The 60,948-nt window shown below is 31.4% G+C and overlaps 1 protein-coding gene and 3 long non-coding RNA genes across 4 annotated transcripts in view; all 4 read right to left on the reverse strand.

The window, feature by feature from the left end:
• Window positions 1–7,120, reverse strand: part of LOC107438612 (uncharacterized) — a 10,961-nt gene extending 3,841 nt beyond the window's left edge. Inside the window, exons 1-3 of the long non-coding RNA XR_001583399.4 lie at window positions 6,512–7,120; window positions 2,030–2,047; window positions 245–259 (exon numbers count right to left, since the gene is read on the reverse strand). This is a non-coding gene — a long non-coding RNA (uncharacterized LOC107438612). The remainder of the gene's footprint in view (window positions 1–244; window positions 260–2,029; window positions 2,048–6,511) is intronic.
• Window positions 7,121–16,011: 8,891 nt separating this feature from the next.
• Window positions 16,012–16,815, reverse strand: LOC147808664 (uncharacterized). Its single transcript, XM_087162663.1, has one exon. The coding sequence runs from the start codon at window positions 16,813–16,815 to the stop codon at window positions 16,012–16,014; it is 804 nt and encodes a 267-aa protein (XP_087018789.1).
• Window positions 16,816–27,922: 11,107 nt separating this feature from the next.
• On the reverse strand, window positions 27,923–59,240 carry LOC147808665 (uncharacterized). The gene is made up of 5 exons (XR_015433643.1): window positions 59,126–59,240; window positions 55,115–55,144; window positions 54,777–54,791; window positions 45,887–45,904; window positions 27,923–28,099 (listed from the first exon to the last, which is right to left on the reverse strand). It is a non-coding gene; the product is annotated as an uncharacterized LOC147808665 (long non-coding RNA).
• On the reverse strand, window positions 29,180–31,592 carry LOC147808666 (uncharacterized). The gene is made up of 2 exons (XR_015433644.1): window positions 30,503–31,592; window positions 29,180–30,365 (listed from the first exon to the last, which is right to left on the reverse strand). It is a non-coding gene; the product is annotated as an uncharacterized LOC147808666 (long non-coding RNA).
• Window positions 59,241–60,948: the final 1,708 nt, after the last annotated feature.

Consider the following 60,948-nt stretch of genomic DNA (forward strand, 5'->3'; position numbering starts at 1 on the left):
ACAAAAAAATTCTTAATCAAAAACTTACAACCAGGTCTTTAATTTGATTGTTTCCTCTTATTTGTGATTTTAAATAAATTGGATCCAAAAGGTTAATTAGTTATTTTAAAGTAACCAGTAATAAGTAAATCTATCATTTTTTTCAATAACCTTTCAAATGTTTTGAAAACGTTCACGATCATTAAAATTTGTAATCGTCACACAACTTAAAAAAAAAATAAACACAAAAAAAAAATATACATACTAGAACCAAGAGGTCCTACTTAAGAAAAGGAAATAAGATTATAATACGTACATATCTTTTCCATGAAAAATCATTTTATTTTGTGCTCTTAGAGCACAAAATAAAATTATTTTTAACTAATTAACAATAACAATATAGCCTTACATTTCATTATTTTTTTATAGAAAAGAAATTTTAGTTTTTAATTCTGTGTCATTATTATTTTTTTCTAAAAAAAGCATTACTTAGAGATTCAAAAATAAAATTGACATGCACTCCATTTCAAATTTAGTTAATCTCTACAGTGCTTATACTTAATAGTTGCTTTTCAAAATGTCAGCACATTTTGTGTAAATAAGTTATTTCGGACCATTTTCATAACTACCGCAAAATAATAAAAATAAATATTTTTAAAAAATCAAAAAAATGTTTTTAAGAAAAATTAAGTAACTAATTAAAGAAAATTGAAATAAAAAATCAAAATTCAAAGAAAACCACAACTGAATTGATCATGTCAGCGAAAAGATTGTGTCGGAGAAATGAATTGTCGACGATGTGGGAAGTGTTGGCACAGTGATCGTGTCGGTGTTGTTGTTTCTAATGCTACTTGCCAATATCTACAAGCCTGCTTGGAGAAACCAAGCGAATGTAAGGCAAATGGCGTGTTTCTTGTTTCTCATTGGCTCTTCTATGGCCAAGAATAAGACTTCAGCAACACACGCCTCAAAACCCTTTTATTGGGCGAACTCATTTATACATTCATATATTCATTTGCAAATCGGAATTATGACATGAACCAAAGAACGATCTATCTCTAATTCAGTACCCCCAGAGGTATGACTTGTTATGGGAACATGGTGGATTCGGTGAACAGACAGATTTAACGTGCACCAGCCACCATTTATTTTATGGGGAGTCTTCGGTCAGCAGGGGTCGAACCCGCTACTTCTTGGACATGAGCCAACAGCCTACCTACCAAGCTATCCCAGACTGTGAGCTGTCGCTGAAGTGATCTTGTTCACAAAGTAACGTAGGCGATATGAACACTGCCCTTTAAATGATCAGGATAAACTATTCTACCACTTTTAATTTAGGATGCCTTTTGTTATTAACTTCTGCTCTGATGAAGTACTTCTTAACAAAAATGTTGACCATGTTCTAGTTTTAGGAAAAGTATAAAAAAATGAATAATTCATTTTATAGTTTGTAGAATTTATAAAATTCATTTTAGGACATGTAATGGGTGGTGATAAACATACTTACCATCAAAGAGGGAAAAAAATGGCGGAAAATTCAATTCTATCGAAGAATCTAAATCATATGGTATTTTAATTGCAAAAGTTTTTTAATATAACTTAATTAGAAATAGCTAGACCGAAAAGGTATAAACGAAAGTGTGCAGCGTCATATCAAAAACATAAAATAAAAAGTGGTAGCCAATTTAGTTTTTACTAAGAAGCAATTGATTTAAATTATTTCAATTTAATTTAAAGCTAACAAACATTTAGGTTTCAGATTTCTGTTTATTTTAGAAATAATATTGTTTGCAATCTTAGAACTAATCACTGTATAAACTAATCACTTGTATAAAAATCCCGCAAAAAAATGAAGATTTATCGTTTCTTTGAGAGATAAACAAAGAGAAACTATACTAGTCTTCGGATAGTCTTTTATTTTTTAAAAGATGCTGCGACGATTATTATAAAAGAGAATTATGAGTTTGAATAAAAATAATCTTGATATCAGTTTATAAGTATCTCTTAAGAATTCATTAAAATATTCAAGAGAATTTGAAACAGTACTTACCGCACATAACAATGCCAACTGAAATAAAATTTGATATAAAATATTATTAAAACATAGCTCAATTTTTTACTGGGTATATTTTATCTACATAAAGACTATAGATCAGCTGTTCCAAAATAGTACTTCAGGGAAGATAAGGTTCTGTGAAAGTGTCAAACAGGTTTTATTTTAAACTGTTTTCTTTAACATTTTTTAAACTTGTAGTTATATTTAAATCCACTAAATAATCCATTATTTACTTAATAATTTGGTTGCTTGTACTATATTATTTAAAGTAAAATGCTAACGAAAAAGAAATACCAATTTTTTTTTTGGATAAAGAACACATAATTTATCAAATAACCATGTATTGAATAAACTATGATAAACACATGCATTTTTAAGTTATCCACTTTGCGTTCCACGACGCCCTTTTCAAACCAAAATAAACTAACTAAATCGTTAATAAAGAATTATGTTTCCCTAATAGCGATTATCAAAGTTGATAACAATTTTTCTTAGTGTGAATTTAAACGAAAACCATAATTCGGCTTCACTCATTCACTTTCAGCTTATGTTTAAACACCAAGAACAAATTCATACAATAGATTCAGCTTCAGACCTTGACTTGACTTGATAGGAATTGGAGCGAAGTACCTGCCCGCGGAGCGGGCATCTCACTTCTTCATCTGGTCTTTATGATAGTAGTTGTGACTATTGGCATGGGTTCAGCTTCAGACCATGGGTGAAAGCCCTTATATAGCAAGACGGAAAAGAGAAAAACCTGGTACGTAAAGCATTTCATTCCAGCATTGTTTTCGAAAAAAATGAAATATCTGTAACTATCAAGATTTCTTTTATAATTCTGACATATATATAAAACTGCTTCTTTTCCAAGATAAAGTAGATATTGTTGAAACATTTAAAAAAAGAATAAGTAAATTCCTCCCCAAAACTAGCCATAACTGAAATGGTTTTACTACCAGCCTTTCTTCTTTTCCGTCTCGCTTTCACCCCTGCTTCAGATAGTGAATTTAGTTTTTGAAAATAAAACCTAATTTAAGATTATAAATGATAAGGTGAAGAACAATTTTATTACCGCTATAATTAAGAAAATTATTCATATATAAATATTGCCGTCTTATAAAGTTAGTAATGTTATTTCAAATTATGTTTATATTTATATATGTCAATATGTGTCACTTTAGATTCGATATTCAAATGTTATATCTACTATATTTATCTATGTCAACCTATGCAAATGTATTTCAAATTATGTTTATATTTATATGCTTATATTTATATGTGTAAATTTAGTTTCGATATTCAAATGTTTATTTACCCAAGCAAAGTGCTTGTAATTTTGTATTAGCAACCACATCGACTGCTAAATTCAAAATGTTATCACTTTAAACTTATGCAAATTTCTAGATGTATGGGATAGGGGCAGCTGCGCGGCCCAGGTGCCCAATTTTTTATTAATAAAGTAAAGTAAGTTAGTAATGTTAAATTCCTTATACTCCTGCATTCCAATTACCAGAATGAACTACGTTAAAGATCATGGGTTTATAAATAAATATATATTGGGTTATAAACCCAATGCATGTACCCTCTGCACAGTGGTAATCTATTAATTTTAAACAGCATATTAATTTTCTTCTCTCATTTTAATACTAAAACTACCCATTACGAACTCAAAATTAGATCTTAATTTTCATAATGCTTTCTAGTCTGCAAGGATTATCTTTTATTTCTTGTAACCGCGATTTCCAATTTCTTCCGGCTACGAAATAATTAATGGCTACTTAATAATAATTTCGTACGCATAATAATTTAATGTTAGTATTTATTTCTTTTTAAATATTTTTAACTGTAAAATAAAAATAAATTCTTGTTCTGAGATATAACACTGAATATTAAATCTTAATATTAAATCCAAATGGCCCTGAAATATTAAATCTTAGAATTACGAAAAATAATTAAGTGTTAATATGTGAAAAAAAAGAATTAAATGTTAGCATAATAGAAAATAATAAATGTTTGTATAGTCAAAAAAATATTTTAAATTATGTAAAATAACAGTAAGATATTAAAAATTACAGCAAATCTTAGCATTAGGAAAAAGAGTTAAATTTCAGCATTATGAAAAATAAATAAATATTAGTATAATAAATAAATATTTGTATTATAAAATATAAATAAATATTAGCGTTATGAAACACAAACTTTTAAATGTTTGAAACCACAATAAATCCTTCTTATGAATCATCACTGCAAAACAACACTAAAATGTTAAAACTTAACATTCGGAAAAATAATGAAATGTTAAACATGATAAAAAATAGTCAAATGTTAGTGTTACGAAAAATATTTTTTTAAACTCTATAAGGAGTAACATTTCTTGCTATATACTATCATTGAAAAACCGCATAAAAAAATTAAAAATAATAAATAGAAAATCGGTACACTTTTAAAAATTTTAGATATTGTCGAATGATAATATCGTTTAAGTTATGCATCGAAGTTGCCAGATACACATAACAAAAATATATCACTGTTACAATACTTTACATACTTTACTTTATTTGCAAAAATTGGGCACCTGGGCCACTTAGCGCCCCCTATCCCATACATCTAGAAATTTACAGAAAATTTATAGTAATAACATTTTGAATTTATCAGTCGATGTGGTAGCTAATAGAAAAACAAGCACTTTGCTTGACTAAATATAACATTTGAATATCTGATTCATCGAATCTAAGTTGACATATATAAATATAAACATAATTTGACATATATATACATAAGTTGACATAAATAAATATTAACATAAATTGATGCATATTTCACTAATTAAATTTCTATATTTAAACTAGCACATATTAAATTATGACATACATTGAAGTTCATTCGAATACATTGTGGTAGCCATAAAAAATCAAGCCGTTTGCTTGTGAAATAATAAAACAATAAAAAAATTCAATATTACAAATTGGCTTTTTTACTTAACACTAGAAATATTGATTGTAGACTAAATCAAAAATAAAGATAAAACATGATTTGATATGTACAATAATTGATTTTTGAAAAATGAAAGGCATAATTGATGAATATAGATAAATCATACCTTGATACATGATAAAATAACATATTTGGAGACACTGTTACAATACAGAAATGCCAACTTGCTCCGGATAGAAAATATATATTTTAAAGTGGTAGTTTATCAATTGTGATTGTTGGTTTAATAAATTCAATTTTGTAGATTTTTATCCACCACTATTTCTAAATAATTCGTACGCTTATATTATTCACCACTTTATAATAATTATGTATTACTATTCCACTTAAAAAGCAAGCAAAAATAATCAAATGTTTGCTAAATTTACTTTGTAGTTTACCGTTTTATTAATCATTTTGGCGTGACTGGAGCAGTTGGTATCTCCGCAATAAAATACATAAACAAATAATTATTCTAAGTTAAGTTAAAGACGAAGAAAAGAAAGAATTATATTTCAATAAATTCGATGCGAGATACGGTGCTGTAATTCATTAACTTCACGTTAATTCACATTCTAAACTTACGTAGAGAAACGTAGCTCAATTTTAACATGCCATTTGGTTTATAAGTATTCGAATCCATTCAAGCATCAATTCTCTTAAACGACACATTCTATATTCTTTCACAAAGATTTAAATTCTTTCACTATATATTTCTTACTTAGCGCTAAGACATATAGCGCTTGACGTTTAAGCTTACAGCATAAGCTTACAGTTATCGTTTAAGCTTACAACAACCTTAAAATATTTAATGGGTTTCTTGGTAAAACTTTTTAATTTTATCTACTTGATCTGTTTCTTTTTGCAATTTTTTAATGTTTAACTGTCACTAAAACAATAAAAAACACAACTCTCATGACATGACATGACCCGTCTTTAGTGGCAATTGAAACATGTAAAACGACGTCGTCCATTTATATATATGACCCTTCCTAGGAAGTAATAATTAAAAAAATTAAATCTACGCCGCCCGTTCTAGGGAGTAATATATGAAAAATGCAAATCTATTTGGCCCTTAGTTGGAAATAATTATGGAGAAAGGTTAATCTACATTGCAGGTCCTAGAAACTAATAACTGAAAAATGTAAATCTACATGACCCATCCTAAAAATTGACAATGGAAAAGCGTAAATCTAAGCCATCCGTTCCAGGAAGTGACAATGAAAATCGTAAAATTTTACGTTTTTAGTGACCATTCCATTGTTTGAAAGTTTGTTTATCTTGATGTTATAACGGTTAAACATAGAACAGATTTTTCTGAGAATGTAGGGAAGTCTTGGTTTGAAAGGAAAAATTAATATGCTCTTAGGTTTACAGCAAATAAAGTAATCGTGATGAGTAATTTTGATGAATGAAGTAATTTTTGATTTTTTTTTCTATGTATCACGCCCGTTAAAATATTAAAATGTCTAATAAATTAATAAAAACAATGTACAGACTTACTTAGAAAGTAACAACAAATATAGATCAGACTCAAACGGTTGTTCATCGTCAAGCTGGAGTGTTTTCCTTTAAAAAACTGGGATGAAAAATTCTTTATTTTAAGAAGAAAATTTTTTCTTAGTCTTCATCATTCAATCATACGTGATTTTCACTTAGAGTGTTAAAGCTGTAAGTGTAAATCTTCCGAAAAAAACTAAGAAGATTATGTATTAATAATTCTCATAGATAGTGTGAATTGTATGAACAAGCTACGTAAAAGTTGAAAATCGTGACTTTCCGAATTCGCCAGGCGAGAGACAACCTCGGAACATGCTTAGAAAAATCTGCGTATTTGAACTTCAAACTGTAATATTTACTTAGCTGTTGCTTTTTTAGATTTTCTGGGAGAATTTTTTTTTATATTTAAAAAGGTATCAAAATAGTATCATTCTTAAATTATTAAATTCATACCTGCCAACTTTTAATCTCTTCCATTATCATTTTTCCCAGTGGTACTAAAATGAAATTAAAACTTCAATTTTGAGCAAACAAATTCGTTGTATTTGAGAAAACTTAAGTTGACAACCATGATAGTAACGCATATTAATATATGTGCTTAGTTTTTGTAAGAATAGTGGTGATCAACATTTAAAAATTATGTTTATAAAAGAAGAAATAGTATATATTTACTACCTCTTTAAATATGAAAATAAAATCTTCCGGAAAATCCGGTTAGAGTTGGCATGTATGTTAATTGGTTTCAATATTATTTAATACGTATACAGAAATGATTCTGTTATTGTTAACGTAGTCCCTAACTTGCAAGGGTACTTGGATGAAGGTGTGACAACGTTATTAATTAATAATAATTTATTACATAAAAATAATTTTTTATATTTAAAACGGTAGCAATATAGTTTCATTAAGATAATAAATTCGATTAAATAATTTTTTGAATCATTACATGCAAAAATCTAAAATGATACAGTAAAGACTTTGTTATCCATAACAAAGTCAAAGAAATCATCAATGAAAGGAAAATACAAAGTCGTTGAAATGTATTAATAATTTATCAAGTAAAGCTAACTATTTATAGTTAAAAGGGTAGCAAATTAGTTTTATTCCAATTTTAAAAAAATTTATTCAATATTTTTTTCACACCATTATATGCAAATATTTAAAACGTATGCAATAAAATCCTTTTTATCATCAACATAACTCGGAACTTGCTGAAAAGAAAATATCAAGTTGTCGAAATAAAATAATAATTTATTAAGAAAAAGTTAACTTTTTTATATTTAAAAATGTAGAAAAATAGTTTCATTCAGTTAATAAATCTTATTCAAAGTACCTTTAGCACGTTCACGCCGGGGTGATCCACCGGTGGGTCACGCTAGATTGTCTCATCTTGGCAGCGCACTGGAGTAAAAACTGGTAACAAATAAATTTCATTTTTTAGTTTTTTTTCGGGAATAATAATAATCCATAACTACCAATTGTTTTTAACGGATGCAAATTTTATATTGAATTGTTTCTTCGCCGTATTAAATTTCCTTACAGTGAATTGTTATTGTTGAGAGTAGATTAACTCCTCCCGAATATTATCTAATATTGAAATAGTTCTTCTACCAGTATTTTCACTTTTCCCGGAGTGAACGTGTTAAACACCAATATATACAAATATTTTATAGGCAAACAGTAAAGACTTAGGTTTAATTAACATAAATCCAAACTTGCTGGGTTCTTGAAAAGAAAATACGCAATCATTGAAATCCCATATCCTATAAAAATTCGTTACCTGAGTTTACAGCCCATTTAAGGGCTTTAACTCATACATCTGATTGAGTGCGAAATAAGATTTGCGGAAGCGCAGCAATGATAATTCTGCGTATTTTCCTACATGTTAGAATATTTTTCTTTATGTTTTCATAAAGTTAAAATAAGTATCAACATAATTTCCCATTTAAAAAGCTTATATTTATTTAAGTATAATAATACTTTAACGAAATAACTTTCAGCAATTAATTTCTGAGCTAGAATGTCTTTGTCATAAGCGAGCCTCTCTCTTTATCGAATATATTTCTCAGTGGTGTCCACATTTTAGCAATATTTCCCTGAATTAAAATTCTGTGCCAGAGTTAAATATGTCGTGCCTAAGCCTGATTATTACGAAATTGATGAATTTCCAAAATTACATCTTTTTTACATAAATAGTTTTAAAGTTAGGTTTTTTTTTGTCGTATGCAGTGGGGGTTTGATTGCTGTTCCTGTTTTTCAGTGGCGCCATCTATGGCCAGGAATTCGACTTTTGCCACGCCATTCGCACAACCACAACCCGTTTATAAGGCGGGTCACATTCACACACAAAGGAGAAAGGACATAGAACACACACAGAGAGAAAGAGACATCCATGCCCTGACCGAGATTCGAACCCAGGACCTTTTTGATGCAAGGACAGTTCCTTGTCCCCTACACAGGCGGGTCGGCTAATGTTACTGTAAATTTGAATATGGTTACATTGAACATATATGATTCTCTTCCGGCACCTGGCGGGACGATACGACGGATGTAAAACAAAATAAAATAATTTTCACATTTTTAAACACATACATTTTTTTTAAAGAATTTCGTTTATCTAATTCATCACACATTTCATACATAGGTTTTTATTAACCATAGCTTTCTGTCCTTTAGTTCATTAAGTAATCTGAAATGATATGCAAATTCATGATTTAATAATAAAACATAATTATTAAAAATATTAGTTTAATAGTTTAATTATTTAGTTTACATGGTAAGTATAAAAAAATTGTATGAATGAAATATTTTCAAAAGATAAATTCAATGATGTCCAAACTTAGCCCCAACCGCATAAGCAATTTAAAAATCTGAAATGGGAACTGTAAGTTATTGAAAATAGATGATGATCATGATATCCAAACTTAACCCCAACCGCATATGCACGAGTTGGGATGAAAGCAATTTGAAAATCTGAAATGAGAACTGTAAGTTATTGAAAATAGATGATGATCATGATATCCAAACTTAACCCCAACCGCATATGCACGAGTTGGGATGAAAGCAATTTGAAAATCTGAAATGAGAACTGTAAGTTATTGAAAATAAATGATGATCATGATATCCAAACCTAACCCCAACCGCATATGCACGAGTTGGGATGAAAGCAATTTGAAAATCTGAAATGAGAACTGTAAGTTATTGAAAATAAATGATGATCATGATATCCAAACCTAACCCCAACCGCATATGCACGAGTTGGGATGAAAGCAATTTGAAAATCTGAAATGAGAACTGTAAGTTATTGAAAATAGATGATGATCATGATATCCAAACTTAACCCCAACCGCATATGCACGAGTTGGGATGAAAGCAATTTGAAAATCTGAAATGAGAACTGTAAGTTATTGAAAATAGATGGCGTTTTATAAACTGTACACATGCACTGTTGAACATTACATCAGAATAATTACTGTCTGTCTCGATCAATTAAATTTAAAGTTTGTCTAGTAAATATGTGATCGTCTTTCCGTTTAACACATCTCCATGATCAAAAGAAAACTCCATTTTTTTATTGCAGACTTGCATTTTCGACAGAAAAATATATCCTAGTTTGCATTTCAGTTCACAGATGACACTGCAATCGCAATTTTGGGTGACAAGTCTTTGTGTATTGTTAGATAAAATTTTTGATAGATCATATAATTTGCAACTCATTTTCCTACTGACACTGAAGCGCCATCTGTGAACTAAAAGTCAACTATCTGTTACATTAGAGTATTTTTTTCAGAAAAGTTGATGTCTTGAATAAATAAAAGTTCAAGGTTCATATTTAAGATTTTAAAGTTGCCCCCCCCCCCCCACCGCATCCTCAGGGAAAGAGAATGATGGGTCAAAATTATTATCATTAAATCTATTCCTTGAAAACATTGAACTATATTTTTCGCCGATGCGTAGCTCTTGAAATATTAAGCCACTATCCTGCCTTAAGTCTTGTAGATAAATGTTCTTACATTTGTAGAGATCTCTTTACATTAATTGTAAGAGAAAATCCGAGAATAATACACAGGACTGTTTTGTTACCATTTACAATGGAAAATTGCGAAGTAAATAGTTTGTCTGCGTTTAATTATTTTTTTATGATTTAAAACATGTTGTGTAGAAAAGGAGGCCAAATTCCGTCATAGCAGAGCCGAGGAGTTAAGTAAGATAGTATAACTTATAATAAATTAAATCTATACTATTTGAGAGCCTTGCACACAACGAAATTTTCTAAAGGTTACATAAAGCTCATTAGGCCTGGATAGCCTGATCGGTAGTGCGCTGAGCCCATGTACGAGAGTTCGTGGGTTCGAACCCCGCAGGCCGAAAACTCCCCGTGTAGTTGGTGCCTGATGTATGCTAAAATTCTGGCGAGTAGCAAAATCCTCCATGTTCCCATAACAAATCAATATCTCTGGGGGTACTGGATTGGAGATTGATTGTTCTCTGATTCAGGTCAAAATTACGATCTGAGGATGGATGCATGAATGGGTTTGCCTTATAAGCAGGTGTGACGTATGATGTGGCAGAAGTCGAGTTCTTGGTCATAGATGGCACCATTGAAAAACAAGAGTCGCACACTCTGCCTTAAATTTGTTCAGTTTCACCAAGCAGGCTTGCCCGTAAGGCAAGTGGCATTAGCACCAACCGACCAATAAGGCTCATTACAAATTTCAAATAAAAGAAATAAATAAAAATCTGTAATGTAACGTTTTTGGACAGCAGACAATGTACTACGTGTTTCAAGAAATGCTGATGACGAATGTGTTTAGAACATTCTGCTTCAGTTCGTGGTGACACAAATTCGTTGAACAAAAATTTTAGTGAGACAATTCGTTGGACATAATTCGTGAGACAATTCGTCGTAGCGACAATTCATCGCGGTCACAATCTGTCTCAAAAACAATTCATGCACACAATTAATCGTGGGCACAATTTGGAGAGGCGACAAATCGCAATGGGAGCAAGACGTCGAAACGACAATTCATTTTTGGCGCAGTTCGATACGAGAACAATTCTTTGCAGTTACAACTCGTAGTAGGGACATTCGTCGTGAGTAAATTTTTTAGCATTTTTGATGAAATACATCCATTTACGAAGACAATACTTTTGCATAGTCAAACAAGGCTAAATAAATATTTAATTTGTGGTCGCTTAAATATTACGAAGGCGTCTAGGGGGGGGGGGCGGTATGAGCAGTGCTTGCGCAAGACGTGGAGAGAGAGAGACAGGGAGAAGTCCCCTTATTTTTAATTATTTTTAAACGCAAAAAGTTGTCGCAAAAATATTTGGGAAGATATTCATAAATTTTTAACAGCTATGTAATTTCTTTACGACGCTGCGATCATTGAATTTAAGGAATTTGATGAATATTACGAAACAGTTTAAAAATGATAGTAAACTGTTGTATGGAATTTTGCAAATGAATTAAAAAAAGTGTTTAAAAATCCATTTTTCGTGTATGAAATATTATCTTTTAAGAGCTCGAGTGAGAGAATAGTCCGCATTTCCCCCACAAGTTTTGAAACAACAACAGTTTAAATGTGGTAATAATGGACAATTACAGTAATTTTTTCAAAAAATCGTTATGAATTCAGAGAGAGAGAGAGAGAGAGAATCCCTCAAAACTCCCAGAAACCACTTTATTCTTCTTCTATGATCGCTAACTATTATGTTATTTTTAACACGTTCACGCAGGGGTGACCCACTGGTTTGTCACGCTAGATTGTATCATCGGGCTGCGCACCGGAGTAAAAACTGGTAACAAATAAATTTCATTTTTCAGTTTTTTTTTCCGGGAATAATAAAATTCCATAACTACCAATTGTTTCTAACGGATACAATTTTTATATTGAATTGCTTCTTCGCCATGATAAGTTTGATTACAGTAAATTGTTATTGTTGAGAATAGATTAACTCCTCCCGAATATTATCTAATATTGAAATAGTTCTTCTAGCAGTATTTTCTCTTTTCCCGGCGTTTTTTTTTTGCTTTGAGTAAATTGTAAAATGTTTCTATATTTTTACCAACAACTGTATATTGCATACCTGCCAACTTTTAATCGCTTCCATTATCATTTTTCCCAGTGGTATTAAAATGGAATTAAAACTTCAATTTTAAGCAAACAAATACGTTGTATTTGAGAAAACTTAAGATAACAACCATGATAGTAACGCATATTAATATATGTGCTTAATTTTTGTAAGAATAGTGGTGATCAAAATCATCTAAAAATTAAGTTTATAATAGGAAAAATAGTATATACTTACTACCACTTTAAATATGAAAATAAAATCTTCCGGAAAATCCGGAAGAGTTTGCAGGTATGTATATTGTATTAATGTATTTTATTTTATACTATAATCGTTGTTGAACAGCCGACCCAATTTTTTGTGTTTACAACTTCTAATGATATACTCCATAGCCTTGCAATTTTGAATCCAATCCAGAAGACAAGAGAACTCCTGGACGAAGTATTAGGAGAAATTTGCCTTCGTGGAGGACTTTCTGGTGGAACTAACACGCATTTGCGTTACATGAAGAGGAAGACCACGAGAACCTCTCACGATTAGCCTGGCGGCAAAGGGACTCAAACCCACGTCAGCACCTCCTATAACTGAAAGCCTCCACACGGTTTCTTATAGGTAGCTCGAACTGACCATTGTGAAGGATATCAACTTTTCAAAAGAGTCATTTAATACAAAATCTAGTTAAAATAAGAAAGTGGTAGCAAATATATGACTAAAAATTTGTTTTATTTATGAAAATTATTGGTTTGTCTTATTCACTTGTCAACCGCTACAGATTCAATTCTCAAATATATATGATGAATTTCTCTCAATTACTTTTATAAAAGGTTTTGGTTTCATGCGCGCAACTGGATCACTTTTTAAATAGTCTGCGCGGACTACTTATAAGAGACCGTGCCGAGGCTTTTTGATGTAGGAGGTGATGGCACTGTAGTCGATGCAAACAGGATGCGGATTCGTTTCAACCAGCCATCGCTGGGGATTCGAACCCGGTTCACCGCATTGGAAGGCGAGCGCTCTATCCCCTAATCCATCGCTGCTCTGTATTAATATATTATCAGATTGGAAGTTAAAGAATTTTAATCACCAGTACAAATAAATAATTTAAACATATAGAATGCCTCTTGGTATCTACCGTTGTGAAAATTATCATAACTATCAAAACAAATAATTGCATCAACCTTTCTGAAAATAACGTTTACTCATGCTGATACAATTCTGAACAACTCCAAAATCAAACAAACACAGTTTAGAGCAAGCTGCTCAATTTATTTTTGATTCCTTTTTAGTTATTCAAGCAAAGAGCTTGAAACATTCATAAAAGCAACTCCATTGCCTGCTTACCTCATTGTTCAACCAAAATTGTTCTAAAATTCCAGATGAATGGGATAGGGGCCGCTTCGCGGCCCAGGTGCCCAATAGAATCAAAACACTAGGACTAGGACCGTTGTGAAAACGCAACTTTTGCTGTAAAGCAGAAAATCAGTTTTCCGTGAAACGAGTAATAGGGCATTAACCCATTTTGTCCCGATTTCATGCATTGAAATGATACAAGAAGTGGTTTTATGGAAAAGGTGATATATTATCGAAATTAATTGGTTTTTCTACTGTCATGGCATTCTAAGAGTCTTTGATATATCAAAAAGTATTTGCTCATCTTAATTCTAGATCTAGTCAGAAATAACTAAATCATCGTGGTATCTGAGAATCCTTTAATTCACCCAGATAAATGAAAATACTGAAAAAAGCTTCCCACCACAATGAATGTCTTTGAAAAAAGGAACTGTCCTAAATATATGACGCTGGGCGTTAACCGGTTAATATGTAGACAAATTTCATATTTTCTAGTGTTGCATAGTTGCCCTTACATTTTAAAATATCACAGGTATAAAATTTCAGAACAAACCATAGATATTAATTTTATCAATCAAATGTTTTATTAAGCCTTTCAGTGGGCCATTTATTTCTAGTAAAGGTAAATTAAAGAATTTTTGAAATTGAAGTTTTTGTAAGAATAGTAATAGATATAAGAAAAAGAAATCTCATTTAGCTTATAAAACATTAATTTAAATTTTAATGTCATTTTTTATGGTGGTAAGTATATTTACCACGACCTATTGCGAACTTATTGACTTTTATTTTTCTTTATTTATAAAATAAATTTTATAAATGCTTCTAACCTCAGGAGGAATTATGCATTTTATAACTTTTATACGTTTTCTTATACTAAAAAATTATTACCAATTTTATTCAAAAGCACTTCATGAAAGCTGAAGTTATTAACACATGGAAACCTAAATTAAAAGTGAGAGAAAAGTTAACTCGGACTTTAAAAATTGGTGGTAAGTATACTCACCACGGTTTTAGAAAGGGTTAGTCTTAACAAATTTCAAAAGTTGAGGTACCGTGTTCTATCTCATTGAATGGGAAACCTCTTGCAAAAAATATTCTTGAAGTAGCGAAATTCAAATTATTTCCAGTTCAGTATTTTTCCGTTTTAAGTACTTATTTCACCACTACGAATCAAAAAGTCAAAATATCAGATGAAATGCAACTTCTTCTCAATCATGTCATGGACGCTCTTTCAAAAAATAGGAGTAATTATTCTTATTCCACAAGTTCTACTATTTTATTCGCTACCATATTATTAAAATATTTGCTGAGAGCGCCTTATAATGGTTTAAGCATCTTCCTTATATTTTTCTAAAGAAAAAAGTATTGAACAAACGGAGCACTAGCGGAGGATAGGTTAAATAACAACAGAAGCAGAGATGGTAACTTGCTCCGGACAGCAAAAATATATTTTAAAGTGGTAGTTTATCAATTGTGATTCTTGGTTTCATAATTCAATTTAGTAGAGTTTTATCCACCACTATTTCTAAATGATTTGTTGGCTTATTGTTTATTTGTATCTCGCCCCGCCCTATTTAAGGGCATGCGAGAGTAGATACATACAACATACATAAAACTTACACAAAACATCAGAAATTATATCAACAACAAGAAGAAAAAGAATAAAACACAAGCGAACAACAGTTAAAAACATGACCTCAAATCCAGCCAACACATTGAAAATCGCAAAGATCATAATTAAAAGAGTAAAAACAATATATACATAAAAGTGAATAAAACATCCATATCGTGCGTGGTAAAAGCAATGCATAAAAGTAAAAGAATACATAAGGAACAAACTGGAATAAAATTTACAGTTGAAACATGACCCAAAACCAAGTCAAACATGAATAAAACCGATCATATAAAAGGAATAAGTAAAAGTGAAATATTACATTAAGAACAAATTGGGAAAAAAAACTAGCAGTTAAAAACATGACTCAAAACCAAGTCACACAGGTATAAAACCAATCAAATTAACAATAAACGTACATAAAAAAGCTTGAGACACCCAATTTGGAGTGCGGGGTTCCGAATCCTTAAGTGTCACCACCCAAAATATCTTCAAGTGTCTTTTTTATGATACATTTAATAATACCCCTGCAGGTCGAATTAGCAAAACATTGAATTTGATTGAAATTTTTAAAATGTTCTCCACGGAGTGTTCGGAAGCGTGGACAGTATAAAATTAAATGATCAATGCTTTGAATTTCTCCACAATAATTGCAATCAAGGGCTCTATTAAAAAATCTATTCTGATACTCACCGAACACTCCATGGCCCGTAAGAAATTGATTAAAATAAAAATTCGTCTGAAGTCTACTAATATTAGGATCCTTAATAAACTTATACGTTTGTCTGCCTTTCTCGGAATCCCGCCACTCCTGTTTCCAACGCATGAGATTATAGCCTTTGACCAATGTTTTGACTTGGGCGGTGGAGCTCGGGACCTCAATGTCAACATTGCCGAGACTGATGGCGTTTTTAGCAACTCGATCCGCCTCCTCGTTGCCTTCAATACCAATGTGGGCTTTTACCCATCCGAGAAGAATATTATTTTTCCAGATTTGTTTGGTGTTTTCTACCAATTCGGAATCAGGTTTAGGATTTTTTAAAGCTTGCAACGAGGAGAGCGAATCAGAGTAAATAGTTGCATTGGGATATTGGTTATTTGCAAGCCATTGTAAAGCAGTGTTAATCGCCATCATCTCGGCCTTGTAAACACTGCAGTTATTGCTCAGTCTGATGGAGGTTGCCAGAATGAGTTTTCCATCTCTCCTGACTATCATTCCCATTCCTGTTCTATGTTCAGAGGTATTATTCATAGCATCGGCAACCTCCATCCGCTAGCCGTCCGTAAAAATCTCAATTCCCTTGTTAGTTGGGGTCAATCCACCAAAGGGGACGGATTTATAAAGAGAAGGGTGAATATTAATAACTGGTTTCTCGAGTATCGTTGCTCTTAGAATTTCTTGAATATTACGGTCGTATTCCTCAATTCTGTAATTCCATCTTAACCTCTTTATACAAGTATCCTCAATAATTCTTAAATGAATGGGTTTCACCCCCGCCAGTATCTGGAGGGCCTCAGTGCTAGTTGTTGAATAGGCCCTTGTAATCACTATTAAGGATGTTCTTTGAATGGCATTAATTTTATCGTTAATTCTAGTAGTGTTACGATACCAGACACTGGCGGCATAAAGTATGATTCTCTCCGTTGCTCTCTGGTAAATAATCTTTAAAATTTTTGGTTTCAGGCCCCAAGTTGCCCTGGCCACCCTCTTAATCAAATTATTAAATTTACCAACTCTCTCCTTGACGTGATTCAAGTGAGCAATCCAAGTCAATCCTGGGTCAAAGAGAATTCCTAGATATTTAAGAACTTGCACCTGCTTAATAGATTGTGTATGCTGATAACTCATCTTAATATTTGGTAACCTCCTTATTGTCTTCTTGGTTTTTGGAAAGGTTATACATTGTGTTTTGTTATCACTAAATTTAAGATTATTATTATGAGCCCAGGATGACAGTTCGGAGAGACAGAAGGTGGCCAATTGGTCAAAGCGATAAAGAATTGGATGTCTCAATAACAACAATATATCGTCCGCAAAAGCAATAATACGGCAATCTTCAACTTTCACATCATTAAACTGGCTAAAATTGATTCCATAAAAAAAGCTAAAAATTGAATTAACATAAATCAACCAAAGCACCGGGCCAAGTGACGAGCCCTGAGGAACTCCCATATTAATATTTCGTTTGAAGATATCATTGCCCTCTTCATCTCTATAGATAACCTCTCTATCCTTTAAAAAATCAAATATCACTCTAGCTAGATTATCTGGCAATTCCAGTTTGTTAAGCTCATTTTTTAAAGTTTTCCAATTTGCGTTATTAAAAGCGTTGTCAATTCACCACTGTATAGTGACTTAGTCATGCTATATCTTATAAAAAAACCATGCAAAAATGTCAAATGTTAGCAAAATTTACTTCGTAGTTATTTCCCGTTTCTTTAATTATTTTGGTGTGTCCGGAGGAGTTGGCATCTCCGCAGAAGGCTAATTGTGCTATATTTATTTTTCTACAGCAAATTTTTAAAAGAAACATTTCAAAAAATAATTTTAACTTTTCTACCACTCACCTATAATTTTTTATGATACTTTAATTAGAGATTCAAACAATTATTCTACTTACCGCACAGCACTGAGTCAACTTGAATAAAATTTAGTAATATGCATGTAAAAGTAGAAACAAAGTGGTGACTATTGCTTCGTTAACTTATTGAAAATTTTTGTGTTCGGAATTATGATAGCCGGTTTTAAAATTTTTATAGATTTTTTTCTTCCTTAATTCACAATTATATTTTACTGAATAATAATTATTAGAAGCAATTTGTTTCTTTAATATTTTTTCCAATTACTGGTCACCCTGTTCATTTCGCTTCTTAATGACAAATAATTTATTCGAAGTGTTATTAAGAAAAGTATTCAAATTATCTAAAGAAACATTAAAAAACATTCATGCATTCTCTAAAATACTGTTGTGTTGTTTATACACTGTCTTCAGTAGTCTATAAACAATATATTGATAGCTAAAATAGATTACATGAACATAATAAAGTTTATATAGTCTTTTTAAAGGTCGTCGAAGTTGGAAGACGTAGTTAATAATGTAAACAATATTTTATTTGCTCTGACTTTTGTTACAAAATTTCCCATCTTCCCTGATTTAGAAAATCATCGTAAGTTCTAAAAGTATTTTAATTAAATTTCTTCAAAATAGAATAGTCAGAAATGCTCAGTGTCTTGAAGTATGAATTTTTATGTAAAGCTACAGCATCGTAAACTACGCTAAACATTATTAAAGTAATTGGCTTGAGGGATACTGTGCAGCCAACAGTATAAAATTATTTTGCCGATTTCTGTATAGGTAACTTTGACTCTACAAATGACCCTTATGGTATTCGAGAATCAATAGTCAATAATGATGAATTAACCCTTTTAGCGGGCCCTTTATTTCTAGTAAAGGTAAATTAAAGCATTTTTGGAATTAAAATTGTTTTAAGAACAGTAATTGATATGAAAAAAAAAACTCATTTAGTTTATAAAAATGCCATTTTTATTGGTGGTAAATATATTTATAACATGACCTATTAGGAACTGACTGAGTTTTATTTTTCTTTATTTATATAATAAATTCCTTAAATGCTACAAACTTCAAAAGGATTTATGTATTCTATAACTTTTATACGTTTTTTAAAAGTGACAAATGGTTACCAATTTTATTCAAACTCACTTCAAGAAATCTGAAGTTATTGAAAAATGGAAACCTAAAATAAAAGTGGTAAAGCGTGGTGGTAAGTATACATACCACGGCCTTCAAATGGGTTAAAGGTCACTTTTAAGTCTGAATCTTCTCAGACCATCACAGCAGAAATATAATGAAACACACTGGATGAAACGATGCAAACAGTTAACGAAAACATTATAAATTGGTCAACAGATTGAATCATATCTGTATGCAAGGATAATAATTGGCCTTACTCTGCATAAGTAACTGTAGCCGGAATTTTTGAAAATAAATGGGAATGGGAGCGATTTTTCAATCCAGCGGCCTTTAACGACCCTCTCTCTAATTTGGAATTTTCTTAAATTAAAAAAAAACTTGATTTTGTTTTAGTTTAGTAAACAAATCGTATTATAATTGCTACGAACTATAGAAGAAAAAATAATAATAAATTATTCAAAAATAAAAGTGAGTCATTCAAGATCGCTGGATTGTAAATTAGCTAACTGCATGCAAAAAGTTAAGATTGCATAAAAATCGCAATGCGAAATTGTAGTACAACATTAATGTGATTTTCTTTAAAAAAAAATCTAGTAATATTTTGATTAAAAAATGAAACTGGAGATAAGCTGTTTTCACTGTCTGCTATTCTAATTTTTAATATTTAACGGTATCGAATTCTATGTTAAAATATTAAAATATGTGGTAGATTTTCTTTAAAAAAATTTACCGACTTACTTAGAAAGTAACAACAAATGGAGATCAGAATTAAACGGTTATTCCTTGTTAGGCTGGATTGTTTTCTTTTAAATGACAAGGAAGAAAAATACTCTTTTAACACGTTCACGCCGGGAAAAGTGAAAATACTGGTACGGGAAAAGAGAAAATACTAGTAGAAGAACTATTTCAATATTAGATAATATTCGGGAGGAGTTAATCTATTCTCAACAATTACAATTCACTTTAAGGAAATTTATCACGGCGAAGAAGCAATTCAATATAAAAATTGCATCCGTTAAAAACAATTGGTAGTTATGGATTTTTATTATTCCCGGAAAAAAACTAAAAAATGAAATTTATTGTTACCAGTTTTTACTCCGGTGCGCTGCCAAGATGAGACAATCTAGCGTGAGCCACCGGTGGGTCACCCCGGCGTGAACGTGTTAAAGAGGAAAAATTTTCTCATTTCTTATCGTTCCATCATACGTGATTTTAACTAAGAGTGTTAAAGGTGTAAGTTGCAAATCTTGAGAAGATAACTTTGGATATCATTTTTGATTATTCGATAATCTTACCAGGAAGATTATCGGATGACATGATGATGTATCGATTATACCCGTAGAGGGCGTTACTCGAATGATCAAAACACATAAATGTTGGAAATCGTGACTTTTGAGATTCGATAGAAGAGAGAATTGTTCAAATAATCTCCGAATTAGCGATGAAAAGCATACTTGAACTTCAAACTGCGATATATACTTAGCTGCGGATTCTTTAGATTTTTTTTTTGGAAGATCTTATTTTTATATTATAGTAAATGAGTTAATTTCTGAATATGATAAATTTAATATTTTTAACACTATTACATGCAAATATTTAAACTGTAAAGAATGAAAATTTTGTTCAGAGTAAAACAGTTGGCAACTTGCACGGTCGCTGGGAAAGATAACCCTAAGTGATAATTTAATAATAATTAATCATGTAAAAGTAAATTTTTAAATTTAAAAAGGTAGAAAATAGTTTAATTCTTAATTTTATAAATTTGATTCAATATACTTTAACACCATGATATATACACATTTAAAGCGTATACAACGAAAACGACTTTAGCTGCACCTTTCATAGCTGCAAACTTGTAGTTGACCTCATAAACATAGCTGCAAACTTGCAGCTGACCTCATTAACATAGCAGCAAACTTGCATGGTCGTTGAGATATATAATGCAAAGTAACAGTAAAGTATTTTTCAAGCAAATGTATTTTGTCACTTTTAAAAAGGCAGTAAAATAGTTACATTCTTAATATAATAGAATTGATTCAATATTTTTAACACTATTATACGCAAATATTTAAATTGTAAAGAATGATTTGTTATCAGTAAAACAGACGGCAACTTCCACTGTCGCTGGAAAATATAACCCTAAGTTATACTGTCATAGTAATTGATAGTATAAAAGTAATGTTTCATACATTTTTTCAGAACAATTAAAGAACATTGTAAGACTTGCGTAAAATAACGGTGTAACGTAACAGTGTGTGACAACTGAGCTAAAAGCATCAATTCCTCGAGAGGTAATGCTAAAATGATGTTGTTTGAGAGACACACACGAGAAGTGATGGTCTTTTTTGTGTAGTTGAGAAAGAGAGTTTTTTTCTGAGAAGAGATATTTCTTTGAGTAATATTTTGTCATTTTTCGTGTGAATGTTTAAATAAATTGTTTGGTACAACTCACGTCTTATTTCTGGTTGTTGTGACACAACAACGGTATAACCAATTTTTTGTGTGTGCATAAAATGGAAGAAGAGAATCACAAAAACAAATTTTTCACATTTTCAAACATTGCAGTAAGCATATTTTGAGTTTGACGTCGAAGACGACGCTTTAGTGTCAGCGAATTTGATTTGGCTTTCAATTTTGTGTAGGACAAAGCCGAAAAGAATGATCGACATTCAGGAAGCGCGATGTTTCTTAACACTAGATTTACGGACGTTTCTTATATACCTATCTCTAGGGACACACGTCAATTTGACGTATGAAAGAATTGTGATTCTTAATTTAATAAATTCAATTTAGTAGATTTTTATCCACCACTATTTCTAAAAAATTCGTAGGCGTATATAATTCACCACTTCATATTTCATAATTTACTTTGTTGTTACTTGAAATTTTTTTAATTATTTTCGCGTGTCAGGAGCAGTTGGCATCTCTGCACTTAGAAACCAATGTATATGTATACTATAAGAAAAAAAATGAAGATATGAGATATATATTAATGAAATATTCTAGTATTTTATGTTTCAATACTCGAACTAAGCAACTGAAACCTTCAAAATCTGACATCAATTGACATTCTGCGTTTGTTCTTTCTATTATTGCTTATCGGCAACAGTTGTTTATCACTTGCTTTATTTGAGATAACGAATCGAAGTATTGTCGGTACATTCCTATTTATTATTGATGTGATAATTGCTTGTTTACGTAAACTTTTGTCTAAATTATGATCGCGTCAAATTGACGCATATCCGTAGAAATAGGGATACCACGTAGAGAATTTCAATATTTCAACGCTTTTGAGGTAAATAGCACTTAATATATATTTACTTTGATCAATGGTTAAAAGTCATTACAAGAGATGAAATAAAAATTCAAACGGGTTTTATAATTTTCCTTACAAAAGTCGAAATCCGTCAAAATGACGTGTCCCGTAAACCTAGTGTTAAAAAGTTAACAATATAAACCAAAATTCACCAAAATTTAGTTTGTAGTCCTATGCGGTTTTGTAAAATATATCGAATTTCTGATCCTAAAAATCTAGGCGCTGAGTCACAATTTGGAAAATATGGATTTTTGCATCATTTCAAAGAATGTAATTTTAAATGGCAAAACATAAATTTGAACAAAATCAGCAGAATAGTTCTCTGAACATCCCATTTTAACTGTGCGACTTCAATACCTTTGTTTCTGTACAGTTTACATTGAATTTTTTACCACCATCCAAATCGATTTTTACTAATTAAAACTGTAATAAAAATAAATTTTAAAATCTGAAAAAACGTGAAGTTTTTTAATTGCTTACTCAAAACTACGAATTGCACAACTTTACTGCTTGAAGATTGAAGTTTTGATGTAAATTACCTGGATGTTCTAAAAAATTATCTAACACTATTTCACCTAATCCAATAAAGCTATATTTTTATTTTGCACCTGCTTTAAATAGTATTTCGCCGTCGAATAAAAATTATGAAATGGAAAGTAAATCAAACATTTTACTTAAAATCCAAGATGGCGAGAGTAGAAACGTCTTAAATGTTATTGTTCCCGTGTCGCTAAAGATATATGATGCATAGATGCCACCTACTCCGGATAAGACAAAATTTTTTTTTTTAAAAAAGGTAAATAACTACAAACTAAAGTTTGCAGATATTTAGCTAAAAAGGCTTTTCTTTAAAAGGATTAACATGACTAGGCCATGCAAGTATCGAATTATATAAGCTTTTGAATTATATAGAAATACTGGTGGATTAAAACCTAAAAAATAAAATTTATTAAATAATGAATCATACAATAAAAAACTACCACTCGAAAATATATATCCGCTATCGGAGCAAGTTGGCATCTCTGATGACATATAAATGAACTTCCAAAACAGTAGCGGTAGGAAACATATGGAATCATTTCTATTCGAACTTTATACAGAGCTGCCAACTTTCAATGCTTTTTGTAAAACTTTATTCTAGTGGTAGATATTTATATATTTTAATGTATTATTTTTCATTCATTTAAAGTTATTTTCAACACCACTACATATAAATGATTTTAAAGTTCGTATACAACTCCACTGTGTTCCTGTACGCTCAAAGTGAGACCTTTAAGATATTTGCAAAATTACCAAAATTTCTGAGAGTTTTTGGATTTAATGGCTATCACTCGATAAAATATTTTGCAAAATCCATAGTCTTTTAGCAGGGAATGTTTATGAAGATTTAACTTGAAAAATTGTTGGCATAATTCGGAAGATCATGATAGAAGATTTTTAGATTTAAGTCCTTTAGGGCCTTGCATGTGTCAATTCAATTGAATCGTTATATTTTATAACTGAAATTAACATACCTGCTAACTTTTAATCCCTTCCATTATCATTTTCCCCAGTGGTATTAAAATTTCAATTTTAAGCAAAAAAATATGTTGTATTTTTAAAAAAAAAAAAAGCTGACAGCCTTGACAGTAACGCATATTAAGACATGTGTTTAATTTTTTTAAGAATAGTGGTGATCAAAATCATTTAAAAATTATGTTTATAAAAGAAAAAAAAATTGTATTTATTTACTACCACTTTAAATATGAAAATAAAATTTTATGCTAAATGCGTAAAAGTAGTAAGTTATGATTAATTGCGCAAGATAAATTTTTCACATAAAATTATTTTTTAAATTATAGTGGTACTAATAAATAAAATTTTTTTTTATCCTATGACGGTGCATTGGTTTGATGCGAATCTTCCAGCGGAAAGAAAGACATAATTGAGACTGAAATGAGAGACTATGACAAATTTTCCTAAAATAATGTTAAGTTTCTATGATTTGACTCATCTGTTAAACTGAATCACATATTACTTGTTTCTAACTTGCCACAGAAAAAACGTAACCGTGAATAGTGTAAAAATATTTATATTAAGTCATAGCAACCATAAAGAGTTGCTACAACATTCATAACAAAAAAACAGTTGTATAATGACCTAAGCAGATGTGAAAATTTTTATTTTATATTAATGAGAATATGAAATCGAAAGTGGTATCTTTTCAACAATGCTAGTGAATCATTAAAAGTTGTGCTCAAAACCATAAGATATTACAAAATTGTTCGCAAAAAATTTTCCAAAGTGGTAGTTTTATTGTAAATCCTATGTTAGACGTTTAGTACCACAAGCATGCGACCGTTCTTTGGAAATCACCGTTTCAAAGCAAATTCCATTTAAGACATTCTGTTCCATTAACGTATGGCCATTCTTCGAAAATCAATGTTTTGATGTGAATCCTATGTAAGACATTCTGTTTCATTAACATGTTTGTTCTTCGGAAATCCCTACTTCATTATATATCCTATGAATGATATTATGTTCCATAAGCGTTCTTCGGAAATTCCTGTATCAATCTTAATCCAAAGAAATTCAGTTCCGTAAGTATAAGGCAAAGTTACAGTTGTTGTATAGAGGTCGTCGTTCAAGGAGGTTTTACAGTATTTGCAAAATTTTATTAGCTAGATTTATTAAATTAGCAGGCACTGCCCAGGTGCTCAGCTGGATCCGGGTCATCTCTTCAGCTGTGTCTCTGTTGCCTCGACCCTCCTCTGCATCGACCTCAACTGCTGCCATGACACCCTTTATTCCGAAAAAGTCGGAGATGTGGCCAGGGCTGCGCTTCATGCCTTTGGTCCCATTTAAGTTGTACTTTTCTGCACATGTCAAACGACAACAACAACAACATTAAATTAGCAAAAATTTCTAGACCCTAACTAAAACATTTCGTTTAAAATTCGATGCTGTTTTAGTGACAGTGCGATATTGAAACAATTAAAAAAACAAGTTTTTTTTTCAATATTGCATGCTAAAAACGCATGAACCAAAATATATTACGGATTTGTATTAAGATAAAAACACCGTCTAGAACTGTGAAGCTATTTAATATTATTTTATAACCGTAGTTAAACAGCCAATCCAATTATGGGTTTACGACTACTAATGTTCAACTCCGAAGCATTGTAATTTTGAACCTAATCCAGAAGTCAAGAAAAATTCTGGATAAAGTACTGAGAGTATTGGATCAAGTATCGGGATCTATTTAAAAGATGTATAAAGTTTAATCTGTGACAATGGGTTTCAGCAATGAAACTTTATTTTTTTTTCAATATCAAACTACATGGCGCTGAATAGTGGTGACTGTTTACAAATCACCCCATGAAAATTTGCAATCTTTAAGGGGAGAAAAACGATCCAAATCGACACCACCGAACTCGAGTCAGTAGCAAGTATCCATACTGACAGACTTTTGCTTTCATCTGCACTCATGTCCATAAATTAAGAATAATGCCAGAAACCAGAAAATAATAGTTCACGAATAAAACAAACGTGACTCATTTATTAAACCCATTTATAAAGCAAAAAATAAGGATAGAAAACATCGTGTATGTTTGTCACATAATAACTACCATTCATTAGAACTACGATTTTTGTTCTCTGGAAAAATGATAAAAAAAATATTTCTTCAACAAAAATTAATTAATTATTATTCAAAACGTATCTCAACCAAACTATGTTGGCGTCATGGATGTCTACCATATGGAACGTTTCTGAACAATGTGCAGAGGTAAACTGAAACTCGCGATTCCCTCTGAAAAACCGCAAAGGTCCAGAAACGGCATCGACCAGAAAACAGCGTTGCTGTCACATTTGTGGCAGCACATTTGTTATTGTGTTTGTGTATTTGTGGCAGTTTGTATTTGTATTTGTGTTTGTTATTGTGTATTTGTGGCAGCACGCTACATTTGTGCTGTCACATCTGTCTTATTTCCATACCAATATTACTTGAAAGAGGAAGCCTAACCACCTATCAACGTATGTATTTTATGAAATTATGTTACTACTGTTTCATTTTTTCTGATTATGATGACTGTTACATTGTTATCATTGTTGTTGAAAGATTATTTCATTTATGCTATGACAATATGTGAATATGTTTACTTGCCAACTTTTCCGGAAGATTTTATTTTAATATTTAAAGTGGTAGTAAATATATGCTATTTTTTCTTTTATAAATTTAATTTTTAAATGATTTTGATCACCACTATTCTTACAAAAATTAAGCACATATATTAATATGCGTTACTATCATGGTTGGCAACTTAAGTTTTCTCAAATACAACATATTTGTTTGCTTAAAATTGAAGTTTTAATTCCATTTTAATACCACTGTGAAAAATTATAATGGAAAGGATTAAAAGTTGGCAGGTATGGCTGTTCTTACAAAATTTCATTGTAGTTGTTGTGTAGATAATGGGATACTTAATAGGGACGTAGTGTGGGTATCTCGATCCTGATTAGTTGTTGATGCGAGACATTTGCTTACGTTATTAACTGTTCTTTCCATTCTATTTCAAGAAAGCCAAGCATCAATTCTCTTAAGTGATAAAATCTATGTTCTCTCTCAAATAATTTTTCACAAATATTTCAATTCTTTCACCACATATTTCTTAACACAAAAACAGGCTCGGAGGCATGTCGAACATAAACAAACTAATTATGCATTTAAAGTTGCCAGGTACAAAAACAAAAATTATGGCACGGTTTCGATGAAATAAATACATTAACAAATAATAAATCTAAGTTAAGGAGAAAACGCAGACGAGAAAGAATTATATTTCTCCAAATTCGAGGTGCGATACGGTGGTGCATTTCACATTGGTTAACATATGTGTATACATATGTGTGTGTTGTATTTCACATTGGTAACTTATGTGTAGAAACTTAGCTCAACTTTAACACATCATTTTGCTTATGACTGTCTTTGGTCACATGGGTGGGTGTTTGAGAGCTTGTTCTTTTTGAAGTGCAAGTACCCAATTGATCAAATCAGAAGAGTTTCTTACTTTCCAACACCAGTGCTTAACTGAATTGCTATTTTCCTGGTATTTCTTAATTAAATTCGAAACATAATGTTACTTAAATATTTCAAGTTAAAAAAAAGGCAATAACTGAAATTCCGAACATAAAATTGAAAATTAATTTTTATTAAAAAAAGTTAATTTCTTCGTAAATAAACTAAGTCCTGATTTCAAGGATTTTTATTGATTATACGAAGATACAGAAGCAAAAATTATTTAAGCATATGATACGAAATTAAATTGTTCTAAATTAAGCTGTGGTTAAAAAAAAACACACTTCCAAGTAAAAAGGGTTTTTTAATAAATTTTATTTTGAAGCAAGCTGCACTTTGAGTACAATTTGTTTCAATGGTTTTTATAGTACAACTTACAAAAATATGAACTAAAAACTCATTTATCATTGTAGGTTAAGATTTCGATTCTTGCATTATTTAAAAAATGGACTCCACCTCTCTAAATAGCCATCTGTAAAAGAAATTATAATTAATTTATACAAAAGCAGTTTCAGTATAAATTCCAAAGTTTAAAATAAATTTGAATTGAATGGCTCACTGTAATGCCATAATAAGCCAAATTTTTTATTTTTTATTAATTGAAATAACAATAATAAAATAAACAGCAACGGAACTTGATCACCATGCAGGTTGAACAAACTTTACTAACTTCTCTTGACATTTACTAATAATAACGAATATTAAAATGAGTTTTTATATGCTAATGCGCATAAAAATATATCATAGTAAAAGCAAAATATCAATAGATCTTGAAAATATTCTTGATAAGAATATTATTGGTTATATACGCTACTGTGAATGACTGAAATAGGCAGTTGTTGACGTCCGGTGAATGGTGACAATCACATAGGCACTTTTGCAAATGTCCGAAATATATATACTAGGTCTAATTAAGTGCCACTTCCCAGTTTATCTTAAACTGATGTATTTTTAAGGTTCAATGCCACTGCCGGGTACACATTTGCCCGGTATACAGTACACTGATGTTTTTTTTTTAAGGTTCAGTGCCACTACTCGGTGTAAATTTGCCCAGCACTCTAAACACTGATGTTTATCCTAATCTATCCTCAGCAGATGCCAAAACATTGAATAAATATTGAAATATCAACGAATATTACAAGTATAGAATATTACAAATATTACAAGTATAGAAGAATAACAAGTATTTCGAATATTCACCAAAGCGACTTTGTGATTGTTGACATTTACCGGTGAAAGTCGACATTCTCTTGATTTCGGTCTTTCACGGTACATATCTACACATACAGAGGTTGGTCAGAATTACGGAAACACTTCTTAACTGTTGGCACAATCAGGCTTGAAGCTTTCATGCAAGACTTCATTTTTAATTCCTTTAAAATTCGATTCGACCAAAATGAGAGAAAGACGTTAAAAGCTTCTTTCCTTCTTCCATATCGCTATAATTAAAAAAGTATTGTTATACAAGCATTGAAAACCGTAACAATGATTTAAAAGTTGCTGGTATTTAAGCTAACAAGAAATTATTAACCTCTCTCCTGAATTCGGTGGATACGAAATTTGTCTGGCCAAATAAGCTAAATATAAGCATCTCTAAAAGCTTTAAGCATGATCATTCAAATTAAGCCAGCAGTTTTTAAATGCAAAAGTCTTTCAAAACATTTGCTGCAAAAAGAATGGTGATAGTTTTAATGAAGTTTGTATAGAAGTGTTTCCATATTTTTTCCCAACCCCTGGACTTAGGTATTTATAGTTATCTAAATAAAAGAAGTAACAAATAATCGGTAAATCTGCTTGATTAAATAAACAAAAGGAATATTTCAAAATAAAATAAATTATTAAATGCATAATTTTACGCAGATGAGATTTAAAATGAAAAACAGTAAAAAATATAAAATTACAAGGTATTTTTAGAGACAGGTATCAAGAGAATGTCAAGACTTAGGTATTTATAGTTATCTAAATAAAAGAAGTAACAAATAATCGGTAAATCTGCTTGATTAAATAAACAAAAGGAATATTTCAAAATAAAATAAATTATTAAATGCATAATTATACGCAGATGAGATTTAAAATGAAAAACAGTAAAAAATATAAAATTACAAGGTTACCAGCTTTTACTGTTTAATATTTTATAGTACGGCAGACATTTAAAACCAAAATCCATCACGATTATCTGTAACTTTCCCAACAACATTAAAACCTTCTCTGGAAGAATCTAGATACAATTAAAGTTTATATGAATTTTTGAATTATTTACATATAGTTGCGGGAAGGTAACATTAAATCAGGACAAAGAATCATAGATAAATATAAACTTTGATCATAAAAATATAAACTTAGATATAACACTTAAAGAAATTTTTCCATAAAGAGTACAAAATTGGCAAGCCTGAAATTAAACAGTGAGACCTTGGCTACTTCGGGCAAACTAAACACGCTTTAAAATTCATTTTTAAAAAAACATAACAGATGTATTGAGAATTCGAGAAAACTCTTCACATTGTTGGAATTTTAGGTATAAATTCAAACTTCACCATAACGAGTGGAAATGATTTCCTCCTGATTTTATCTTACATCACAAAGATTATCTATCAAAATAACTTATGTTTTTAAAATTATGTGTTTTAATGTTTACAAAGAAAAAAATGCAGAATAAATAACTCTTTTTTTCTGGACATTTGTAAATCTGATTAGAGTAAAATCGCAAATATACTTACTGCAAGAACTTTTTTAAGCTAACAAAAAGAAAGAAAGAAATTAAAGCAAAACAAAAAGAAATAAATTAGCGTAAATATAAAATTGTTCATTCCTAAGCTCTTATTTATCAGTAATAACTACATCACGATTGCTCAGAGGAAGAAACTGTACTTACCGTTAAGCAATGTGCCAACTGAAATAAAATTTAGTAGGAATATGAATGCTAAATTTAATAATATGCATGTAAAAGTAGAAGCAAAGTGGTGACTATTGTTTCGTTAACTTATTGAAAATTTTTGTGTTCGGAATTATGATAGCCGGTTTCAAAATTTTTATAGATTTTTTTCTTCCTTAATTCACAATTATATTTTACTGAATAATAATTATTAGAAGCAATTTGTTTCTTTAATTTTTTTTCCAATTACTGGTCACCCTGTTCATTTCGCTTCTTAATGACGAATAATTTATTCGAAGTGTTATTAAGAAAGGTATTCAAATTACCTAAAGAAACATTAAACAACATTCATGCATTCTCTAAAATACTGTTGTGTTATTTATACGCTGTCTTCAGTAGTCTATAAACAATATAATGATAGCTATAATAGATTACATGAACATAATAAAGTTTATATAGTCTTTTTAAAGGTCGTCGAAGTTGGAAGACGTAGTTAATAATGTAAACAATATTTTATTGGCTCTGGCTTTTGTTAGAAAATTTCCCATCTTCCCTGCTTTAGAAAATCATCGTAAGTTCTAAAAGTATTTTAATTAAATTTCTTTAAAATAGAATAGTCAGAAATGCTCCGTGTCTTGAAGTATGAATTTTTATGTCAAGCTACAGCATCGTAAACTACGCTAAACATTATTAAAGTAATTGGTTTGAGGGTTACTGTGCAGCCAACAGTATCAAAATATTTTGCCGATTTCTGTACAGGTAACTTTGACTCTACAAATGAGCCATATGGTATTTGAGAATCAATAGTCAATAATGATGAATTAAAGGTCACTTTTGAGTCTGAATCCTCTCAGACCATCACAGCAGATATATAATGAAACACACTGGATGAAACGATGCAAACAGTTGACGGAAACATATTAAATTGGTCAACAGATTGAATCATATCTGTATGCAAGGATAATGATTGGCCTTACTCTGCATAAGTAACTGTAGCATGAATTTTTGAAGATAAATGGGAATGGGAGCGATTTTCCAATCCAGCGGCCTTTAACGACCCTCTCTCTAATTTTGAATTTTCTTAAATTAAAAAAAACTTGATTTTGTTTTTGTTTAGTAAAAAAATCGTATTATAATCGCTAGGAACTAGAGAAAAATAATAATAATAATGAATTCTTCAAAAATAAATGTGAGTCATTAAAGATCGCTGGATTGTAAATTAGCTAACTGCATGCAAAAAAGTTAAGATTGCATAAAAATCACAATGCGAAATTGTAGTTCAATATTAATGTGATTTTCCTTTAAAAAAAAAATCTAGTAATATTTTGATTCAAAAATGAAACTGGAGATAAACTGTATTCACTGTTTGCTATTCTAATTTTTAATATTTAACGGTATCGAATTCTATGTTAAAATATTAAAATATATAGTACATTTTCCTTAAAAAAATGTACCGACTTACTTAGAAAGTAACAACAAATGGAGATCAGAATTAAACGGTTATTCCTTGTTAGGCAGGATTGTTTTCTTTTAAATGACAAGGAAGAAAAATACTCTTTTAACACGTTCACGCCGGGAAAAGTGAAAATACTTGTACGGGAAAAGAGAAAATACTGGTAGAAGAACTATTTCAATATTAGATAATATTCGGGAGGAGTTAATCTATTCTCAACAATTACAATTCACTTTAAGGAAATTTATCACGGCGAAGAAGCAATTCAATATAAAAATTGCATCCGTTAAAAACAATTGGTAGTTATGGATTTTTATTATTCCCTGAAAAAAACTAAAAAATGAAATTTATTGTTACCAGTTTTTACTCCGGTGCGCTGCCAAGATGAGACAATCTAGCGTGAGCCACCGGTGGGTCACCCCGGCGTGAACGTGTTAAAGAGGAAAAATTTTCTCATTTCTTATCGTTCCATCATACGTGATTTTAACTAAGAGTGTTAAAGGTGTAAGTTGCAAATCTTGAGAAGATAACTTTGGATATCATTTTTGATTATTCGATAATCTTACCAGGAAGATTATCGGATGACATGATGATGTATCGATTATACCCGTAGAGGGCGTTACTCGAATGATCAAAATACATAAATGTTGAAAATCGTGACTTTTGAGATTCGATAGAAGAGAGAATTGTTCAAATAATCTCCGAATTAGCGATGAAAAGCATACTTGAACTTCAAACTGCGATATATACTTAGCTGCCGATTCTTTAGATTTTTTTTTTTTGGAAGATCTTAGTTTTATATTATAGTAAATGAGTTAATTTCTGAATATGATAAATTTAATATTTTTAACACTATTACATGCAAATATTTAAACTGTAAAGAATGAAAATTTTGTTCTGAGTAAAACAGCTGGCAACTTGCACGGTCGCTGGGAAAGATAACCCTAAGTGGTAATTTAATAATAATTAATCATGTAAAAGTAAATTTTTAAATTTAAAAAGGTAGAAAATAGTTTAATTCTTAATTTTATAAATTTGATTCAATATACTTTAACACCATGATATATACACATTTAAAGCGTATACAACGAAAACGACTTTAGCTGCACCTTTCATAGCTGCAAACTTGTAGTTGACCTCATAAACATAGCTGCAAACTTGCAGCTGACCTCATTAACATAGCAGCAAACTTGCATGGTCGTTGAGATATATAATGCAAAGTAACAGTAAAGTATTTTTCAAGCAAATGTATTTTGTCACATTTAAAAAGGCAGTAAAATAGTTACATTCTAAATATAATAGAATTGATTCAATATTTTTAACACTATTATACGCAAATATTTAAATTGTAAAGAATGATTTGTTATCAGTAAAACAGACGGCAACTTCCACTGTCGCTGGAAAATATAACCCTAAGTTATACTGTCATAATAATTGATAGTATAAAAGTAATGTTTCATACATTTTTTCAGAACAATTAAAGAACATTGTAAGACTTGCGTAAAATAACGGTGTAACGTAACAGTGTGTGACAACTGAGCTAAAAGCATCAATTCCTCGAGAGGTAATGCTAAAATGATGTTGTTTGAGAGACACACACGAGAAGTGATGGTCTTTTTTGTGTAGTTGAGAAAGAGAGTTTTTTTCTGAGAAGAGATATTTCTTTGGGTAATATTTTGTCATTTTTCGTGTGAATGCTTAAATAAATTGTTTGGTACAACTCACGTCTTATTTCTGGTTGTTGTGACACAACAACGGTATAATCAATTTTTTGTGTGTGCATAAAATGGAAGAAGAGAATCACAAAAACAAATTTTTCACATTTTCAAACATTGCAGTAAGCATATTTTGAGTTTGACGTCGAAGGCGACGCTTTAGTGTCAGCGAATTTGATTTGGCTTTCAATTTTGTGTAGGACAAAGCCGAAAAGAATGATCGACATTCAGGAAGCGCGATGTTTCTTAACACTAGATTTACGGACGTTTCTTATATACCTATCTCTAGGGACACACGTCAATTTGACGTATGAAAGAATTGTGATTCTTAATTTAATAAATTCAATTTAGTAGATTTTTATCCACCACTATTTCTAAAAAATTCGTAGGCGTATATAATTCACCACTTCATATTTCATAATTTACTTTGTTGTTACTTAAAATTTTTTTAATTATTTTCGCGTGTCCGGAGCAGTTGGCATCTCTGCACTTAGAAACCAATGTATATGTATACTATAAGAAAAAAAATGAAGATATGAGATATATATTAATGAAATATTCTAGTATTTTATGTTTCAATACTCGAACTAAGCAACTGAAACCTTCAAAATCTGACATCAATTGACATTTCTGCGTTTGTTCTTTCTATTATTGCTTATCGGCAACAGTTGTTTATCACTTGCTTTATTTGAGGTAACGAATCGAAGTATTGTCGGTACATTCCTATTTATTATTGATGTGATAATTGCTTGTTTACGTAAACTTTTGTCTAAATTATGATCGCGTCAAATTGACGCATATCCGTAGAAATAGGGATACCACGTAGAGAATTTCAATATTTCAACGCTTTTGAGGTAAATAGCACTTAATATATATTTACTTTGATCAATGGTTAAAAGTCATTACAAGAGATGAAATAAAAATTCAAACGGGTTTTATAATTTTCCATACAAAAGTCGAAATCCGTCAAAATGACGTGTCCCGTAAACCTAGTGTTAAAAAGTTAACAATATAAACCAAAATTCACCAAAATTTAGTTTGTAGTCCTGTGCGGTTTTGTAAAATATATCGAATTTCTGATCCTAAAAATCTATGCGCTGAGTCACAATTTGGAAAATATGGATTTTTGCATCATTTCAAAGAATGTAATTTTAAATGGCTAAACATAAATTTGAACAAAATCAGCAGAATAGTTCTCTGAACATCCCATTTTAACTGTGCGACTTCAATACCTTTGTTTCTGTACAGTTTACATTGAATTTTTTACCACCTTCCAAATCGATTTTTACTAATTAAAACTGTAATAAAAATAAATTTGAAAATCTGAAAAAACGTGAAGTTTTTTAATTGCTTACTCAAAACTACGAATTGCACAACTTTACTGCTTGAAGATTGAAGTTTTGATGTAAATTACATGGATGTTCTAAAAAATTATCTAACACTATTTCACCTAATCCAATAAAGCTATATTTTTATTTTGCACCTGCTTTAAATAGTATTTCGCCGTCGAATAAAAATTATGAAATAGAAAGTAAATAAAACATTTTACTTAAAATCCAAGATCACAGGAGTACATCGTATCACAGGAGTACATCGTATTGGCATATCACATGTATGCTATTTTTTATTTTATTTTTTTAAAGAAATAAACTTTTAATTGCATTTAATATTATGTGGATAACAGAAAAAAGATTCAGGAAAAAAATTAAAATATCAGAATTTTCAAATGTAAACAGCATTCTTGCTACTAACTTCTAACCACTTTATATTGCTAAACAGATGGTTTTCACTTTGCCTTTTGAAAATTGCGAATTTTCTTAATTATGATTTAATAGAGGTGAGTGCAGGCTTTTTTTTATTTAAGAAGGTAAAATTTATATCACTTCATTTGTGTTGATAATAAAAGAAAGTATAATTTGCAATTTAAATTCTATTTTCAATTAACCTTTTTGTTTTATGCCTCATTATTCTTATACGAGTGAAATTTGATAAATACCAATCAAATGATGAAAAGATAAACATAACAGTTCATTATATGGACCTCCTTGTTACAAAACTTTGGACACTCTTTAACAAAACAAATTTATAAAATTTTAGCTATAAGAAAAAATTCACTTTGAGAGATTCGAAATATTTAGTTATTAATTTGTCAAGCAATTTATGTACTTCATATTGCAATTACCATATTCAGCAATATTAGTTTTATGTTAAAAAAGATTTTAAGTATAGTGAATTATAGTATAGTTTTAAAATACTTTATTATTCACTTAAGTATTTGTTTATATCCCATTTTCAGTTTTTATGCAATATTAGAACCACTGTATATTTGATTTGAATCTAAAATTTGACAAAAGTGCTTAAGAAAAGTTAAATTCATTTTTTTTTTTTTTTTTTAAAAAGCGAAATATGCTCATGATATTGAAAATAAATTAAGTTTAACTTATGTTTCTACTGAAATCACGTTTCGTCGCCTTGCTTCTTTTTCCAAGTCCTCTGTTAGTTCCACGCATAAATACTGAACAAGATTTTCCGTTAATGGAAAAAAATCATAAAATACATCATCATGAAGACTAAAAGCATATTTTCTGTTTCTATACATCGGTCTCCTCCGAGGACTTAGCCATGTAAAATATTTACTAACCATGCGCTCGCCATTACTCTACTGAAAATACCAGTGATTTTCGCGTCGACCGAAAAGAGCGCTCAACATCCACTAAAACTTGCTTGGAATACCAAAAATCGAGCAATGGGCGGGGAAATTAGAATATCAGGTAAAACGCCCCCTGGCGCGGCTTCCAAAAACTCAAATCGATGGTCGACTCGAGCTCAGAATACCACCCCCGTGTCGTTAAAGATATATGACGCAGAGATGCCACCTGCACCGGACACGTTAAAAAAAAAATTTTTAGAAAGGTAAATAACTACACACTAAAATGTGCAGATATTTAGCTAAAGTCTTTTCTATAGAAGGATTAACATGACAACGACATGCAAGTATCGAATTATATAAGCTTTTGAATTATATAGAAATACTGGTGGATTAAAACCAAAAAAATAAAATTTAATAAATAATGGATCATACAATTAAAAACTACCACTCGAAAATATATATACGCTATCGGAGCAAGTTGGCATCTCTGATGACAAATAAATGAACATCCAAAACAGTAGCGGTATGAAACATATGGAATCATTTCTATTCGAACTTTATACAGAGCTGCCAACTTTCAATGCTTTTTGTAAAACTTTATACTAGTGGTAGCTATTTATATATTTTAATGTATTATTTTTCACTCATTTAAGGTTATTTTCCACACCACTACATATAAATGATTTTAAAGTTCATATACAACTCTACTGTGTTCCTCTACGCTCAAGGTGAGACCTTTAAGATATTTGCTAAATTTCTAAAAGTTTTTGGATTTAATGGCTATCACTCGATAAAATATTTTGCAAAATCCGTAGTCTTTTATCAGGGAATGTTTATGAAGATTTAACTTGAGAAATTGTTGGCATAATTCGGAAGATCATGATAGAAGATTTTTAGATTTAAGTCCTTTAGGGCCTTGCATGTGTCAATTCAATTGAATCGTTATATTTTATAACTGAAATTAACATACCTGCTAACTTTTAATCCCTTCCATTATCATTTTCCCCAGTGGTATTAAAATTTCAATTTTAAGCAAAAAAATATGTTGTATTTTTTAAAAAAATTAAGCTGACAGCCTTGACAGTAACGCATATTAAGACATGTGTTTAATTTTTTTAAGAATAGTGGTGATCAAAATCATTTAAAAATTAAGTTTATAAAAGAAAAAAAAATAGTATTTATTTACTACCACTTTAAATATGAAAATAAAATTTTATGCTAAATGCGTAAAAGTAGTAAGTAATGATTAATTGCGCAAGATAAATTTTTCACATAAAATTATTTTTTAAATTATAGTGGTACTAATAAATAAAAATTTTTTTTATCCTATGACAGTGCATTGGTTTGATGTGAATCTTCCAGCGGAAAGAAAGACATAATTGAGACTGAAATGAGAGACTATGACAAATTTTCCTAAAATAATGTTAAGTTTCTATGATTTGACTCATCTGTTAAACTGAGTCACATATTACTTGTTTCTAATTTGCCACAGAAAAAACGTAACCGGGAATAGTGTAAGAATATTTATATTTAGTCATAGCAACCATAAAGAGTTGCTACAACATTCATAACAAGAAAACAGTTGTATAAGGACCTAAGCAGATGTGAAAATTTTTATTTTATATTAATGAGAATATGAAATCGAAAGTGGTATCTTTTCAACAATGCTAGTGAATCATTAAAAGTTGTGCTCAAAACCATAAGATATTACAAAATTGTTCGCAAAAAATTTTCCAAAGTGGTAGTTTTATTGTAAATCCTATGTTAGACGTTTAGTACCACAAGCATGCGGCCGTTCTTTGGAAAACACCGTTTCAATGCAAATTCCATTCAAGACATTCTGTTCCATAAACGTATGGCCATTCTTCGAAAATCTATGTTTTGATGTGAATCCTATGTAAGACATTCTGTTTCATAAACATGTTTGTTCTTCGGAAATCTCTACTTCATTATATATCCTATGAATGATTTTTTTTTTCCATACGCGTTCTTCGGAAATTCCTGTTTCAATCATAATTCAAAGAAATTCAGTTCCGTAAGTATAAGGCCATTCTTCGAAAGTTACAGTTGTTGTATAGAGGTCGTCGTTCAAGAAGGTTTTACAGTATTTGCAAAATTTTATTAGCTAGATTTATTAAATTAGCAGGCACTGCCCAGGTGCTCAGCTGGATCCGGGTCATCTCTTCAGCTGTGTCTCTGTTGCCTCGACCCTCTTCTACATCGACCTCAACTGCTGCCATGACACCCTTTATTCCGAAAAAGTCAGAGATGTGGCCAGGGCTGTACTCCATGCCTTTGGTCCCATTTAAGTTGTACTTTTCTGCACTTGTCAAACGACAACAACAACAACATTAAATTACCAAGATTTTCTAGACCCTAACTAAAACATTTCGTTTAAAATTCGATGCTGTTTTAGTGACAGTGCGATATTGAAACAATAAAAAAAACAAGTTTTTTTTTCAATATTGCATGCTGAAAACGCATGAACCAAAATATATTACGGATTTGTATTAAGATAAAAACACCGTGTAGAACTGTGAAGCTATTTAATTTTATTTTATAACCGTAGTTCAACAGCCCATCCAATTATGGGTTTACGACTACTAATGTTCAACTCCGTAGCATTGTAATTTTGAACCCAATCCAGAAGTCAAGGAAAATTCTGGATAAAGTACTGAGAGTATTGGATCAAGTATCGGGATCTATTTTAAAGATGTATAAAGTTTAATCTGTGACAATGGGTTTCAGCAATGAAACTTTATTTTTTTTTTCAATATCAAACTACATGGCACTGAATAGTGGTGACTGTTTACAAACCACCTCATGAAAATTTGCAATCTTTAGGGGGGGAAAAACGATCCAAATCGACACCACCGAACTCGAGTCAGTAGCAAGTATCCATACTGATAGACTTTCGCTTTCATATGCACTCATGTCCATAAATTAAGAATAATGCCAGAAACCAGAAAATAATGGTTCACGAACAAAACAAACGTGACTCATTTATTAAACCCATTTATAAAGCAAAAAATTAGGATAGAAAACATCGTGTATGTTTGTCACATAATAACTACCATTCATTAGAACTACGATTTTTGTTCTCTGGAAAAATGATAAAAAAAATATTTCTTCAACAAAAATTAATTAATTATTATTCAAAACGTATCTCAACCAAACTATGTTGGCGTCATGGATGTCTACCATACGGAACGTTTCTGAACAATGTGCAGAGGTAAACTGAAACTCGCGATTCCGTCTGAAAAACCGCAAAGGTCCAGAAACAGCATCGACCAGAAAACAGCGTTGATGTCACATTTGTGGCAGCAACGCTACATTTGTGCTGTCACATCTGTCTTATTTCCATACCAATATACTTGTAAGAGGAAGCCTAACCACCTATCAACGTATGTATTTTATGAAATTATGTTACTACTGTTTTATTTTTTCTGATTCTGATGACTGTTACATTGTTATCATTGTTGTTGAAAGATTATTTCATTTATGCTATAACAATGTGTGTATCTGTATACTTGCCAACTTTTCCGGATTTTCCGGAAGATTTTATTTTCATATTCAAAGTGGTAGTAAATATATACTATTTTTTCTTTTATAAATTTAATTTTTAAATGATTTTGATCACCACTATTCTTACAAAAATTAAGCACATATATAAATATGCGTTACTATCATGGTTGTCAACTTAAGTTTTCTCAAATACAAGGTATTTGTTTGCTTAAAATTGAAGTTTTAATTCCATTTTAATACCACTGGGAAAAATTATAATGGAAAGGATTAAAAGTTGGCAGGTATGGCTGTTCTTACAAAATTTCACTGTAGTTGTTGTGTAGATAATGGGATACTTAAAGGTGACGTAGTGTGGGTATCTCGATCCTGATTAGTTGTTGATGCGAGGCATTTGCTTACGTTAGAAACTCTTCTTTCCATTCTATTTCAAGAAAGCCAAGCATCAATTCTCTTACGTGATATAATCTATGTTTTATCACAAATATTTTTTCACAAAGATTTCAATTCTTTCACAACATATTTCTCATATTTCTTAACACAAAAACAGGCTCAAAGGCATGCCGAACATAAACAACTAATTATGCACTTAAAGTTGCAAGGTACAAAAACAAAAATTATAGCAAGGTTTCGATAAAATGGAGATTGGACATGTGATGATGGAATGATATATATATGGTCTTGATGTCAAATCACTCCAAGTCTTAGGTCAACTTGAGCCGGATGTTTGTCGTGGATGAGTGACGGAACGGTGACGTTGCCCGAGAGGAAGTGGATGTCTTGATTTTGCTGACTGCATTTGACCATTTTTCCTTCGAGTGAGTCGTACCTATTTCATTCTCTTGCAATTATGTCTGATTTTACTAATTCTGAATTGATTTGAGAGTTTGAGTAGTTGCAAATTATGTAAAGGTTTCTGCCTGCAAATTGTAGTCATCAATTTACGCAACCATACCGATTAAGCTGATAATTCAACTACGCTACAATGGCTACTTATCATCATCATGGACGTGGCGGTAAGCGGCTGACTGAAAGACATGCACGTGACTCAACGACGGATGAGGAATGCATGGATTTTGAAACCAAAATGGTTAAAGAGTTTGCAGACATGGAAAGGAGAATTAAAGAAGATGAAATGAAAAATAAAGAACTACTTGAGAAATTAAATAAGTTGGAGCAGTCTCTCATGCCTGTGCCAATTAGGCCTGAAATGCCGATTGCAACAGTTGATGTCACTGACATGAAAATTTATGAAGGCGGCCAACTTTTGGAACAGACGGGGAAAGCGTCAACCATTGATTCAGAAAGCTCAACCAAAAATAACACAGAACCCCCTCCGAAAAAACGAAAAAAGAAGAAGAAAACGCAAACCAACGTCAAAAAAACGGAAGATAATCTAATCATGACTACAACAAGCTGCCATTCTTCACCGACTGATACCGCCACTTTCTCACCACTACCAGATTCTTGCTTAGCTCCACCCATGGAGGATTCAAATGAAGCTGAGCTCCACCCACAACTCCAGTAAAAGTGCTAACAACCAAGCATATTAAAGTCTTAATTCGTGGACTCCCAGCTGAACTAAACACAGAAGATATCTCTCATGAATTGGGGAAAGCAGGCATCTCAATCCAAAAAGTAATACAGTTTAAGAGAAAAGTGGGTGAGGCCTATCGGCTCCTCCCACTTTTTCTCACAATTCTTATAGAAACAGAAAATAACCAACAAATCTTCTCCGTCACCAGCATATGTGATGTCCCGGTCAAAATTGAAAGGTTCCGCGGCGGGAGAGGCCCGATTCAGTGCTTTAACTGCCAAAATTTTGGCCACACTCAAAAAATATGTAATTCACCTCCAAGATGTGTTAAATGTGCCGCAGAACATCGATCTTACGAGTGCCACAAGGACATCAACACTCCACCTATGTGCTGCAATTGCGGGGAAACCCACACTGCCAACTACACGGGGTGTAAAGCCCGTCCCCCCCGGAGGGGCCCTCGTGCCATTCCATTCACAACTACAGGACAAGCTCACAGATTGGTAACGATCATCAAAGAACTTCATGATCTTTTAAAAAACAAAGAAGTGTTCCAGCTATTACAATCGATCATGAGGGAGACCACTCCTGGTGATATCTCTTGCCTTAGTTAGAACTCTTTTTTTAATCACAGAACTCTAATTTCGTATTTCCACACTGCTTATTTAACAAATATAGAATGCTTTCAGTTTATTCAATTTTGAGTTGCATGCATCAGATGGTGCCACTAAAGTTTGGCAAAACCAAAGATTTATACAGCTCGACTTATGTTTTTATCTATGTATCATCTCGTTCAATAATTTTCAATTGCCTAATTTCCATTTCACCTTTCATATTTCTATGCATAATATTCATATCAAGCTGGATTTAATTACTATTACACATTTCTCAAATTTGGTTGAATTCATGTTTCTTTTGCAAATAATGATTAACGTATCTATCTCCAATAATGTTTGTAAATAAATACCAACGTATATTTTTCAAATCATGCCTGTATATAATTATCATATTTCTTTGTAATACAAAATGTTTTTAATTTATCAAGCAAAGAGCTTGACTTTTTTTAAAAAGCTAGCGTAAAAAAGTTACACTGCATTTTCAAATCAAGCTATTGCACATTTCACTAATTATGTTTGAATACAATGTTTCTTTTTCATTGATCAAGGTTGCAAATAATGATTAATGTATCTATCTCCAATTATGTCTGTAAATAAGTACCTATGTATATTTTCAAATCATGCCTGTATATAATAACCATCTTTAAATTGATTGTAGTACAAAATGTTTTAATTTATCAAGCAAAACGCTTGACTTTTAGAAATAGCTACCATACTGTTGCTAAAATCAAAATGTCTTTAAATCAATGTATAAATATGGGATAGGGGCCGCTGCGCGGTCCAGGTGCCCAGTTTTTGCGAAATAAAGAAAGAAAGAAAGGTTTCGATAAAATGCATTAACAAATAATAAATCTAAGTTAAGGGAAAAAGGTAGACGAGAAAGAATTATATTTCAAAAAATTCAAGGTGCGATGCGGTGGTGTATTCCACATTAGTTAACATTTTAACTTATGTGTAGAAACTTAGCTCAACTTTAACACGTCATTTTGCTTATGACTGTCTTAGGTCACATGGGTGGGTATTCGAGAGCTTGGTCTTTTTGAAGTGCAAGTACCCAATTAACCAAATCAGAAGATTTTCTTAATTTCCAACATCAGTGCTTAACTGAATTGCTATTTTCCTGGTATTTCTTAATTAAATTCGAAATATAATGTTACTTAAATATTCTAAGTTTAAAAAAAAAGGCAATAACTGAAATTCCGAACATAAAATAGAAAAGTAATTTTTATTAAAAAAAAGTTAATTTATTAGTAAATAAACTAAATCCTGACTTCAAGAATTTTTATTGATGATATGAAGATACAAAAGTAAAAGTTATTTAAACATAGTACGCAAAATTAAATTATTCTAAATTAAGCTTATGGTTAAAAAAAAACACACTTGCAAGTAAAAAGGGTTTTTTAATAAATGTTATTTTGAAGCAAGCTGCACTTTGAGTAAAATTATTTTCAATGGTTTTTATAGTACAACTTGCAAAAATATAAACTAAATACTCATTAATCATTGTAGGTTAAGATTTCGTTTCTTGCATTTTTTTAAATAATGGACTGCACTTCTCTAAATAACCATCTGGAAAAGAAATTATTATTAATTTATACAAAAGCAGTAACAATATAAATTCCAAAGTTTAAAATAAATTTGAATTGAATGCCTCACTGTAACGCCATAATAAGCCACATTTATTATTATTTTTTTTAATTAAAATAACAGTAATAAAATAAACAGCAAAGGAATTTGATCAAACTTTGCTAACGTCTCTAGACATTTACAAATAATAGCGAACATTAAAATGAGTTTTTATTTACTAATGCGCATAAAAATGTATCATAGTAAAAGCTAAATATCAATAGATCTTGAAAACATTCCTGATAAGAATATTATCGGGTTATATATATTACTGTGAATTACTGAAATAGGTAGTTGTTGACGCCCGGTGAATGGAGACAATCACATAGGCACTTTCGCAAATGTCCGAAATATATACTACATACCTGCCAACTTTCACTCTTTCCGAAAATGGATTTTCAGAGTGGTTGTAAAACTGTAAACGAAAAACAATCTGACTCAAAAATATATTTATATTTTGATCCCGTTGAAATGCGCTTGCTCAAGAATTATTATGCTTTCATATATTTATTGTAATTATTTATATGTAGTGGTGGTTAAACTCATTTATTATTATCATTATAATTCAAAAAGTTAATTGGAATAACCTGAGTATTGCTACCACTTTAAATATGAAAATAAAATCTTCCGGAAAATCCGGCAGAGTTGGCAGGTATGATACTAGGTCTAATTAAGTGTCCCTGCCAGATTTATCATAAACTGGTGTTTCTTTTAAGATTCAATGCCACTGCCGGGTACACATTTGCCCTGTATACAGTACACTGATGTTTTTTTTTAAGGTTCAGTGCCACTACTCTGTATAAATTTGCCCAGTACTCTAAACACTGATGTTTCTCCTAATCTATGCTCAGCAGATGTTCAAATATTGAATAAATATTGAAATATCATCGAATATTTAAATATGACAAATATTTCGGACATTCACCAAAGCGACTTTGTGATTGTTGACATTTACCGGTGAAAGTCGACATTCTCTTGATTTCGGTCTTTCACGGTACATATCTACACATACAGAGGTTGGTCAGAATTACGGAAACACTTCTTAACTGTTGGCACAATTTGTAAAATCATGCTTGAAGCTTTTATGTAAGACTTCATTTTTTATTCCTTTAAAATTCGCTTCGACCAAAATGGGAGAAAGACGTTAAAAGCTTCTTTCCTTCTTCCATACCGCTATAATTAAAAAAGTATTGTTATACAAGTATTGAAATCCGGAACAATGATTTAAAAATTGCTGGTATTTAAGCTAGCAAGAAATTATTAAACTCTCTCCTGAATTTGGTCGATCAAATTTGTCTGGCCAAATATGGCATCATCTCTAAAAGCTTTGAGCATGATCATTCAAATTTAGACAACAGTTTTTCCATGCAAAAACCTTTCAAAACATTTGCTACAAAAAGAATGGTGATTGTTTATATCAAGTTTGTATAGAAGTGTTTCCTTATTTTTCCCCAACCACTGTACTTAGGTATTTATAGTTATCTAAATAAAAGAAATAACAAATAATCGGTAAATCTGCTTGATTAAATAAACAAAAGGAATATTTTAAAATAAAATAAATTATTAAATTCATAATTATGCGCAGATGAGATTTAAAACGAAAAACAGTAAAAAATATAAAATTACAAGGTTACCAACTTTTACTGCTTAATATTTTATAGTAGAGCAGACATTTAAAACCGAAATCTTTCGCGATTATCTGTAAATTTCCCTACAACATAAAAACCTTCTCTGGAAGAATCTAGAAACAATTAAAGTTTATGAATTTTTGAATTATTTACATATAGTTGGTGGAAGGTAACATTAAATCTAATTTACAAGACGAAGAATCATAGATAAATATAAACTTAGATCATAAAAATATAAACTTAGATATAACACTTGAAGAAATTTTTCCATAAAGAGTACAAAATTGGCAAGCCTGAAATTAAACAGTGAGACCTTGACTACTTCGGGCAAACTAAACACGCTTTAAAATTCATTTTTAAGAAACACAACAGATGTATCGAGAATTCCAGAAAACTCTTCACATTGTTCAAATTTTGGGCATAAATTCAAACTTCACCCCACTTCACCATAACGAGTGGAAATGATTTCGCCCAGATTTCATTTTACATCGCATAGATTATCTATCAAAATAACTTATTTATGTTTTTAAAATTATGTGTTTTAAAGTTTGCAGCAAAAATTACAGAATAAATAACTCTTCTTTTTTTTCTGGACATTTGTAATTCTCATTAGAGTAAAATCGCAAATATACTTACTGCAAGAACATTTTTAAGCTAACAAAAAAAAAACAAAATTAAAACAAAACAAAAAGAAATAAATTAGCGTAAAGATAAAATTGTTCATTCCTAAGCTTTTATTAATCAGTAATAACTACATCACGATAGCTCGGAGGAGGATATTGAAGTCTTAGTGAAGAAATGGAGTTCGATCACTGATGGAAGCTTGAAAACCACCCATCTTCTGTTCTGTTGCGCAATGCTAACAATATCACCACCATCTTGCCCATTACCATTTTTTTTCCCTGTTGGAGCCTTAACTTCATGGCTCCCCCATCAGCTCCTACATCAAGAAGCCTCCACACGGTCTTTTATAAGTAGTCCGCGAAGACTGTTTAAAAAATGAACCAGTTGTGCGCATGAACCCAAAACCTTTTATAAAAGTAATTGAGAGAAATTTATCTCATATATTTGAGAACTGAATCTGTAGTGGTTGACAAGTGAATAAGGCAAACCAGTATTATTCATAAACAAAATAAATTTTTAGTCATATATTTACTACCACTTTCTTATTTTAACTAGATTCTGTATTAAATGACTCGTTCAGTACGTGGATATCCTTCACAGTGGTCTGTTCGGAATATCTATGAAAAACCGTGTGGAGGCTTTCAGTTGTAGGAGGCGTTGGCTCCTCTGACTGTTACAGATATATATTTCTTTTAACACTATGTCGTTCATTCAGACATGACATTGCCATAAACTATATTAAATCTCCTTTTTCCTATATAATGTTCGAACATTCTTCGGGTTCAAACATTTAACTCCTATATAATGTTTGAATTTTTTTCAACTCCTTTATAATGTTCAAATATTCTTCGACTCGCATATAATGTTCAAACATTCTTCAATTACTATATAATGTTCGAAAATTCAGGGACTTCTGTATAATGTTCGAACATTCTTTGACTCCTATATAATGTTCCTAGATTCGTCGGCTCCTATATAAGTTTGAACTTTCTTCGACTCCTAAATAATGTTCGAACTTTCTTCGATTCCTATAAAAGGTTCTTTGGCTATTTACTGATGACTGTCAGCCATTCTTCGCCGAGAATGCTTTGAATCGGACCAAGGGTATCCTCATAGTAATCATTAATAATATTGTTTCACTTTATTGTATATTAATCTCAGATCTGGGTTATTAAGGCTGTTGTTTGAAGACTTGTCATTGCACGAAACATTACATTCTTTACAAATAATATGCTGCTTCCATTAATGCTCAGGGATTTAAAGAGTTACTCATGATTGTTAGGTTCAAATTAGTTTATCCTTCGTCAGCGCCCTATACTCTAATTTCGAAAATGGTTCAAGACGTCATTCGGAAGAAAAACCATGATTTGCAGAAATTTAAAGCCTTTATGATCAAATGCCAACGCTGCCTTATCTGTGATAATGAAAAATTGCAAATATTTAGAATACTGATTTTGGCAATCTTCTTCTAGTTGGAAAAATCTCGCCTAATTGGCGATATTTTTAAAAAAAAAAAAAAAGCTTTAAAGTAAATAAGTAATTTGTTCTTCCTAAATCCCAAATAAATCCTTATGATAAGACGATATATACAATTTGAAATTTAAACTTTGTACCTTAAGTGTAAAGCATATGAATTGTGATTTTTTATAATACTTTTCATTTTTGGTATTACTTATCTGGCTTCTTTTTCGCGAAAGAGTTCCAAAAAATTCCGTTCAGTGGTCACGACGAGGTGGGAAAATTGGAATTGGATGACCCAAGTGATTCGAATGAGTGATGACAATACAATTTAAAAGATACTGCTTTTTAGACCCACTGGAACAGGAAAGCGGGGAAAGCCGCTGATGAGATGGGCTGACTCAGTAGAGTCTGATTTTCTAGCTATTAATGAAAAGAATTGAAGATCAAAGATGAATCGAAAGTCGTCGTGGAGAAATCTTCAGAGGAAGGCATTGGCTCACACTGGGCTGTTTGGTCAACTATAATGATAATGATGATGATGGTCTCGTCGTACGAAAAGAGAGATTCTACTTCCTTCATGTTACCTCACGAAGAATTGTTTCCTTACATATTTAGAAATTAAATAATATTTCAAAATACCTTATTATTAAATGTGAAAGTTGAAATATAAATTTTTCAAGAGATTTAAAACAAGTTTTCCTTAAGTCTTACGAAGTTGAGGAATTTTCTTCTATTTATCTTTTAGAATTTTTGAAGCTATAGTTTCAAATTAGGAATGGTTTATAGTTTAGTTGAACCCTGAAAACTATAGTTTTCAGGATTTGCCTCAGTTCTAAACTTTCTTTTTATTGCATTTATAATTCAGGACTTTCTAAGTCCGACAAAGACGAGGCATTCACTTCTGAGCTATGCCTGGAGTTTAACACTAGGTTTACGGGACGCGCCATTTTGACGCATTTCGAATTTTATAAGGAAAATTGCAAAACCCGTTTGTATTTTTATTTTATCTCCTGTAATGACTTTTATCCATTGATCGTGGTAAATATACATTGAAGTCTATTTTCTTCAAAAGCGTTAAGGGGGGTCAGGACCCTTAAAACTCTCAAAAAATCGATTTTTCAAGAATCATTTTTTTTTATTCCTTGCATTATTCTGCGCATTTTCATATCTTACATTTCGAAATCTTTCAATTGGTTCAAAAGTTATAAGGGTTAGAAGACAAGTCACTCACCAACAATTGCTTTAGTGGGCGTGGTCGCGAATTGCTTCATTTCGGGCTTATCTTATAGTTTCTAATAATAATCTGAGATTTAAAGTGTCTACAACTCAACTCTGCTCCAACCCTTTGCAGATTTTATTTGTTTATATTCGAATTGCATGCGTTTTTTAATCTTAGATTAATATTTGTACATTCGTCTATTAGCTTTCATTTTAGTCAAAAATCTAGTTTCGGTTTGATTTATTTATTATAAATAATCATGAATAATCCTCGTAGATCTGGTCAGAGACCAAAAAAGAGAAGATTTCGTGGAAATCAATTTCGGCAAAGTGTAAATGTGGGCAGTTGCAATGTTTTTATTGAAAAAGAGGATTTTAAAAGTGCTTCTAAGAAAAAGCTTTCGATGTCATGTTCCAGTTTCAAGGATATCGAAACTGAAACTAAAGAGACTTTTGATGGTTATCGCCTTATTGATGTTGCTTCCTTGATAAGTTTTTTCAATAATGCAGCTGCTTGTGGAATTTGTCATGCTTCCTTGAAAATGACTGAGAAATCCCAGTGTGGATTGTTGTCTTCTTTTGAAATAACATGTCAAGCATGTCAGAAAAGGGATGTTTTTAAAAGCTGCAAACTGATAGGAGTGAATAAGAACATTCCAGAAGTAAACAGAAGATCTGTTTTTGCAATGCGGTGCATTGGTGGTGGACTTTCAAGTCTGCAGACATTTTGTTCTGTGATGTGCTTGCCCAAGCCCATAACTCAGAAATCTTATGATAAAATTAATTCTAAAATATTGGAAGTATCAAAAGAAGTTGCTTTGTCATCCATGGAATAGGCAGTTAACGAGGAAAAGTGTCTATCAGATAATCCAAACAGTCTAACCGTCAGTGGAGACGGCACCTGGAAAACCAGAGGTCATACGTCTTTAATAGGCGTATGTACCCTGGTAGGCGGCGAGACAGGAAAAGCTGTTGACATAGAAGTAATGTCGACATTCTGCAAAGGTTGTGCTTCGTACAAGGGTCCAAAGTTTGGCTTGAGATATCATAAGTGGCTATCTTCTCATAAAACAGTGTGCCAGAAAAATCATGCCGGCTCTTCTGGAAAAATGGAGGTTGACGGCATGAAGAGGATTTTCCAAAGATCTGAAGAAAAATATGACGTCAAGTATGAAACATACATTGGCGATGGTGATTGTAAAACTTTCCAGGCTATTTGTGAGGCAAAGCCATATGGAAAAGATGTTTCGATAACCAAAGTGGAGTGTGTGGGACACATACAGAAGAGAATGGGCACTCGTTTGCGAAAACTCAAAACTTCATATGGCAAAAAAAGGCTTTCAGATGGTAAGACGATAGGTGGTCGGGGAAGACTGACAGACGTAACAATAAATAGAATTACAAGTTATTATGGCAATGCAATTCGCCAAAACAGCAATAACTCAGTCAACATGCGAACAGCGATTTGGGCCATATGGGCTCATACTTGCAGCACGGATAAAGAGCCGATGCACTGGTTTTGTCCGAAAGGCGAAAATAGTTGGTGCAGCTATAATAAAGCTGTGCATAACAACAAAGTGCATGAGTATAAGCACCCAATGCTGGTTGCTAAAGTTGTTATGGAGGCAATAAAGCCAATATTTAAGGATCTGTCTCATCCGTCTCTTTTGAAAAGATGTTTGGGGGGTAAGACCCAAAACCCAAATGAGTCGTTGAACTCACTCATATGGAAGTTTTGCCCTAAATTTGCTAGTGCTGGCAAAAATGTTGCCGAAATAGCTGCATGTATGGGTGTTTGTGTTTTTTACGATGGAAAAAAGTCTTTGATGTCTATTATGAAACTGTTGGAGCTACAAATCAACAAAAAAGCAAAGCAAAACTTTCATGCTCAAGATAAACTCCGCGTAACAAAAGCTGAAAAGCGAGCTAGTGAACAGTCTATTGTAGCTCGTAGAGTGAAACGACAAAAAAAGATTTGTGAAAATGAGAGAATGAAAAAAAGTGAAGGGGGGGATATGTATATTTCTGGTGGCTTTTAATTTTTAAATGTTTTTTTTTATATTGATTTTATTATAAAATAATAAAATGTAAGAAATTTATTCCTTTATATCTATGTCTTTGAGGTTACTTAGGATTTCTAGATAAACATAAAAATGGATATTGTTATAATAATCAAAATTTTAACTTTGTGGTCATTTTTATAAACAATTTTTTAAAAGTTACTAATTTGAAAATCTTTTGTTTGCTTTTGAAAATTTATTTTAAAACATCATCTTTTAGATTTTTATAAATCTCAAAAATCTATCATTTAGGTTGGTTTGGTTTTTGTATCAATCATTTCTAATGTTTGAAAAGTTGATTACTATTTGACTCGATGCTCGTTATGTGACAAGTCGTTGTGAAATGTTACTTTATTTTGTTTATAAGTCAAATTTAGTTAATGTATTACTGTTTAAGTTGTATGTAGGTATTGTAAAATGATTTATTTTATTTATTTAGGCATTTTTAGAAAAATATATTGAGTGGTATTCGAAAAAAACAAATTTTTAACTTTAAAGTCATTTTTCTCAAAATGTGATATGTTGAACTTGTGCGCACTGCGTACAAAGAACTAATTGATAGAATTGTACGAAACTTTAGGAAAAGTTTTATGATATGGTTTGCTACAACTGGTACCTACTATAAAAACCATTACTCTCTTAAAATTTTTTTAAATAATTGTGTAATGTGCCAAAAATATAGAAATTTGAAAAACTTAAACTTTTTTAATTTTTAGAAAATTAAAATATATGTATATCAAAATAATATTAGGTAACACAGGTTTAGGGTAATTATAACTTTAATTTAAAATTAGTTTGACATTATTTTGATGATATTTGACTCGTACGCTTTGCGCGCAATGAAACTCACTTTTTCGAAAATAAAAAAATTTCACTATATTAAAAAAAGTCAGTATTTTTTTTATGAATGATTTTTTTTGAATTTAGCTATTTAATTATATTGATAATAGTGCTAGTAAATGATAAAAAAAATTTCATAGCTTTAGGATAAATTCAAAGATAGTTACAGTGTGTCGAAAATATGGTATTTCATTGTATCGTTTAAGGCGTTAAAGGGTCCTGACCCCCCTTAAGATATTGAAATTCTCTTTGCGGTATACCTATCTCCATCTATACGCAAACTTGACGCGATCGTTATTTACACAAAATTGTGAGTAAACATGAAAACATCACATCAATAATAAATAGGAATGTACCAACAATACTTCGACCCGTTATCCGATATCGTTATCTCAAATGAAACAAGCGATAAGCAACTGTTGCCGATAAGCAATAACAGAAAGAACAAACGCAGAATGTCAATTGATGTCAGAGTGTCAAATTTTGAAGGTTTCAGTTGCTTAGTTCGAGTATTGAAAAATAAAATACTAGAATATTTCTTAAATACTATATAAAAGAACTATAGAAAGATATGTCTATAAAAGAACTCCGGGGTTTTGGGGCAAAATATTTTAATGAAATAAAAAACAATCATACATGTTTTATACATGACTGAAAAGCTTACATTTTCAAATTTTTTAACACTTAGTAAAGTTCTATATGAGCCCCGTTAGTGGCACGGCAGACGTCTAAACGGTGTTCTACCTCTTCCCATGTCCTGGCGAGCATGTCTGGGGGGACGGTTGCCACACAATTGACTATTCGTTCCCTGAGATGTTGAACATCACGAATTTTCTCTGCATACACAAGATTCTTGATATGCCCCCAGAAGAAAAAATCCAACGGAGTCAGATCCTTGGAGGCCATGGAATAGGTCCCTCCCTTCCGATCCACCTGTTGCCGAGCCGAGCGTCCAATGCCTCACGCACATGTAAACTGAAGTCCCAATTGGTATGAGTAAAACTTTTTGAGCTACTCTTTTCAGAGAAATCGACCAAATTTTGCTATCTTTTATAGTTAGTGAGATAGGAATTTTTAAAACCCCGGAGTTCTTTTATAGACACCCTGTATATATCTCATACTTTCATTTCTTATAGTTTATAATTGCTTTCTAAGTGCTGAGATGTCAACTGCTCCGGTCAAGATAAGATAATTAAAAAAAAACAAAACGGTGCATAACTACTAAGTAAAATTTGCAAATATAAAGTGGTGAATAAGGCTACGAATCTTATTATATAAAACGCTAATACGTACGTATGTATGTATGTATCAATAAAACCGATGATATTTCTTTTCTCGCGCTGGCAACAGTTTTCATTTTTAATTGATTGGATTCGGCGCGCAAGAGCACGTAGTGAGCAACCAGATAACAATAACCAGAGTGAGCATTATCAGGTTGCTCAATTCAGATTCATGCACTAAAAACATGACAATATTTAATTTAAACTCAATTAGGAATTAATTAATTAATTGAAGTGAGAATGCTTTAAAAGGCCGCTGCTGAATTGATATTTTTCTACTGGGAGCTACCTTAACGTCTAAAAAACGTTTAAGTGTTTGTATTGAATGCATTGAATTTTTTTATATTTCGCGTTTATTTATGCATTGAATTTTCACGCTTTAAAATGCAGAATATTAGTGAAGCAATATTTGATAATTTATTTTGCTAATATGTTTCTTATTTAGCTAATGTTTTGATTTTTTCGCCATGTACAATCTAAATAGCTAATATACTTTTTTAAAAGCCAATAAGAACATTGGTAGAATTCTTCTACATAAGTACAATACTGTGCCTTTGATGATAAAATACTATGTCTTTGATGATAATATATTATGTCTTTGTGCTAGAACATTGTGTTCATTGGCGAGCGAGCGCAGCGAGCCATGGTTCACGGCGTGAACCACATAGGATTGCGTAGCAATTCTCGGGGGTTGGCGAGCGTTAGCGAGCAGGGGGATTGAGCATCCTAGTTATTTAGAAATAGTGGTGGATAAAAATCTACTAGATTGAATTTATTAAACTAAGAATCACAATTGATGAACTACCACTTTAAAATGTATATTTGCTGTCGGGAGCAAGTTGGCATCTCTGTAATGTATTCGTTCATGCGTCAATTTGACGCGTGTTCTTAGAGATAGGTATATAAGAAACGTTCATAAACCTAGTGTTAAAGACTAGTGTTCATGCATCTTTTAACTCTTATAAAGTCGGGGCATTTAATTTTTGTGATTATTTATGTAGAGGCTTCAAATCATATTCATGATTTGTCCAAGTTCAGGAGTTTCAACATAAATTTTCATGGTTTTGTTATTAGCTTTTTCGATGTAAATGTTACCGTTAAAGTGCTGATTCAGTTTTTTCTTAGAATAAGTAGGTATTTCAAGAAATAACTGGAGAAATCAGTTAAATCATCACCTCCTACATCAGATAACCTCCACACGGTCTTTTTAGAAGTAGCTTGCGCAGCCTTTTCAAAAAGTGAACCAGTCGTGCGCATGAATCCAAATTCTTTTATAAAATTAATCGAGAGAAATTTATGATACATATTTGATAATTGAATCTGTAGTGGTTGACAAGTGAATGAGACAAACCTATCATATTCATAAATAAAACTAACTTTAAGACATATATTTGCTACCACTTTCTTATTTTTACTATATTTTGTATTAAATGGCTCTTTCATGAGCTGGTTTACCTATATAAGGGACTAATCAGACAACTTATTAGAAACCGCGTGGAGGCATTTCTTACTTTAACTAGTTATTCTATGATATAACTCATTATAGACCGTTAAAATGGAAAAAAAGACAATTTCACAGTTATTTTATAAATTAATTGATTATAAATAGCTGAAATATTTCTCGAAAAATACATTTTATCCCCATTGCGAAAGATTAATTGATAAATAAGAAGGAAAAGCAGATGATGTAATTTATTATTGATCATATTAATAACAACGTCTAAAAGCAACGGAATAAAGCATACACACGTCATTGCAAAGCAGCAATAAACGGTTTAAAACGGACTAAAGATAGCTAGAACCTGTTCAAAGAACTTTCAAGTGACGTGTTGCATACTTTAACTATCAAATAATCGTTAATCTAGTTAAATTGTAGAATTCAATAATTTTATAAACCTTAACTGACTTGTGTAGCTTTTTCAAGAAATGCCAAGTTATTCTATGAAATAACGGAATTCACACTTTAACGGAAACATACGTAAATATGATATTTTTATTTATTTTTTATTTTTTTCAGAAATTAGCATCTCAGCAATTACTCACCCCGTGAACAACTTCCTGTAAAGAATATGAAAATTTTTTAAAAAGTTTTCAAAACATTTTTTTAATCAAACTTTATAAAAATTGAACGATATAGGCGTTGCTTACAGTGAGTCAATACGACGTTTTTCTCTGAAAAACTTCGTTCTAATGGTCGAATTTTAACGTACTAAAGCTGATCTTTATGATTCAAAATTCCGCAAGTTAAGTTCGAATTGGAAAAAAAAATATTTTTAAAATTAAACTTGACTAATATTTGAATTAAAACAGAAGTGTAAATTTGAAACAGAAAATGTAGATTATAATTGAAATGAAATCAATCTACCTAAGCAGGTACTTACATGTAGCATTTGACCAACATGAACTCGTATCTGTAAAAAAAGTGAAGAAAAAGAATTGTTTCATTATTTCTAAAATGCGATATTATATTTTATCTTTTAAATTCGAAAAAAATATAATAAGTGTTTTGAATTAGAAAAAATACACGAATTTGAACTCCTGAAGTACTTTATTTTATTCCAATTTTACTCTTAAACAATTGTGTAGTGAACTGTACTCATAAACAATTCTGTACAACAAATTGGTCATAATTTTTCTTTTTGTTTTTAAATATGTTTAATAAAATTCTATTTCTAAAAGTATAAGGGTTCAAGTATCGAAATTCTCCAAGTATTTCACAAATATTTAAAGTGTTTTTTTATGAATAAAGAATCTTTAATATAGACAGTAAATTAGCTATTAATATAGTCAGTATATGTAGCTAGTAAGTATTAGCCAGTAAACTAGCCAAATATCGAAAGTCTTCGTCAAATGCAATTCTTAACAATTTTCTAGGATTATTTTTTTCCATAGAAAACTATTTGACGGCAGTTTGTTTTAGGCTTATATTATTTTCACTCAATTGAAATTGGTTATGCGTCGCATCTACCGAAAATTACTGAAAATAGAAATGAATAGAAAATACTGCTTTGTTTAGAAAAATTAATTTTGGCGTAATTTTGAGGATCGAGTTAAATGTATATTTTTCTTTCCTGTGAAAAAAAATCTTTTGCCAATATTTTCGCCAAATACAATTTTATTTTCTAAATTTACAATTTTAAATCATTAGAAGGGATGGCGAATGCTTAGCGCGGGCTCTGTTATGCAATTATTTCTTGGACAGGTGATTAAAAAAATTTAAATATAAAGTATTTTACACATAAATAAAAATGTTTTTTTTTTTTTACATATTTGTCGAAATTTTAAGGATTCGGTGTAAGGACTAATAATAACTTAATTTAAAAAAAAAAAAAACTGCGAATATTTGATTTGAATACACAACTTTTTCTACGACAGGTGATTTAAATTTCGAAGAAAAAAAAGTTGAAATCGCCCCCCCCCCCCAATGTAAAACTCACTCCTTTTAAACGTTTTGTAACCACTATTCTTCAAACAACAAAGCGTTGATCTATGGCAATTCCCTTTGAATGCAATGAGATTACACTTGCTTATGTCCTGCATGCTACATATTTTCAATTGAAATATGTTTCGGAAAAAACAGAAAGCTGCATTAATGAATGTTTTCTGGCAATTAAAAAAAAGGCATTTTGCCAAACACGGAGAAGTATAGGAGATTTTAAAAATTATTTCAATATTTATTTTCCTTAATTATATTGATCATAAAAAGTATCTCATTTCCTAATTATAATAACCCATAAATATATTGTTAACCTTAAATGCATGAATTTTACTGCGAGACTAGAAAAAAAATTGTTACAAAATTTATTTGAAATTTAAGCAGTCTCATGTTTTTTCTCTTCTTTTTAATCTTCAAGCAAAAGGTTACAAGATTTACACCTAACTTAAGTACGCGGCGTGATAAAAAAAATGTCAACAGAAAATTTCAGTTTTACGTTTATCATTATCAGAAATGACACAGGCGACTAAAAATGTAAAAAGTAGTGGAAACTCAATTCATTTTTCTATATTTATAATCACTTCATTTGTTCAATCGTAACTACCACTCTGACTTACGTATCAAGTCATTCATATTTAAATAAAAAATAATTTTAAAAGTTAATTACTTACATAAGCCTCTAAACCAGTGGTTACCAACAGTCGACCCGAGAGCCGCGTCCGGCCCGCCAATTAAAATATATTAGTTGTCATTTTTTTTAGGACAATTTTCCTAAAAAATCTATACAATTTTTAAATACTTTAAAGTTTTTTATCTTAACGATTTGATATTTGTTGCACATTAATTGTTTAATACATAGGTGCACAATTAAAGTTATTGTTGCCAGAATTTTTTAATATGCAATTAAATATTTTTAAAAATCTACTTCTATTTCAATTTGTAATTCAATACTTTTGTTTTGTACAGCTTGATAAAATCTGACAGTAATATTTAATGTTCCTTCAAACATAAAAGAGTCCTATATAAAATTTTGATAAAGTTGCTGCCCTCCATTTGACTGGCGTTTTTAATTGCGGCCCTCGGCCTCATATAAGTTGGAAACCCCTGTCTTATTATATAATCCCCTCTCTTATTATATATTATTCAATTTCGAGGAAGGGGCAGGTAGCCGTTAGGGTTAGAGGTATCTTAGTGATCTCTTTCAATAGTAAACTGCAAAAACAATATGCGAGCAAAAGTTGCTAATTTTATTATCGTTTAGCACGTTGAAAGCCACGCTAATTTTACATGGCTTGCCCGTCTGGCCAAACTGTAAATAACTACAAACTAAATTTGCAAATTTTGCAGACTTTGCTACCTTTTTAATGGGTTTAGCATGACAAATCTAAAGGAAGTGGTTAATTATATAAGCCTGCAAATTGCTTATAAATAGTGGTGGATAAAAATCTATTAAATTGAATTAATTAAACCAAGAATGGTAATTAATAAACTACCACTTGAAAATATTTATTCGCTATCCGGAGCAAGTTGGCATCTCTGTGTAAATAAATAAAACTATTTTTCTGTGTTCTATAGTGCATTAATTTCTTCAAACCATTTTAGTAACGATAATAATATAAAAATATTAAACATTTTCTCGAATTACGTGTTTCTAATAATCTCGGCTTCATCGTTCACCGGTGAAATCATGTGGCACTACGAACAAACTCAAGGTCGGTCACCGGTGACCCCCGTGGCAGTACGAACAAACTCAAGGTCGGTCACCGGTGACCCCCCGTGGCGCTACGAACAAACTCAGGGTCGGTCACCGGTGACCCCCATGGCATTTAACGTGTTAATAAAGTTTTTAATTTTCAGTCGCCTATGAAAACACTGCATTATAATTAATATCATTTTTGATATAAACTTAGTTTACCATGATTTCGACCACCACTATATGTAAAGGCCTGGTTTCTTAGGACAGGACGCCGTCAGCTGGAAATCAGCGCTAACCTCTGATTGGTCCATTTGTGAGTTTGATAGTATACGTCATCGAACGCTCATCTTGAACTACAATTGCCGTCCAACTCAACTGCAGTTGGATTACAACGTGACGTTAACCACAGAAGCAATGGCGGACAACATCCAACAGCACATTAAAATCAGCTAAGATTTTGATTTTGACATTAAACATAGCTTCTTCATTTAACATAGCACTCTTCATTTAGCTCAGCTATAATGTGTTTTTTCTTGGACGAAGTCATTATTTGTTCTCTAAAACACTGGTCGACAATAACAAAATCAATACAATTCAAAATAAATATTTGTTTACGTTATTAACGCATGCGCAATGAGAGATAACGTCTGCGTTGGACCGACTGCTCACGCTGAGCTAACAAAAAAGTCTTTTTTTGGCGTCAGATCTACGTCAACTTTCCGCTGACGCCCAGATAAGGCGCTAGTTCTAAGAAACCAGGCCTTGAGCTAACAAACCAGTATTTTGTTGGCGTCAGCGTGACGTTGACGTCCCGCTGACGCCCAGATAAGGCGCTTGTCCTAAGAAACCAGACCTTAACCACTAAAAACAAATAATTTAGACTTAAGCATAGAACAGTCCTTAAGTAATAACAAATCTGTAAGCACTGTTATCTCTTCTGGAATAAATCCTCCCGAAGAAAAAAAAAAATTGGAACATCAGTAAACCATTCACTTCAATGCCGTTTTACCTCCCGTTGAACGCTCTCTTTTAAAAATAAATTGACTGTCAAAACCAAAATAAATTTGCTACTTACCTTCGAAAAATTTACTCTACTTTAACCAGAAAAAAACGATAAGGAAAAGAAAAATAATTTCCTTAACCACAGTTTAACCGATATTTTCCGACACAACAAATGCAATAATTATTTGCTAAGCGAGATAAATCAAACATGAATAATTGATAAAAAAAAACGAAGAAAACATACATTATTTAACTTACAGTTTTCAACATGGGAGGTATATGTCGCTGAAAATAATAGTATTTAAAAATAGTTAGTGGTTATGGTACCAAATAATATATATATATATATATATATATATATATAATATGAAAACAACGCTTCTATACTAGCTCTATGTAAGCATTCTTGCATTCTTTTCGGAGAACTTCGCATGGCAAAACTATTGGCTCAAATAGACGAATCATGCTTGAAACTTTTAGAAATGGAGTCCTTCCCCCCCCCCCCCCCATGAGAAATTTGCATCAGCTAAAATGAGGGTAGGCTCCTTTCCTTTTTTCAACACCACTGTAATTTAAAAAAAAAAGGCATTCTAACGTAATTACCTCTATTCTATAGAATGATTCCATAATCGCTAACATTAAAGCTAGAAAAAAATAATTATCTTCTTTTCCTGAATATGGATGATCCGAATTTCGTCTGGTAAAAAAATGTCTAACAATTTCAAGCATGATATTTCAAATTATGCCAACTAGTTTGCTTTATAAAATCTTCCAAAACATTAGCCGGTAAAAGAATGATTGACTACATAGTGTTAGTAAAGGAGTGTTGCTTCCATAATTTCGCATATATATATATATATATATATATATATATATATATATATATATATATATATATATATATATATATATATATATATATATATATATATATATATATATATATATATGTATACAGGTATATGACAAAATAAGAGGAACACCTGTGAAAGAATGGAGTCGTTCTCGACCGTCCAATAAGCGGCGGGCACGTTTCGCAAGAATGTGCCACCTAGCGGTGATGAAAGGCAAGGTATCTGTCAAGCATTTGGAAGTGTGAGATTTGCTTGAGAAAAATCTGTTTCTAGCAAAACGAGATTATGTCCGACCTCTCTGACCTTAAAAGAGGCATGGTAATCGGAGCTCGCCTGGCTGGAGAGTCAGTGTCCAGAACAGCGAACCTTGTAGGTGTTTCAAGGACCACTGTATCAAGAACTCTGTCGGCATATACAAAGTTGGGTAAGGTGTCTTCGGCGAGGCACAACAGCGGCAGGAAGTCGAAGTTATCAGACCGTGATAGACGGGTGTTGAAGAGGATAGTCGCTCGAAAACGCAAGACTACACTGCCGGTGATAACATCCGAGATGAATACCCACCTTCAGAACCCTGTATCCATGAAAACTATTCAACGGGTGTTGCATGCTGCTAACATTCATGGCAGAGTAGCTATTCAAAAACCGTTAGTTTCAGCGCGGAATGCTTTGAAGAGACTACAGTGGTGACAAGACCACCTAAAATGGACACAACTGCAATGGGAACAAGTCATCTGGTCTGATGAATCCTCTTTTACACTATTCCAGACCACCGGACGTGTGTTCGTGTGGCGAACGCCTGCAGAAGCATTTCATGTTGACGGCCTAGTTCCAACCGTAAAACTTGCAGGTGGTTCTGTGATGGTGTGGGGCGCTAAATCTGCCCGTGGATTGGGGCCTCTCGTTGTCTTGAGGAGGGTGGTCAAAAGGGAACATTACCGAAGCATTCTTGCTGATCATCTTTACCCTATGCTTCATACTCTCTTTCCGGGAGAACGTCCTGTGTTCCAAGAGGAGAACGCCCCTGTTCACCCGTTTCACAGTGCTCAAACATGGTTAAATGAGCATAATGATGAAGTGGACTAACTAACGTGGTGACCTCAGTCCCCTGATCTCAATATCATTGAGCCTTTGTGGGGTTTTTTGGAGAAAAAAGTCCGTGCTCGATTTCCTCCTCCACGCACACTCTCTGAACTCGAAACTGCCCTGCAAGAGGAATGGCTGCAAATT

The sequence above is a fragment of the Parasteatoda tepidariorum genome, chromosome 5 (assembly GCF_982258835.1).
Source record: "Parasteatoda tepidariorum strain Cologne lab strain chromosome 5, Ptep-v5.0, whole genome shotgun sequence".
Taxonomy (NCBI): domain Eukaryota; kingdom Metazoa; phylum Arthropoda; class Arachnida; order Araneae; family Theridiidae; genus Parasteatoda; species Parasteatoda tepidariorum.

What these genes read in the sequence shown, in the direction of transcription:
- LOC147808664 (XM_087162663.1), bottom strand. Translation starts at nt 16,815, where the DNA reads ATGGAGGTTGCCGATGCTATGAATAATACCTCTGAACATAGAACAGGA.